The sequence below is a fragment of the Lactuca saligna genome, chromosome 4 (assembly GCF_052625555.1).
Source record: "Lactuca saligna cultivar CGN05327 chromosome 4, ASM5262555v1, whole genome shotgun sequence".
Taxonomy (NCBI): Eukaryota; Viridiplantae; Streptophyta; class Magnoliopsida; order Asterales; family Asteraceae; genus Lactuca; species Lactuca saligna.
In genome coordinates this window covers 174,313,258-174,385,346 of record NC_136420.1, presented here as the reverse complement: position 1 = coordinate 174,385,346, position 72,089 = coordinate 174,313,258, and the positions used below count along the sequence as shown (strand labels likewise).

At 41.4% G+C, this 72,089-nt stretch overlaps 2 protein-coding genes and 1 long non-coding RNA gene across 3 annotated transcripts; 1 reads left to right on the top strand and 2 right to left on the bottom strand.

The window, feature by feature from the left end:
- Positions 1-35,726: 35,726 nt before the first annotated feature.
- On the bottom strand, positions 35,727-39,754 carry LOC145043099 (diacylglycerol kinase 1-like). The gene is made up of 8 exons (XM_078991655.1): positions 39,450-39,754; positions 37,503-38,780; positions 37,058-37,424; positions 36,893-36,969; positions 36,631-36,750; positions 36,397-36,561; positions 36,172-36,309; positions 35,727-36,078 (listed from the first exon to the last, which is right to left on the bottom strand). Exons 2-8 carry the CDS (start codon positions 38,619-38,621, stop codon positions 35,929-35,931), a joined length of 2,136 nt encoding a protein of 711 aa, XP_078847781.1. The 5' UTR covers positions 38,622-38,780; positions 39,450-39,754; the 3' UTR covers positions 35,727-35,928.
- A 2,673-nt stretch (positions 39,755-42,427) lies between these two features.
- Positions 42,428-42,976, top strand: LOC145038933 (uncharacterized). Its single transcript, XR_013679644.1, has 2 exons — positions 42,428-42,543; positions 42,619-42,976. It is a non-coding gene; the product is annotated as an uncharacterized LOC145038933 (long non-coding RNA).
- Positions 42,977-43,328: 352 nt separating this feature from the next.
- On the bottom strand, positions 43,329-44,060 carry LOC145040348 (uncharacterized). Its single transcript, XM_078988288.1, has one exon. It carries the CDS (start codon positions 44,058-44,060, stop codon positions 43,329-43,331), a length of 732 nt encoding a protein of 243 aa, XP_078844414.1.
- Between the last annotated feature and the right edge of the window lie 28,029 nt (positions 44,061-72,089).

The following is a 72,089-nucleotide window of genomic DNA, read 5'->3' as shown; positions in this document are numbered from 1 at the left end:
ATCGTTGCATAAAGTGTTAGAATCTAGTATATTCTATAAGTAACAAGAATTTGATATTCTTACCCTTAAGAAAATGGATTTGGAGTTGTGAAATGAGAATGATTGGAAATGTGTTCAATTTGTCTATTTCACAAAAGTAAGAACCATAGGTAAACATTGTGTGCATGCTAGGAGCATGGGACAAGTGTAATGATTCAAGTAAAAAGTTGATTACCCGAAATGACAAATAATGAGTAATCGATATGGTGATAAATAAAATGTGTTTTGTTTATACTCAAAGGTTTGAGGCCATATGGGATTAGTATTATTCTTGTGTTTCACTTTGCATGTTTTGACTTCCAGAATAATTGAGTTTATTAAGAATAATCGAATTATTCGAACGGGCCACAGTCGTTCATATGTTGGAAGTAGATATGAATGAAGATTGTCGTGAATTGGTGTGTGGATTGTCTAAAAGAGTATTAGACATAAGCAAATGTTTGCTGCAACGTTCATGAGTGCTTATGAATATGATTTGAGCATTGGATTAAACCCACGCTCACTTGGATCACTATCTCGAGTGATTAGTGAGACGATAACATCTTATATTCTTGAAACCGAGATGTGTAAGTTGTATCTTGCTAATCGGTTGCACATTGATAATATGTAAACGCACTAGTAACTTGGTGTTATAAAACATATTGTTGTGTGTGATTTGGTTAGTGAGTGCAAGCAAGCATTGTATCAAAGTTTATCCGTTCCTTTTATCCAAGGTAGGATAAAAGCGATATCTTTGGGCCCCTCGATGGTTTAGTGATGACATACGTAAATGCTCGGCCGGGCTAGGGCTAATTTGATTTGTTCAGTTAGTCTGTCGTCATAAATCGGAAATTGAGATATAGTACAAAGAGAATGATTTGAAATCATATCTCATACGATATCTAGAATGGAGGAATATATGATCCCTTATCTAAGGACATGCGTATCTGATATGATCAGAGTTGACAACAGCTTTGGAAAGCTACGATTGCAGATCGGGATCTGAAGTCATACGCAGAATAGTTGTTAGACTTATCCAAGTGGGAGACTGTTGGATTAGTGTCTAAGTCCATAACTATTTTGGTATGTACTTGACCCGATAGTGCATGGTCTTTTTGGGTTGCCTTCACCAAAGCAACTTGATAGGATGAATTATGGAGAGTAAGGATTAAATATGATTTATTAATATATTATGGGAATAATATATTAAAGGAGAAATCATATTGTTTAATTAATATTAGTCAATAATTAATTGGTAATTAGTTTTGTGACTAAAAGAGATTAATTAAACTTAAGGGACTGGAATTGTAATTATAAGATAATTGCAATTTGGGCCATGGATTGCCTTGTATTAAGGGATGGACGAATTCTAATGGGAAACCCATAAGGAAATCGTCCATGGGCTTAATTAAAGGAGTCTATGGGTTGCTTAGGGCTTAAGCATCCAAATTAGGGTTTCCTTGTTAGATAACCCTAATAGCCCAACTATATAAAGACCCCTTAAGGCTCAAAAACGTGGCTAAGTTTCTTGTAAGGGTTTAGACACATTTTTGGCAGCCTCCAACCTCTCTCCTCTTCATCCTCTTGCTTATGGTGTTTGTGAGCCATTAGAGGAGTGACACTTGTGACTCTAAGCTTTCCAAAGTCAATTCAAGGAGATTTGGGATTGTTATTGCTACATAACAATCAAGGTAACACTATAAACTTATTCTCATGTTAATTTGATTATATGTATGCTAGAATTAGGGTTTATAGTCTTGGATTCAAAGCATGTACAATAGAGAAACCTAGATCCAAGCATTAGGGTTTGTATGAGCACATAGGATGTCTTATGACCAAAACCCATCAAATATATCATCTAATATTCATAAGTGAATATACTATGTTAATATTCACAAGTGAATGCATCGTCCAATATTAAAATATGAATATAATATGTTTATTATATACTATATTCATATATGAATGATACTTAAATTGTAAAAAAAATCATATTTTTATTCATAAGTGAATAACGAATGTAGTGTAATAAACCTGATACATTCACTTATGAATAACTATAGCTGAAAATATATTTTTTTTATTTTATCTTAAAACTATATCAATATGGATGTCTATTTGTAGAGAATAAAAAATCATGAATTTTGGTATATTTAAAATCATTTTTTGATAAAAATAGCTTCTAAATATAAAAAAAAAACGTGAAAAACTATGTTTTTGTATATATTAAGATAATGATTAGTATAGTTTAAGGAAATATGTTTTATTGGAAAACATATGTGCAGTCCTTTCCCATTTCCGCTGGTACGTTGGACGCTTTTGCGGCAAAAATAAATGATTGGCTGAGAATAATTCCCCCATTCTTAACTTTTTTTTTTCTCAATTGAACCCTCCTATATATATATATATATATATATATATATATATATATATATATATATATATATATATATATATATATATATATATGTTTTTTTTGGTGAAATATACCACAAGGGCCTATAAGTACTCAATCATCAACCCACCAACTTGCAGTAACCCAAATAAATATCCCTATCAACACAACACGAGCCATACCATTCTATAATGTAACGTCCTGTTTTTTCACAACCAATTTTTTTCATTTTTATTAAGGTAATACTTCCCAATTTACAAATCCATTATTAAAAAAACTGTTTATTCCAAACTACATTTATTAAAAATCAGAGTGTCACAGAAAACACAGAATCCTCAATGTTATTGATGAGTGTGTGTAGTCCTGCCTTAGCCTTCTCATAGCCACCGATGATACCGGAAACAATAAACAATTGGGTAAGCATAAAGCTTAGTGAGTTTCCCCCAAAATATCCCATACGATAAACATACAAGCATGCATCGGGTCCACTCAGCCATCGGGCTGGAATACCCAGGGTTTGTTGGTTTACCACCTCAATCCAACTGCTCATCCACAGCCTCTGTGTCTATGGCTTACAGTCGGCCCGCACTAGGTATCTTGGCCTACAATACACAGTAGGACCGCCTCAACCTACTACTACCATACATCGACATATAAACAAACAAGGATCAAGTAGGCACAGAATATAGACAAACATCAATCATACAACTCACTACCACCTACTAGTCCACTCACAACACATAGTCCCGCTACAAGCTAACCTCCATGAAATGTGTAACCATATGTACCCAAAGGTGAGATAGCAACCTGAATAGATGATCCTACTCTAGAGCCACAACCAAACAAGGAACATGAAATAAAGCGTAGATCAAGAGTTCTCAGGCTATCCTATATGACTACATACAGTCCCTAGGGCACTCCACTATATGATAATCAACAAGTACAAGTGGACATATAGTTATATAGATCACTACCGCATAACAACATTTTATATACCAGGATACAGATCTAACAGAACACTACGGAACAGTAACATACTCGATACCAGGATGCAAATCTAACAAATAACAAGTACAAGTAGACATATAGTTCTACAGATCACTATCAGATAACAACATTCTATATACCAGGATACAAATCTAATAGACCACTATGGCACAGTAACATACTTGATACCAGGATGCAAATCTAACAGATCACTATAGTATAGCAACATACTACATATCAACATACTAAATCTCGACATACCAGGAAATGCATAACCGTATATACTCAGAGGTGAGATAGCCACCCGGACTGGTGATCCTACTCTAGAACCACAACCAAACAAGGAACATGTAAAAGAGTCTAGACCAAGAGTTCGTAGTCTATCCTACATGACTATATACAATCCCTAAGGCATCCCTCTACTAACAGATAACCACCTAGTGGGTCGGCATTGGTGCCTTCGACCCACTGTACACTGAGGCGAAACTCACTTGAAATGAAGAAACCAGAGAACACCGTGATACACTCCTTTATACACTACTTGCTCCCGCGGATCCACTAACATTAGAACTATATAAAATCTTAATCACCAATCAAAACCCTCAAGTTTGACCTAAAGTCAAACTTGGTCAAAAAGTCAACGGTTAACAGAGTCAACAAAAGTCAAAGTCCAAGGCTGGTTGAGTATGCTCTACGTACTTAACTTATTCCCCATGTACATGGGATGGCTTAGTACACCCAACTTACGAAAATTGCACCCATCGTACTCGATCTAATTCCATCCTTTCCATTAAGAACTTAATCCATTAAGGACTTTTCACCCAAACTCAGATCTAGCCTCAAAACATTGTCTTAAGTCATAAAGTTTCCACCTTTATGACTTTCCATGGCTAGGGAAGGTCCAAAAGCCAAAACCCTAACTTATTAATCCATTAAGACATTACAACTCTTGCATGGAAGGGATAAAAGGACCAATATCACATTTTTATTGTTTCTAATAGCTCCATAATGGATAAACTTTCCAACTTTATCCATTAGAATGGTCCCAACAAACAAGATATAGTCTTTAAGTCATAAAAGGAACCAAAAGTGCATCTTTTTCAACTTAATCCATTAAGTCCAAGTCTCCAACCACCGGATCTGAATCAATATGATGTTTAGATGGATAAAGTTTCCAACTTTATCCATAACATGGTCCCAAAATTCCAAGATCTAAAATTTATGCACTTAAAGTGACCAAAAGCTCATAACACCCAAAACTAGCTAAATCTGAAAATTTCATCATAAAGATTCAACCTTTATACCTCCAAAAGAAAGATCAAGGTGAACAAGGTCAAGATCTAAAAGCTCCAATGCAACGAACGTTTCTTCAATGCGTTCCTTCTTCTCTAAGGTGCACCAAGAACACTCCAAAGCACATAAAACACCTTCTTTTTTATCACAAAGCTCAAACTAGGGTTAGGGTTTCAAGAGAGGGTGTTGTAGAGGTGGAGGCTAAGAATGGAGTGGGTTTAGGGAAGTTAAAGAGCTTAAATAGTTTTCAAACCATGAAAATAGGGTTTGGGCACTGATCGCATATGCCTAGTGTACTAGGGATGCCCTGGTACGCTCAACGTACTCCCCTTACGCCTAGTGTATGTGGCTGACCAAAAAAATCCTCCTAACTTTAAACAATTGTAACTTCTTCGTTCCAACTCTATTTTCGACATTCTTTATATCGATGAAAAGGTATTGAAGAGCTCCATAATATTTTCTAAATATCTTGGACTAAAAACTTATTGAATAAAAATTCATATTTCATGCAAGAACTGGGCCTATGACTTTTCTTGTTCTACCCTCCAACCCAAAACATAATTTAAAGGCTTAGATCTCATAACCGTCATTGCCTCCTTCTAAAAGGTCTAAACATTACCTACATAAGGCCTAAAGTCTTTACACAATCGAATTCCGGCCCACAAACCTGAAATAAAAAATGATAGAACATAGGATGTTTGTAACATCCTATTCCGGATTGTTTTGTGATTTAAGGCCCGTCGGCCTTAATCCGAGTATGAGAAGGTTTTGAGGCTTTGAAGGAGAAAGGTTTAGGCCTTTTGGGATGTGGGTAAGGAAAATTGTGTGATAAAAGAGTTCAGTTTGTGCTTTAGAGCCTAAATGTATTGTTAAAGGCGCCGGTACGGGCTTTTCATGAATTTTGATCTGAATTCGAGTGGGCTTCAAGAAGAATAAAGTTGATAAAAGTGTGGGGATTCTCTTTACCTTTTCTTGGATATAAGGATCATCGAAAATAGATTTATAACGAAGAAGTTATGGCCTTATGAGTTTTGTGGTTTCAGGGTTAGCCGAGTACGTTGGCCGTACACGGGGCGTACTAGTGAAGAAGGCAGTATGTTGGGCGTACTGACCAGGATGGTCGCGAATGTTCTTTGTACGTTGATCGTACCATATGTACGCTAAGTGTACGCCAATCAGACATGAACCCTATTTTAGGGTCTTGGACCCTATTTAAGCTCCTTATCTCATAACCTAACCCTAATATCTTCAGCCTCCATCCCTCTAAACCCTAGAAATCGACATAAGCCTCCATTGGAGTGGTTCTTGAACTTTTTGGTGATTTAGTGAAGTTTTTGGTGCTTATTATGGAAGAAGGAGTTCCTTGAGGAAGTATTGCTTGGCTTGGAGCTTATGGATCCAAGCCCTAATCATATTGATCTAGCTCTAGGAAGCATAAACTTTGAATCTTGGTAGGTTTCTTATGTGGATTTAGTGGGGTGATGACTTGTTATGTTTGTACTTGGAAGAAGAAGGAGCCTTGAAAGAGAATAGCTTGAGCATCTAGCTTTTGGATCTGAGTTATACACTTGTTGGTGCATCTTCCAGACGTATCAAGTTCGAAAATTTCTCATTGTTGTGCTAGTTCTTGTTTTGTGTAACATCCCAAAATTCAAGCCTGAAAATTTCATTTTTAAATTAACAATTCCATAAGCATTTTTACCAAAATATTTTCAAATAAACAACACGTCACAAAATCATATTGTTGTGTCCCAAACCATAACGTTAAAAGCAATAAAAATCAGAGTACAGTCCAAAAAACTCCTTGCGGAAACCATGAGTGTGTGTGTGATGCGCTGCTACACCGCTGGCTCCTTCCCCTTCGACGAAAAGGTACCTGAAACCAAAACCAAAACTGTAAGCACAAAGCTTAGTAAGTTCCCCCATCATACCGCATACCATACAATATCGTTGTCACAACTAGAAATTTTGTGTCTTGTAATCACAACACTCAAGTAAAATGTTAAATCAAAAACTTAAGAGCATGTAAGACGCTTACTTCATGGCAACAAATTTTCAATCAAACACTTCATAAAAGCACTACAAATAGTCAACAAGCAATTGGAAACCCTAGAAGTTCTTGTTTAGGTCCATTTTGGACTAGGACTTCCTTATTGGGCCCAATAGACCAATAACCTTCCAATTTGACTATCATGGGCTTAGAATCTTTAAATGGGCTCTAATTGGAACCACTTTCATTTATTTCAACGTTTTGGGCCATATTGGACCTAGAAGGAAATGAATTAAATATTATGAACTATTATGGACCATAATTAACCTAATCTAGCCTAATAAAGCATAAAAAAAAAAAAGAAATCACACTTATATTTTATAGGGCTAAAAATCACCCAACCCAACTCTAATATGGGCTTAGGGGCATTAAAGCCCAATACTGTCCTTTTTCTTTCCAAATCTCGGCCCAAAGCCCAAATCCAAGAGTGAAGAGTTGACTTGAGAAGTGCCACCTCACTTATACCTCACATGCCTCCATGCATGGACCAACATGCATCTAGAATTGTCACCTCAACTCCCTCTCTCTTCTTCTTCTTTGTTCTCGGCCGAAAGTTCACCCACACACACACTTCAATCACTTTTGTTTATCAAACTCTCTCAAGGAACACCCTCACCTCTCTTCACCAAATTTTTGAGACTTAAGAGCATTCCAAAGAGATTTTCCACAAGAATCATCATCTAAGAAGCTCCCAAACTCGTGATCTTCCAAGGAAAGGTTGCTTAGGCCGAAAATCATCTCATTTTCTTCCATATCTTCTCCAAAACCTAAACCACTCCCAAAGGTGAGCTTCATACTCCCTACTTTTTGGTTTTACAAGTTTTATGGGGGGGGGGGGGGAATACAAGCAAATGTGTAGATCTATGTGTATATGTATGCTTTGTGTGATTCCTATGTTTATATTTGTGTTTTTATATGATTGTGATGTTGGATCTAGTCAAAAAGCCCTTAAAACCGAGATTTGCATCAAGTTATATGATATTAGAATAAATTATATTAATACATATTAATCATTTATAGAAAAATAACCAAGATGGTTAATATGAACTTCTTTGGGCCAAAAACCCATTTTTGGACTCAAAATGTCAAAAATATAAAACATAAGGGCCCAAAATGACAAACTAGCAATTCTGATGGTTGAAATATGCCAAAACAGTTTCAAAAAGGTATTTTCTGGAAATATATTCTTTTGAGGGGTTAAAATGCAAAATATTAAGCATAATGGGCCAAAAATGTATTTTCGGCCCAATAAGGTCCAATATGCGAGATTTTCAAATTTGAAGGGCTGAAAATGTATTTTTCTGTAAAACAGGGGACTACTAGTGCTCCAAGTCCATTTCAAGGGTTAAAAATACTTTTCATATTTAAAAAGGACCAAAGATGCAAAAATTTTCTATTTTGGGCCAAAAGTGTAAAAGTTGCGAAAAATGAGGATTTAACCGAGAAAACTTAAAACTGTTTTCAAATAAATATGAGCTGAAAAATACCATTTTTAACAAGTTTTGATATTAAAATGTTAAGAAAAATGGTCTAAGGACTAAATTGGAAATTCTTTTATTCAAAGGGTTAAAAGTGTAAACTCATAAAAGAAAGGGGCTACAAAAAGAAAAACTCCAAAGTTAAACAATAAATCAGTTGAGATAAAACACTGATACCACGACTACCGACAAAACCTAATACACCATCAACACCAAAAATCGTTACTAAACGAATTGATTCGGTCTCGAATCAATAACGAATCCGAAACTACTAACACGACGATATTCAATACATACACGGACATTTTGGGAAGTAAATTCATGCGTGGGAATACACAGACGTCGATACACCATCTTTGGGCCCAAAAGTGTCAAATCTTGCTTGTTGGGCCTGGCTAGCCCAATGACCTGATCTTTAGGCCCGAAGACAACTTACTTACATGATTGTTGGGCCTTACATGACCTAACTCCGTGTAAAAGGACTTTCAATGGCTTTTAGGCTATTGGGCCCCAAGGGCCCTTTTGTACGCTAGTAAAGTCGAGAATTCACAAAAATGCGGGACGGGCCAAGGGCCCTTCGCATTCACTATAGCCTTGAACGACTTATGGAATTATTGAGGTCTTCGTGCCCTATTTTCTCCTCGGTTGTGGGGCTACAAGAAGTCAAGGTGGTTGGATTAAGTGAATAGTACGGACGACGCCTAAGGGATCGTTAGTATGGTTGTAAATTAGTCGTTTCTATTAACGTGTATTTATAACAATTCACATAGTGAGTTTAATTACAAGTGTGTTTTGTAATGTTCAACAAACACCAAAAGTAATACAAAAATAAGAGATTATGCTCCACCTTCTCCAAAATGTTGCACCTGTACCTGTCTATCTTTGACCTGAGGATACAAGTTATTTTAAAAACGAATATCAGCATAAAGCTGGTGAGTTCATAAGAGTTTAGTGTGAGTTTTTGTATAACATGCATTAGATCCGATAGTATGAAAAGCTGCAATTTACATTCATAAGTAGTAGAAAACCCTATAAAATCCTATATTTTCCAGAAAATACATTGTAAGTGAAAACCTTTAAGAAACAAGAAATCTTCGTCTTTGAAAACCGTTTATTGTAAAAGTACATTATGGAATCTCCAATAAGTAATGTAACAAGATACGATATGCCTGTAGTAGTACTAGAGGTGCAAACTCCCTTTAGTGATAGATACTTATTTACTTCGGGATGTTAAATTAGACTTTAGTTTAGTATTTTAGTGTGGATATAGTGTATTCCTTGTATATTACCGATAGTGTGAGCAATAGAGAACCCTATGACCTTCCCGGTCATACACAGTGTAGTGAAGTAGTGGCATCCCTGGGCCTGCACGGCTCGGACTGAAGTTAACAGTCGGGATGTAATAGTGTCTGCCCCGTATAGATCTATACATGTAGTGTCGTCTTCCAGTCGGAAAAACTCTGGGCATGGTATGTAGCGAATAGAGTATCTCGTAGTGAGTTAGTGTGTTATCTTTTGTTTAGTGCCTTTTCTTGTATTATAGTGTAGTAGTCTTTTGTATAGCTCGTAGTGTGTTCTCTTATTAGTGTATCGTCTCGTAGTAGTGTGTATTATAGTGTGTAGAGTAGTAGTTATAGCGAGTAGTAATGGCCTTAACTATACCTATTATAGTTAACTTAGTGTGTATAGTTCTTACCAATTTAGTGGTTTAAGCGTCGGACGAAATGAAAATGCTCGTATCCAACACTAATATACATGATATATAACTAAGAAATCAACGACAGTCGGATGGATAACAACTACCCTAAGCCCACAATCAAACAAGAACAGGAAATAAGGCGAGCTATCGGTCCTAAGTGCTTCAAGCCTTACTTATATAAATATATTAGTGTGGTTACATTTTATAAGAAAATTTATTTAAGAAAAATCTTGTCCAAAGGGAACATTTAAAAAGTTGTTTATTTATTCAAAATAGTTTTGAAAACATAAAATCCTTTTATAAGGCGTAGTAGTAATTCACATGTGATTTGAACTACGGATAGTGAATCACATGTGATTAATTTCCATAAAAATGTATAATTGACTTATATCCCCCCCTAAAACATATAAAAACATTTGAAAGGTTCATTAAAGGGGTATGAACTCACCTGAAATCGAGTAAATCGGGTGAATCGGGTGAAAGTGTCGGTTGAGTGTTTGGTGCCAAATAAGGACTTGTACAACTTTCAAGACCCTAATATCATATGAAATATGTATTTTACAAGAAATTAATCATTTTATGCATTTCATTAACATATTTAGGTATTCTAGCATTGATTCGGGGTCTTAGGGATTAGGAGGGGGTTCCCGGGAATGGTACAAGGCCAAGAGGGGTTTACGGGGGAGTCCAAGAGTTTACTCCCTTGGAGTTTACATCCCAAAGGCCACTCCTTGGGAGTTTACGGCCGTAAGCCCCTAGGCTTGGCCGTAAACTCTTGTCCTCCTCCAAAAGTGCATGTTAAGGCCTTAATTCAATTCCCTAATTTTCTAGTAAATGCCTAGGACCAATTTGGAGGGTTAAAACCTTCATTTGGTTATGTTTTGGGGAGTTTATGGTCCTAGCTTGTGCCTGGGCCGTAAACTCCATTTTGTCCCTCAAAATGAGTTGTTAAATGGTCCTAAGCATCCCCTTAATTCATAACTAAATTCTAGAAGGCCTTGGATGAGTTTTTGGGACTTTTTACCAAGGATTTTGGGTGTTTACGGCCTAAGCATAAGCCTGGGCCGTAAACTCCCTTTTAGGCTCTTAAAGCTTAAGTTTTCATGTCCAAACTCATCTAGGTATATCCCTTAATTAGTTTACAAGCTTATAGGAAGTAAAAACGGGACATTGGCCAAGTTTTGGGGTGTTTACGGCCTAAGGGGCTTCCTAGGCCGTAAACTCCATATATTCCACTAAATCTTATGATTTTTGGGCTCTAAATGCAATGGAATACATTTAGAACAAGATAGGGAAGAAACCCTTACGTTAGGAGGCCGGAATTCGCGGTTTTCGGGGTCGGGATCGAGTCTAGAGAGAGAAAGTAGTGAGAGAGAGTGAGAGGGTGGTAAAGAGTGTTCAAGTGGCATCAAATTTTCTTAAATATGCCTCGGGTATTGCACCCGGTACACGACTACCCGATGCTCAAGTTTAACGGGATTTAAACTTTTTACCCGGGTGAAGTGGTTAAAAAGTAATATAACTTTATTTTGTTAACGAGATTAACACTTATAAGTTATATTTACCTATACTAAAATGATAATGTCGTGAAATGCAGATAAATAGATATTTATTTATTGACAACTCTAAATATTACGGGAATTTATATATAACGACGAATTCCGTTAGTGAAAACGGGGTTATGTAACGGAATAGAATTTGGGTTGTCACATCATCCCCCCGTTAGGGGAATTTCGTCCCGAAATTTGGAATTCATACAGATAAATATTACAATACTACCAAGCGAAGAGATGGGGGTATTTGAGTTTCATTTGATCCTCACGCTCCCAAGTAAATTCCGGTCCCTGCTTGGCGTTCTGCCGAACTTTCACAATTGGGATCCGGCTTTGTTTCGTTCGTTTTACTTCCCGATCCATGATCTCCGTAGGCTCTTCCATGAAGTTGAGGCTCTCATTGACCTCGATCTCGTCGAGTGGAATCACGAGAGTCTCGTCGGACAGGAATTTCTTCAAGTTTGAGACGTGGAAGGTAGGATGTATGTAACTTAGTTCGTGGGGTAGGTTGAGTTTGTAAGCTACTGGGCCGATTCTAGCGAGAATCTCAAAAGGCCCTTTGTACCTTGGGTTCAGCTTTCCACGCTTTTCGAAGCATATCGTTCCCTTCCAGGCGAGGCCTTCAAAAGGACTCGGTCTCCCACCTGGAATTCCAAGGGTTTCCTTCGTTTGTCGGCGTAGCGTTTCTGTCGATCCCTAGCGGCTTTTAATTGTTCACGAATCTGTACAATCTTCTCGGTCGTTTCTCGAATGATCTCTAGACCAGTGAGAGCGCTATCAGGAACTCGTCCTTTAGCTAACTGAGTATCACCCACCTCAACCCAGCACAGAGGGGATCTGCACTTCTGGCCGTAGAGGGCTTCGAATGGGGCTGCCTTGATGCTCGTATGATAACTATTGTTGTAGGAAAACTCCACAAGAGGTAAGTGTGTATCCCACGATTTACCGAAGTCGATCACGCAAGCTCGCAGCATATCTTTTAGATTTTGGATCGTCCTCTCACTTTGTCCGTCAGTCTGCGGATGGTAGGCTGTACTCATATCTAGTCTCGTCCCTAGTGCCTTTTGTAGTGATTGCCAAAACCTTGAGGTAAATCTACTATCTCTGTCTGAGATCATAGATATAGGGATGCCATGCAGTCGTACTATTTCTTTAAGGTATGTTCTTGTGAGCTTCTCCATCTTGTCCGTTTCCTTGATGGGTAGGAAGTGTGCAGACTTGGTCAATCTGTCGACGATGACCCAAATGGTATCTAACCCACCCGCTGTCTTGGGTAGTTTGGCTATATAGTCCATTGTAATCTGCTCCTACTTCCATTCCGGTATCTCTGGTTGTCGGAGGAGTCCTGATGGATTTTGATATTCGACCTTGACCTTCGCGCAAGTAAGGCACTTACTCACAAAGGTAGCGATCTCCGCTTTCATGTTAGGCCACCAGTATAGCATTTTGAGATCCAGATACATCTTATCTGAACCTGGGTGGACGGAGTATCAAGTGTTGTGTGCTTCCTTCATGACCAGATCTCTGAAACCTCCATGATGCGGAGTCCAAATTCGATCCATGAGATAGTATGCTCCGTCACCCTTGACCTCCAAACTCTTATCCATTCCGCGTAGGGATTCTCCCGTCACATTCTCAGTCTTCAAGGCCTCCAGCTGAGCCTCCTTGATCTATGAGGATAGATGCGAATGGATAGTCATTGTTAACGATTTGGTTCTTCGACCAGAATGCTCTTTCCTACTTAGGGCGTTTGCTACCACGTTGGCTTTTTCCAGGTGATATCGAATTTCACAATCATAATCGTTAAGTAGCTCGACCCATAGGCGTTGTCTCATGTTGAGCTCCTTCTGGTTTAGTATGTGTTGGAGGCTCTTGTGATCAGTGTACACCACGCTCTTCGTCCCATACAAGTAGTGTCTCCAGATTTTTAGTGCGAAGACGACCGCTCCTAACTCGAGGTCGTGAGTAGTGTAGTTCACCTCATGCGTTTTTATCTGTCTTGAGGCATAGGCGATGACCTTACCTCGTTGCATCAAGACACAACCGAGCCCCTGATTTGATGCATCGCAGTATACGACAAAATCTTCCGTCCCTTCGGGAAAGGATAATACCGGTGCAGTGCATAGGGCTCGCTTCAGGGTCTGGAATGCCTTCTCCTGTTTCTCTTCCCAGTCGAATGATACACCCTTCTATGTCAACATGGTGAGAGGCTTCACAATCCGAGATAAGTTTTGAATGAATCTGCGGTAGTAGCCAGCGAGGCCTAGAAATTGGCAAATTTCTGTAGGCGTCTTCGGTGTTGACCAATTCTCAATCGCTTTAATTTTGGAGGGATCCACGTGGATTCCGTCTTCACTAACCACGTGTCCTAAGAATTCAACTCTTCGGATCCAAAATTCGCACTTAAAGAACTTCGCATATAACTTCTCTGACCGTAGGGTTTCTAGGACTCGTCGTAAATGATCCCTGTGTTCTTCCTCGCTCCGAGAGTAGACGAGTATATCGTCAATGAAGACGATGACGAACTGATCTAGATATGGACGACACACCCTATTCATCAAGTCCATGAATACTGCGGGGGCGTTAGTCAGTCCAAAGGGCATTACTACGAACTCGAAGTGCCCGTAACGGGTTCGGAAGGCTGTCTTCGGAACATCTTCCTCAAGTACCCGTAACTGGTGATACCCAGACCTAAGATCAATCTTGGAGAAGTAGCTCGCTCCTTGTAGTTTGGTCGAATAGACCGTCGATACGAGGGAGAGGGTAGCGATTTTTAACCGTGAGTTTGTTGAGTTCCCTATAATCGATGCACATACGGAACGATCCGTCCTTCTTCTTCACGAACAAGACCGGAGCTCCCCAAGGTGATAAGCTTGGTCTTATAAAGCCCTTGCTGAGCAGTTCGTTAAGTTGACCAGATAGTTCCTGCATCTCGGCAGGTGCTAAACGATAGGGCGACTTAGCTACGGGAGTAGCTCCTGGAACTAGGTCGATTCTGAACTCAACCTGACGTTTGGGAGGTAAAACTGGAAGGTCCTCTGGGAAGACATCAGGGAAATCACATACGACGGGGATGTCTTTTGGGTTCTTCGATTTCTGGCTTGTGTCGACGATGTAAGCAAGGAAGGCGCGGTACTCCTTACGTAAGTATTTCTGAGCCTGAATACTGGAGATGATACGAAGACTCGTACCGGGTTTATCTCCATAGATCAATAGAGTTTCGCAATTCATAAGATTTAAGCGAATGGCTTTGTCAAAACATAAGATATCAGCACGATACAGACTCAACCAGTCCATACCAACAATGACATCGAAACTCTTGATTGAGACTGGTATGAGATCGATTGGAAATGAGTGATCATCTAACGTGAGGGTACAACCTATGTAGATTTCATTAGAGCTTTCGGTCTTCCCATTAGCCATTTCTACGACGAATGTTTCTTTTAGTGGTTGTGGGGATTGTTCGAGTAAGTGTTTAAAGTTTTGGTTTACGAAGCTTCTTTCTGCACCACTATCGAATAAGACACAGGCATAAGAGTTGTTCAGAATAAACGTACCCGTGACTACTGTGGGATCCGCCACTGCTTCATTGTGATCAATAGCGAGTAGTCTTCCGGTTCCCCCAGCATTTGCAGCCTTCGGACAGTTTTTTTTGAAGTGACCAGCTTCACCGCAGCCGTAACACGTCGGGGTCACTCCCGAATTGGGAACTTGCGAAATAGGTTTGGGAGGGGCTTTGCAGAATCACACCGTATGGCCCTTCCGACTGCAGTTGGAACACTGCAATTCACGGCAGGGGCCGTTATGGTGGTAAGGACACTTTGGACATTTGGGCAGATTCCCACTATAAGGCTTTGGCGGTGCAGGAGCGGCTGGAGTAGTGGCAGCATGGACCACCACAATTTGCTGGTCCCTAGAGGAGTTTTGAGTCTTTTTGCCCTTCTTCTTATCCCATCGCTTCCTCTTTCTGTCAGATGAATCGGGTGGTGCAGTGGTAGTTGTGGTTGCTGTTGCTGGAGTGGAAGAGATTTCATGATTGATCAGACTCTGGGCCAATTCCTTGGCGCTGTCGAAGGTGGTAGGGCGTGAGGCTAGAACATTTCCTAGATACGGGGGCACTAAACCCCAGATGTATCGTTCAATATTCTTGCTTTCAAACGGTATCATATTGGGACACATAGTCGCCAAGTCACAGAACCTGGCCGTATACGCTATTATGTCGGTCCCTTTCATCTTGAGGTTCCAAAGCTCCTCCTCAAGTTTCTGAATTTCGCCCCTAGGGCAGTACTCCTTTCTCATGAGATCCTTTAGAGTGTCCCAGCCCATGGCATTGGCTGTAACCAAGGAGAGTGCACTGACATGGCCGTTCCACCATGTCAATGCCCTGTTAGTGAGGGTGGCAGTTGCGAACTTGATTTTGCTCTATTCGGGGCAAGAGCACATTTCAAAGACAGCTTCGGTTCTTTCGAACCATTGGGACCACGCCAGGATTCCTCCGGTACCATCGAAGAAGGTAGGTTTACAGTTCATGAAGTCCTTATAAGTGCATCCCTACACTCTTTGATGGACTTCACCAAATCTAGAGTTGCCACCGCTCACATCACCGGAGTTCACTTGAGCCATGGCTGCTGTCACAACTGCAGTCATAGCCGTTTGAAACAGCATTGGATCGAACTGCGGAGGAGGAGGTGGTGGAGGAGGGGTTTGAGTTGCTGGTCTTCCCCTGCTTGGACGCTTTCGTGGAGGCATCTTTCACTGGAAGACCATAGAAATGATAGCAATAGTAAGAGTCTATTGCGAATATGAATAGAGTGTTTCATGGATTAAATCACATAATTCAAGATCAGAATGAGAGTCATAGCAATAGAGTAGTCAACTGCCAATATACTGGTATAGATGATGGAATACAAGTTCATGAAAATTGACCTATCAGTAGGTCTTACATCAAACCATAAGGAAAATGTTGGCGGTTTAGAGGTTTAGTTAGAGTACTTTTAAAGCTAGGAATATTTACAGACAAGTGATCTACGAAACATAGAGAGGGAAGGCTAGTCCTTTAAACAAAAGAGTGAGATAAATAGACGTCTTCTAATGGCGACGGTTACTTGTTGGGCGAACTCTCAGATTCGCTAGTTGACGCATAACTTCCTGAAGGTTTTGATCATGTATCCCTTGACGTGCTCGGAGTTCCCTAACTTCAGCTCGGGATGCAGCTAGCTGATGCTGCAAAGCCTCGTTGGTCCTCCTTGTCCCGTCCACGGCTTCTTCGAGTTGGCGGATGCGAACGGTGTTGAGATTCGAGTTGGCATCCACTTCTACAACTTGACCAATGGCTGCTTGACCCTGCTCAACATTCTTGGCGATCCTTCAGACCATGATGGGTAGAACTCGGTCCGCTGATCCTCCTTCGTTTATGTTGTAGAAGCTTCGGTCTCCATTGTAAGGCAAGGGCTGGACCTGCTCCTCGCTCCATCGGTGCAAGGATATGGCCCACATAGGATGGGGGTTGGGGTTCGGAGCTCCGGGAGGTAGGTTATTAACTTCTGGCTCGGAGTCGGAGTTATCCGAAATGCCTTCTGCTCGGTGGTCATCCAGAGGGATTGGGTGATCGTCGTCCAACTATTCGTCGAGCCATCCTCCATTGCCCTGGTTTGGGTAGTACGGGTCGCCTGGAAGGTGGAAGCCAGCCATGATATCTATGCGAGAAAAGGGGAAAAGAAGTTTAATAGGCGCACTAACCTAAAATACTTATAAGATGATCGTCACGAGTTAGACCAATACTTGCATAATGCATACTAGTTACATGTGACCGGGGCAGGATAGTCTGTCGAATAAGTGACCCTAACTCTAAATCCACAACCAAACAAGGAACAGGAAGTAAAGCAAAGATCACAGATTCTATGTCTATAACGCCCTAGTCACATGTAACCGGAAAGTATCCATTTAGCAAGTATTGCTCCACTAGCAACGACCCTTTTTGGTTCTCACACATGTATATTTTAGAGGTACAGAATACTCCTATAGTATTCTTATGCTAACGTTATTTTGGTAGTGTTGGTAAGTTTTAGACTTGTTGTAACACCACAACCAAGCTTAGGCACATGCTAGTCACTCCCAGGAAAACGTAGTTGATCAGGCTACATCCTCCCAAATGTGACCATATGTCTCTAAGTGCAATTGTGCTATCCATAAATCTTAATACTTTTGTTCTGTTCTAGTGCGATATTGACTTCTGTATTTTATAGTGGTGTGTGTATATATATACTTAGTTAAATCTTTTAAATGCTTAACAGTATATATTCTTGGTCAGAGTATTTTAGTCCCGAAGTGTTTATAGTTCGTATATCTTTTATAGGTTGATATACTTGATTCACAATAAACCTGGCTCTGATACCAATCTGTCACACCCCAAAACCGATAACGGCGGAATACATTTCAGGGTGGAGGACGTCATGTACAGTATCATCACAATTGCATAATAGTAAAAACAAGAAACATACAACCATTTCATTTACATAGTGAGTTTAATTACAAGTGTGTTTTGTAATGTTCAACAAACACCAAAAGTAATACAAAAATAAGAGATGGATCTTGTATGCTCCACCTTCTCCAAAATGTTGCACCTGTACCTGTCTATCTTTGACTTGAGGATACAAGTTATTTGGAAAACGAATATCAGCATAAAGTTGGTGAGTTCATAAGAGTTTAGTGTGAGTTTTTGTATAACATGCATTAGATCCGATAGTATGAAAAGCTGCAATTTACATTCATAAGTAGTAGAAAACCCTAGAAAATCCTATATTTTCCAGAAAATACATTGTAAGTGAAAACCTTTAAGAAACAAGAAATCTTCATCTTTGAAAACCGTTTATTGTAAAAGTACATTATGGAATCTCCAATAAGTAATGTAACAAGATAAGATATGTCTGTAGTAGTAATAGAGGTGCAAACTCCCTTGAGTTATAAATAGATACTTATTTACTTCGGGATGTTAAATTAGACTTTAGTTTAGTATTTTAGTGTGGATATAGTGTATTCCTTGTATATTACCGATAGTGTGAGCAATAGAGAACCCCATGACCTTCCCGGTCATACACAGTGTAGTGAAATAGTGGCATCCATAGGCCTGCACGGCTCGGACTGAAGTTAACAGTCGGGATGTAATAGAGCCTGCCCCGTATAGATCTATACATGTAGTGTCGTCTTCCGGTCGGAAAAACTCTGGGCATGGTATGTAGCGAATAGAGTATCTCGTAGTGAGTTAGTGTGTTATCTTCTGTTTAGTGCCTTTTCTTGTATTATAGTGTAGCAGTCTTTTGTATATCTCGTAGTGTGTTCTCTTATTAGTGTATCGTCTCCTAGTAGTGTGTATTATAATGTGTAGAGTAGTAGTTATAGCGAGTAGTAATGGCCTTAACTATACATATTATAGTTAACTTAGTGTGTATAGTTCTTACCAATTTAGCGGTTTAAGCGTCAGATGAAATGAAAATGCTCGTATCCAACACTAATATACATGATATATAACTAAGAAATCAACGACAGTCGGACGGAAAACAACTACCCTAAGCCCACAATCAAACAAGAACAGGAAATAAGGCGAGCTATCGGTCCTAAGTCCTTCAAGCCTTACTTATATAAATATATTAGTGTGGTTACATTTTATAAGAAAATTTATTTAAGGCGTAGTAGTAATTCACATGTGATTTGAACTACGGATAGTGAATCACATGTGATTAATTTCCATAAACATGTATAATTGACTTGTATCCCCCCTAAAACATATAAAAACATTTGAAAGGTTCATTAAAGGGGTATGAACTCACCTGAAATCGAGTAAATCGGGTGAATCGGGTGAAAGTGTCGGTTGAGCGTTTGGTGCCAAATAAGGACTTGTACAACTTTCAAGACCTTAATATCATATGAAATATGTATTTTACAAGAAATTAATCATTTTATGCATTTCATTAACATATTTAGGTATTCTAGCATTGATTCGGGGTCTTAGGGCTTAGGAGGGGGTTCCCGGGAATGGTACAAGGCCAAGAGGGGTTTACGGGGGAGTCCAAGAGTTTACTACCTTGGATTTTACGGCCTAAAGGCCACTCCTTGGGAGTTTACGGCCGTAAGCCCCTAGGCTTGGCCGTAAACTCTTGTCCTCCTCCAAAAGTGCATGTTAAGGCCTTAATTCAATTCCCTAATTTTCTAGTAAATGCCTAGGACCAATTTGGAGGGTTAAAACCTTCATTTGATTATGTTTTGGGGAGTTTACGGTCCTATCTTGTGCTTGGGCCGTAAACTCCATTTTGTCCCTCAAAATGAGTTGTTAAATGGTCCTAAGCATCCCGTTAATTCATAACTAAATTCTAGAAGGCCTTAGATGAGTTTTTGGGACTTTTTACCAAGGATTTTGGGTGTTTATGGCCTAAGCATAAGCTTGGGCCGTAAACTCCCTTTTAGGCTCTAAAAGCTTAAGTTTTCATGTCCAAACTCATCTAGGTATATCCCTTAATTAGTTTACAAGCTTATAGGAAGTAAAAACGGGACATTGGCCAAGTTTTGGGGTGTTTATGGCCTAAGGGGCTTCCTAGGCCGTAAACTCCATATATCCCACTAAATCTTATGATTTTTGGGCTCTAAATGCAATGGAATACGTTTAGAACAAGATAGGGAAGAAACCCTTACGTTAGGAGGCCAGAATTCGAAGTTTTCGGGGTCAGGATTGAGTCTAGAGAGAGAAAGTAGTGAGAGAGAGTGAGAGGGTGGTAAAGAGTGTTCAAGTGGCATCAAATTTTCTTAAATATGCCTCAGGTATTGCACCCGGTACACGACTACCCGATGCTCAAGTTTAACGGGATTTAAACTTTTTACCCGGGTGAAGTGGTTGAAAAGTAATATAACTTTATTTTGTTAATGGGGTTAACACTTACAAGTTATATTTACCTATACTAAAATGATAATGTCGTGAAATGCAGATAAATAAATATTTATTTACTGACAACTTTAAATATTACGGGAATTTATATATAACGACGAATTCCGTTAGTGAAAACATGGTTATGTAACGGAATAGAATTTGGGTTGTCACATAATCCCTACTATACACATAACATATCACCTAGATAAATCTCATAATCAACACATAACCAGACCAAGATAATTATTACAAAGACCATTATCTTCTAAATACCCCTTTTTGGTGGGCTGGCATTATGGCCTTAGACCCACCCCTACTGGAAGGCAACTCACCTCAATGTCGTGCAGTTTTGAATTGTCCTCGGCGTACAAGTCGACTCCCTTCGACTCCTCGATCCCTACACGACAACCTTCAAGTCAACACACAACATATGCAACCCTAAATAGGGTCAGTCCAATTCCAGTCAAAGTCAACTTCAAGTTGACCCAACTCGCCGAGTTGGGCCGTCAACTCGCCGAGTCCCTCACCCTTTACTCATCCTTATCCATGTCTCGATTCGTCGAATTGGACCATCAACTCAACTAGTTCCTCTTCCATATGAACATCGTATGAGCGTCATCCGAATCGTCGAGTTGTATGAACACTCATCGAGTCCACCTTCATCTGATGAATAAGTCCTCTCCTCGACTCGCCGAGTTGATGAACAACTCATCGAGTTCATCTCCAATCTTAAGGAGATTGCCTTGGATTCGCCAAGTCCCATGAACTCCAGGTCTAAACTCTCGTCCAATGCATTGGGTAAATCTTCCTGTTCGGTTACAACCCTTCTAACACTCAACTGGGTTCCTTTGACCCTCAACAGATATGGGGCTCAAAGCCTCAGACTCGTCGAGTCCAAGAACGGACTCGCCGAGTCGGTCACGTCCACACTCTAAATCCTCGATTTCTGATGTACAACCTTTGATCAAAAGATAGATCCAAGCTTCTACAATCGATCTAGCACGTAAAGTTACAAACTTTACATGCTTACATGGGACTTTGAGCTCAATAAGACATAAAACAAGCTCCTATGGTGCATAGGACATTTCATTGGTGCAAAAGCAACCCAAATCTGCCTAGTGACTCCTTTAATGATGTGATTCAGAAGCTTTAACCCCCAACCATGTTTGCAAACATGTTTGGCCACCAAAAATGGCTTATAAAAGCCCTAAATCTCCCCAAAGAGGGATCTAACAAATGAATGAGCAAGGTTACAGCTTTTTACCTTCAATGAGCTGTAGAAGGTGCACAAACTCGGGTTCCCTTGGTCTCTACTTGCTTCCTTAAGCTTTTCTCCTTCCATCTTAAGACCACAAGCACCAAAATCCACCAACAAGGCTTAGATTGATTCAACAACGGCTAGGGCTTCAATGAGAGGTGTTTTGGGAGCATAAGGGACGTTTTGGTCGACATAACACTGCTTAAATAGGGTGCAAACCCTCATATTAAGGTTTTTGTCTAGACAACATCTACCTGTCGAGTCCGGGACCCGACTCGCCGAGTCCATCGCTTAAATCCCGCTTCCCATCCCACTTTTACTCGGTGAGTTGGTCCTTCAACTCGCCGAGTCCGAGGCCAAAAATGCAAAATAATTAGATAAAAATAAAAAGAAATGTGTACCAAGAACCAGGTGCTAAAAATCTCCCCCACTTATTTTAGACTTCGTCCTCGAAGTCTACTGCTCGTTCCTGAAACAGCTCTGGGTAGTGCTCCATCATCTCGTCCACCAGCTCCCAAGTCCATTCAACTCCCGATAATCTATACACATCCAATGTGACCCGTCCTTCTTCTTCACAAACAAAATCGGGGCTCCCCAGGGAGAACTACTTGGTATAATGAATCCCTTGTCCAACAGCTTCTGTAGCTTTGTAGACAACTCCTGCATCTCAAGAGGAGCCAACCGATACGGTACCTTGGCTATCGGAGCCGCACCATGGACCAGGTCGATTATAAATTCTACCTGCCTCTCTGGAGGTACCCCGGGCAACTCCTCGGGGAATATGTCCTCAAACTCTCGTACTAAGGGCACATCGCCCTACCCGCCTCCCGGGTATCCATAACATAGGCGACATAACCTGCACAACCTTGTTGAAGGTAGCGCCTAGTGCTCGCTGCTGAACATAAAGCTGGTCCTCGCAGTGGCCTTTCGCCGTGAACCACCAGCTCTCCCCCACTAGGGGTCCTAATCCGCACTGACTACTGCACGCAGTCAATCACTGCCCCATTGGGGCTCAGCCAGTCCATACCAATAATGACCTTGTTCCCCCACAAAGGTATGGGAACCAAGTCCACCAGGTACCGTTCCTCGAACAGCCTCAAAACACAATCTTGGTAGACCTTCGATGCTCGTACCAACCGGTCGTCCGCAATCTCGACCTCTAGAGGGCAATTCAACATGCCTGAAGATTCCAGAAACTTCTTGCTAAGCGTAAGAGAGACAAATGATTGAGTGGCACCCGAATCAAACAACACTTGAACTGGTATACCGTTCACATGGAACGATCCTAAGCAAGGCACATAATATATCAAAATCACAACGACAAAACATAAAAGCATAAAATAAGAAATCATACCCGTCACCACATCGGGTGCAGCGCGTGCCTCCTCGGCTGTCAGCTGAAATGCTCAGCTTCGAACCACTGGAGCCTCCAACTTGGCCTTTAGGCCATCCACAACCCATTTTGTCGCTGGAGTCGGCACCATTGCCGGCGTCGCTGCTGCCGCTAGCAATCTAGGGCAATTGGCGTTTTTATGGCCCTTTTGATCGCAATGAAAGAAAATCAGGTCAGATATCTGAATCACAGGAGTAGGGGCAGTACAATCTATGCCAAAATATCCAACCTTGTCGCACTTATAGCAGCCTGAACCCAGCCCAATGCGACAAGCTCCCTCGTGTGACCGACCGCATTTCCCACAATGGTCCCGCCCTGAGTGGCCTTTCGGCCTACCATTGGATCCCTTGAGATTCTTCCCCGAAGCCCCCATCGTCAGCTCCTCCACTTCCTTCCTCTTCCATATTTTCTCCAGATAAATCTCATTTTCCCTAGCCCTGAGAATCATGGAATCTAGGGTAGGGCAACCTGAGAAACTAGCATGCTCTCGGATGTCAGCTTGTAGTATGTCATGGTAGCGGGTCCTCTTCATGTCTTCATCACCTGCATACTGGAGCACCAGCAATGCCCTCTCCCGAAACTTGGCGGTGATCTCTGCCACAATCTCTGTAGTTTGTCTCTTGTCCAAGAACTCCTTGGCCAGCTGCTGAATCTCCACAGGTGGAGCAAACTCCGCCCTGAATCTGGTCACAAAGTCTGACCAGGTCATAGCCTTAACAACCGAGGCTCCCAGAGAGTCACCAACCGACTCCTACCAATCTCTGGCCCTGTCTCTCAAACACCCTGCAGCGAAACGGACCTTCGACCCTTCCGGGCAGAAGCTCGTCAGATGCGCAGACTCGATGTCTGCGATCCATCTCCTAGTAGCAATGGGTACCTTCACCCCATGGAAATCTGGCGCACCACTCCCTCTGAAGTTCTTAAAGGATAGTGTGCATGGCCCTAACTGGCTGGTCACCAAGTCACTCTTAAACGCCTTGAGGCGATCCTCCATCTGCTCAATGATCCCTTCCTTGATCGACCCGAAGATAAACGGCGTCGCATCAAGGATACCCCTCGTGATCTCGGACGCGGTGAACTTGCGTAACCCATCATCCATATGCTCGGATCCTGCACCCGAGCCCAATCCTGACCTAGATCCTGAACCTCCTACTCCATGTCGCATCACCACCATTTAGAAAATAAACATACGATTGTCAGGGTCACGTATACCTTTTATAGGTCTCACACACTTTCCAAGTTTCCAGGTTCCATCTAGTCCCTCCTTAAATTGAGTATGGGTCCTCTGCTTTCAGTAGTACGGGCCCATACTACCTTCCACATCTACCCGTACTTTCCTCAAGGATTGCTTCGACTTCACCAAGTCCCTTTTTCCGATACCCTGTCCACTGACCTCATCCTAGGCTTCCCTAGGGCACTCTCCGACCTACTCTCCGCCATCAGCTGCACTAGGAGTCCCCACCACCTCCTCTAACTAGCTTGCAGATACTATTATATATCCGCTCCTGAGTTAGTTGGAGCTGGCCCGAACCCCCATAGCACAAAGCAAGCAGCATTCGTGCATTGAGTAACCAAACCAGGCATAACCTACACTAGCCATCCTACTTCTGACTAAACAGTCCTAGCATAAAGCTATTACAACAGGCATATAAGGCATCATTCCTAGATCCTTAGCCCTAACTAGCATGTAATTCTCAGAATCATATATCAGGCACACAAGGCATCCTCCTAGATCCTTAGTCCTATTCTAGCATGCAATTTTCTGAATCAAAACCATATAACATAACATAGAAAGTATGGGTATCTTGGGGAAAACTTACTTGAGCCCGACCGGTCGCATGCATCACACACTCCGTCTTTCTTAAAATCCTTCCATTTAGATTTTAGAAAACCATTTTCCTTGTAAAAATCTTTATTCCCTCAGTTTGAGTCTAGACACCCCCGAGGGTGTGTCCGAATCCCTCAAACCAGGGCTCTGATACCAGCTTGTAACATCCCAAAATTCAAGCCCGAAAATTTCATTTTTAAATTAACAATTCCATAAGCATTTTTACCAAAATATTGTCAAATAAACAACACATCACAAAATCATATTGTTGTTTCCCAAACCATAACGTCAAAAGTAATAAAAAGCAGAGTGCATTCCCAAAAAATCCTTACGGAAACCATGAGTGTGTGTGTGATGCGCTGCTACACCGCCGACTCCTTCCCCTTCGATGAAAAGGTACCTGAAACCAAAACCAAAACTGTAAGCACAAAGCTTAGTGAGTTCCCCTAACATACCACATACCATACAATATTGTCGGTATCTTTCAACCGGTAACCTTTATCAGTATCTTTCAAACGGTAACCTTCATCGATATCTTTCAACCGGTAACCATCATTGGTATCTTTCAACTGGTAATCAACATTGGTATCTTTCAACCGGTATCCGTCATCGGTATCTTTCAACTGGTAACTGGGGACTATTTCGCCCCCTACCACCAACATACAATCAACAGATATAAACATACAGTCAAGCATATCCGGGTACTGACCTACCCTTGGGTCCTAAGGACCACTGTTAGCAAAACTAATCCCTACTACACACATAACATATCGTCCAGATAAATCTAACAACCAACACATAACCAGACCAAGATAATTATCACAAAGACCATTATCTTTTAAATACCCCTTTTTGGTGGGCCGGCATTATGGCCTTAGACCCACCCCTACTAGAAGGTAACTCACCTCAATGTCGTGCAGTATTTGAATTGTCCTCGACATACAAGTCGACTCCCTTCGACTCCTCGATCCCGACACGAAAACCTTCAAGTCAACACACAACACATGCAACCCTAAACATGGTCGGTCCAAGTCCAGTCAAAGTCACCTTCAAGTTGACCCGACTCGCCGAATTGGGCAGTCAACTCGCCGAGTCCCTCACCCTTTACTAATCCTTATCCATGTCTCGAATCGTCGAGTTGGGCCGTCAACTCGACTAGTTCCTCTCTCATATGAACATCGTATAAACCTCATCCGACTCGCCGAGTTGTATGAACACTCGTCGAGTCCACCTTCATCTGATGAGCAAGTCCTCTCCTCGACTTTCCGAGTTGATGAACAACTCATCGAGTTCATCTCCAATCTTAAGGAGATTGCCATGGACTCGCCGAGTCCCATGAACTCCAGGTCTAAAATCTTGTCCAATGCATTGGGTAAATTTTCTTGTCCGATTACAACCCTTCTAACACTCAACTGGGTTCCTTTGACCCTCAACAAATATGGGGCTCAAAGCCTCAGACTCATCGAGTCCAAGAACGGACTCGCTGAGTCGGTCACGTCCACACTCTAAATCCTCGATTTCTGATGTACAAACTTTGATCAAAAGATAGATCCAAGCTTCTACAATCGATCTAGCACGTAAAGTTACAAACTTTACATGCTTGCATGGGACTTTGAGCTCAAAAAGACATAAAACAAGCTCCTATGGTGCATGGGACCTTTCATAGGGTGCAAAAGCAATCGAAATCTGCCTAGTGACTCCTTTAATGATGTGATTCAGAAGCTTTAACCCCAAAGAGGTATCTAACTAATGAATTAGCAAGGTTACAACTTTTTACCTTCAATGAGCTATAGAAGGTGCGCAAACTCAGGTTCCCTTGGTCTCTACTTGCTAACTTAAGCTTTTCTCCTTCCTTCTTAAGACCACAAGCACCAAAATCCACCAACAAGGCTTAGATTGCTTCAACAACGGCTAGGGCTTCAATGAGAGGTGTTTTGGGAGCATGAGGGACGTTATGGTCGACATAACATTGCTTAAATAGGGTGCAAACCCTTAGATTAGGGTTTTTGTCCAGACAGCATCTACTCGTCGAGTCCGGGACCCGACTCGCCGAGTCCATCGCTTAAATCCCGCATCGCATCCCACTTCTAGTCGGCGAGTTGGTCCTTTAACTCACCGAGTCCAAGGCCAAAAATGCAAAATAATTAGATAAAAATAAAAAGAAATGTGTACCAAGAACCAGCTGCTAAAAATCTCCCCCACTTATTTTAGACTTCGTCCTCGAAGTCTGCTGCTCGTTCCTGAAACAGCTCTGGGTAGTGCTCCATCATCTCGTCCACTGGCTCCCAAGTCCATTCAGCTCCCGATAATCTATACACATCCGATGCGACCTGTCCTTCTTCTTCACAAAAAAAATCGGGGCTCCCTAGGGAGAACTACTCGGTCTAATGAATCCCTTGTCCAACAGCTTCTGTAGCTGTGTAGACAACTCCTGCATCTCAGGAGGAGCCAACCGATACGGTGCCTTGGCTATCAGAGCCGCACTAGGGACCAGGTCGATTCTGAATTCTACCTGCCTCTCTGGAGGTACCCCGAGCAACTCCTCGGGGAATATGTCCTCAAACTCTCGTACTACGGGAACATCGCCCTACCCGCCTCCCGGGTATCCATAACATAGTGTCCCACTGGGACACATTGACCGGAGGGATCTTATTTGTGTTTAGCCATGAGAGGCTAATGTTATATGTGTGGTATTTTGGGGAACTCACTAGGCTTCGTGCTTACCATGTTATGTGATATATGTTTTTGGTTCTTCTCAGGATCGCAGGAAGGCGCAAGTTTGATTGTACACACAAGAGAAAAAGTTATGCTTTGAGGACCCTGAATTATTAATCGAACAATTATGGAGTTGCATTTTGTAAATTAAATAAATTGGATTTTTGTGAGATATGGTAGGAGAATTATGTGGTTTTAAAAATGAAAATTTTGATTTGAAAATTTACGTCGTTACAATCCCCCCCCCCCCCCCCCCCCCCCCACTTAAATTAGCTTCCGTCCTCGAAATCAGCTATTTCTTCCATTTCATGATGCAACCCCTCTCATTAAACAAACTAGCCAAAATACATAGATTTGGTCGACTCTAAACCTCCTCTTGAAGCAGTTTCGGTCCTGACTAAAGGCTTTCAAGTAAAAGATCCCTTGGAGCAACCAACTTCCCAAATCCTGGAGTCATTTTCAAATGCAAACATGATGAAACCAAGTATTTCATCCAAATGATTTCCATGAACCGCATGACCCGGAAGCAATTGGAGATCACTCATACTGCAGTCAACAAATCAAAACACACAACTGCTGAAGTGAAGTTTGAAATCTCAAGAAGAATCGTATGGCTTAAGGAAGTCAGGAAGTTCTGGTGGATTCTCATCAAGTTCCTTAAACTCAACACTTGAAGAAAAGTTGAAGAGATTACTTAGGGGGAAATTTTTAAAACATAAAAGTGACCCTCTTAAACTTAAAAAATATCCAAAGCAGCTTTCAGCAACCACAACCAATCTCCACACTGCAATCAAGATCAGCAACCGAAGTCATCATATCTTAGTCTTAGTCTAATATATGTTTTTCTATAAGTACTTTGTTTTATCCAATGTGCCTTGCGTGGCAACTCTTAACAGATTAGACTGTATGTAATCTTCGAGACTCTATAAATAGAGTTCTCTTCTTCTCAATGACAACACTTCTCTTACGTATCTTGAATCTTATTACTCATCTTCCTCTCTTCTTACTTATCACTTAAAAATATTCCTAACTTTATGAAATCTCTCCTCGGAGCAAGTCTTTCTAGACTTAATCACTAAGTTTGATCTCACTTACTAACTTGGTCTGATTGAAGTCCTTGTTATGAATCAATTTAAGTGTATACTTGATATAATACTTGTCTTTTTATATTTCCTTATATTTTTGTATCTAACTATCTAACCTTCTAACTCTAACTTATTATTATTGTTGAGCTTTAATGATCCTTTGAGTTAAACTTTGTTCCGCATTATCACTTGTTCTAACGTTTGTTCAAGTGTGACTCAAGTTTTTCTCTCAACAATAAATGTTACAAGTAAATGACTAAAAATCATGTTTGGTGCCATGGTAACTCATGCTCAAATCCTTTCAAGGTATTTTAAGGTGGTGACAAACTTGTATCAATGACAAATAAAAAAAATTGTTCTTTCTCTTCTACTCTTTACATCTCACACATCTTTTTCATAGCTCTCGGCCCTTTCAAATTCTTATTATTAGAAAAATTAAACCCAATTAAAATATACAAAACTAATTCACAAAATATTTAAAATACAACTCTAATTCACAAACAAATTTAAGACATATAAACATATTTGTTATATGTTTTTATACATGATTTACAAGTAATTTACAACCCACTCAATTTTTTTATCAGACCAAGTTCCAAGAGAAATGGCCCTCAAAACCTAAGTTCTCCAATCCTAACTTCTCCTCTCTTGACCCAACATCAAGTGCAAGCCTTGAAGTCCCGTTCACTGTTGAGGAGATAAAAGGAGCCATTTGGTCGTGTGGTGGTGAGAAGTGTCCCGGCCCCGATGGCTTCACATTCAAGTTCCTAAAGAGATACTTGGACATATTAAAGGATGACATCGCTAATACTGTTAAACATTTCGAGAGGACTGGAAGGATAGAAAAAGGTTGCAATGCCTCATTCCTCACTCTTTTCCCTAAGACAAAAGTCCCTCTCAAAGTTGGCGACTTCCGACCCATAAGCCTAATTGGCAGTATGTACAAGATTATTGCAAAAGCTCTACCCATTAGACTGAAGAAGGTGATTGGCATCTGTATAGGCGATATACAGACAACATTCCTTGAGGGCAGGAATATTCTTAATGGGCCCCTAATAATCAATGAACTTTGTTCATGGGCTAAAAAGGCAAAAGAAAAAATGCTACTCCGTAAAATAGATCTTAACAAAGCTTTTGATTCAGTTAACTGGGAATTTCTTGATCAACGGATCTCCAAATAATGAATTTGAAATTAGTCGGGGAATCAGACAAGGTGATACCCTATCATCATTCCTATTCATCATATCAATATAGAGGCTAAATTTTGCCATGAACGAGGCATGCGAGAAAGGTTTCTTTCGAGGAAAAAAATTCCGAACAATGATTTGACATTGGCACATCTGTTCTACGTAGATGATGCACTCTTCATGGGGGACTGGAGTGAAGAGAACATCAAGAATCTTGCTAGAATCCTACGATGCTTTCACGTATCATCAAGGCTCAAAGTCAACTTCAAAAAGTCAAAAGTTTTTAGAATCGGGGTCGACTCACAAGAAGTTTTATCCATGGCTACACCCTTAGGGTGTATGCCTACAACCCTTCTTTTCACTTACCTGGGGTCCCGGTTAGGGCAAATATGAAGTTAAAAAAACATTGGAAGCCAGTGGATGAAAAATTCCAATTAAGGCTAAACACCTGGAAATCAAAAAAACTATCCTTAGGGGGCATCTAACTCTTACCAAAGTTGTCCTTGGCAGCCTCCCAACATTCTATTTTTCTTTGTTTGTTGCTCCTGCAGGTATCCTAAAGACTCTGGAAAAAAATAAGGAGGCAGTTTCTTTGGGGTGGATCGGAGGATTCAAGGAAGATTCATTGGGTCTCATGGGAAAAGGTGATAGCACTCAAAGAAAATGGTGGTCTAGGGTTGGGCCCGCTAAAGGCTCTCAATCTTTCCCTAATAACGAAATGGTGGTGGAGGTTGAGAGTGGAAAATACGAGCCTATGGAGTAAAGTTGTCGATGACATCCATAATCTTAAGAATAAGTCGGCAAACATTATGCCCAAGAAATCAATTACGGGGGTTTGGAAGAACGTGACTCAAGTTCGAAGGGAGTTGTCAAAAGTGGGAATTGATATTGAAGATGTAATCCTAAAGGAGGTTGGTACAGGAGAAAAAACAATGTTTTGGCATGATAGCTGGATTGGTAATACGACCTTGAAAGCTTCCTTCCCAGAAATGTATACAATGGAGCGACACAAATACTGCAAGGTCAATGATAGGATTCACCCTGGAGGTCCTATTTAGGACTGGAAGGCTAACATCTCCTCACCTGAGCAGGTTCGAGAAGCTGACTTGCTTCTTAATAGGGTAGGTAATATCCAATTAGGGACAACAAATGATAGGTGGGTCTGTGTAACGCCCGCAGATCCAGGCTAGTCAATTTAGAGGCAATAGGGGTCGAAAACGACTTTTCGACAAAAAGCTTATTTAGAATAAATAATCTTATCCAAGTTGTATAATATGTCACAAGGTTTCCGTACATATAAAGAACGCTGAAATCCGAGTTATAACGAAGAAGTTATGACCCGTCGAAGTTTCGCGTCGAAACCGGCACGACACCGGGAAGCGTAAATAGTAAATTTATGATAGAGAGAGATTTATCCTTAGCGCTCTAAACGAAAGTCATAGAATATGTTAAACTAAGAACATCGATAAAAAGAACGCCCAAATCTGACTTCGTATGAAGAAGTTATAATTTTTCGAAATTTCGGATTAGCGGTGTACAACCCGAAATTCGAATTTTAGATCGATTGATTTTTAGCCGACACAACCTAAACAAGAATCGAAGATCTCGTTATTAGTAGCGTAACGATAAAAATACAGACGAAAATGGACATCGGATAAAGAAGTTATGAGATTTTAACGGACCAATCCTGTCCCGGCCTGTTAAAAATATAACTTTAAAAATAAAGTCAAAATTAGCCGACGGAGTCTAAACGAAAGTTGTAGAGTACGTCTCCACCTACACGTGGATATAAAGAACGTAAAAAACGGAGTTTGTATGAACGAGTTACAAATTATAATAGCATATTTACGTATTAAAATAAAGTATAAATCATGTATACGTACACATATATATACATATGTATATATCATTAGAAAGGTATCGACGATGCGGTCATTATAAGACTAATGTTGAGTTCTTTAGACATTATTTTAGTACAAATATCATTAAATCAATTTAAAATAGTATTATAGAGGGGTGTTTAGTTGTTTATATAACTAAAAGGTCATTAAGTAATTATGGAGGGTAGTTTTTGAAAATTCAATTAGTATAAATAAGAGCCTTGGGCTCTCATATTTCATGCACCATTCTCTTGATTCAAGAGTCTTTCTCTCGTTATCCCCCGAGCATTTCGGTCCCTCGTGATTCGACTTTTCTTTCTGTAGTTTTAGTATAGTAAGGTGAGCGCTGAAGCGCTGCACGAATCTTTCTTAGAAAGATTCAGCGACGAAGTTTTGCCCCTGCAGAGCCCGACTCCTAGCTAAAATCCCCTTGAAAGTAAGTTATGCTTACCCTATTTTAAATATAGTTTATATTTAAAATTAGTATTGTTATTATAAATTTATAATAAATATTTGAGCTATTATTATGACTTATATAAGTGTCGTTATAATATCTTTTAACTACTCGCGGTACGGGGAATCTGGTTTAAAGGGCCGCATAGGGTTGTTGGATTTCAGAAGTGCTATACGCCAAAATGGTCCTGTCCTCCGGTGTTTTATGTCTGGCCCCTGTCTGTACATAGTAGTTGGAAAGTATTGTTTAAACGCTTATATAATAATAATAATAATAATAATAATAATAATAATAATAATAATAATAATAATAATAAGACTAATACTTAGTCACGGTAATATTAGACTAAAATCTAGTGGTGATTATTTTAAAGTAATACTAGGTTTCGTCAAAGGAAATTATTTTAAAGTAAACGAAGCGCTGTCCGAGTACCGAGTCACCACCTTCTCAGGTGAGTGCATAGTCCCTTTCATCTTACACATAGATATGAAGTATTTTAATATAAATTACGTGCTATGTGTGCATATTGTCTGAATACTTGTTGTCTATGCTGAGTGAAAGATTTTATACATGTTTTAAATGATTTAAACTGTATATGTATTTTATATCTACGAAAATGTTGGGGGTAAAACATGGGTAGATATAATAGATGAAATATGAGTTGGATGATGAGTTGAGAGGTGATATAGACTATAAGGTGTGGGTGAGAGGTGTACGATGTGAGAAGCCTTTTTCCCAAACGATGTCCCTGTCATTCAGCAGAGTATGGATGACAACCACGGACTATCCTAGATAGTCCAGTGGAACACTATCAGGCTCGCAACCTGTAGGTGTTGTGAACGATGTGTTCACCCGGTGTACTCTAAACCTTGGTGATCATGCAGACTTGATACCTAGACCCTGGCAATCATGCAGACTTGGTGCCAAAACCTTGGTGACTATGCAGACTTAGTGCCTATTGTATAAATTCTGGCGACTATGCAGACTTAGTGCCTAAACCCCGGTGACGATGGACTTCGTGCCGATTCCTTAGGATGATCCTTAGGAATGTATGAACGAGGAATAGTTGATTCTTAGGGTAGATCCTTAAGAATAAAGCAGATAATAGGGATGGGTAATTGAGTTGATTGTTCGATTGTTTGAAAATAATAATTATATTATTGTGGGTTGAAAACCCTATGTACTCACCAGGTTTCCCAACCTGACCCACTCAGTTTATTTATATCACAGGTGTTGATATGAAGTCACATTACACTGAGAGATTTAAAGAGATGTAGATCACTAGTGTAAATAAATGTAAGTTTTGTTTATGCTTATGTTTCTGTATTAACGATGATATCCCAAATGTTTTAAAATGAACAAAATACGTTTCTTCGAAAATGTTTTAAAAACGTATTTATCATGTTTTTCTGGGAACAAATTCCGCAACATTTTTATTAAAATAAGTACTCTGATTTTTATAAAGCATAAACAAAAATCGGTCTTTTCTGGCCGTGAAAATGGGGATGTCACAGTCTGTTATCTCTCCAACGATGGAAACTTCCACGTGGATGCCCTTAGAGCTCGATTCGATTGGAGAAGTTTGTCAACTGGAGAAGTAGCAATAACCTGGACACACGACGTCCCATTAAAGGTTAATTGCTTCATGTGGAGAGCTTACCTTGATCGAATCCCAACTGCCTGAGCCCTAACCAAACGGGGTATTCAAGTCACATCCCCTACGTGTACCTATTGTGAAGCTAAAGATGAAGATGTAGTTCACGCTCGTCTTCAATGTCCAATGGCAACCACTGTTTGGGAATGGGTATTTCATTGGTGTGACTTACCTGGTTACCAATTCCACAGCCTTGACGAGCTGGTGAGATTTGCAGCTAATTGGGGACGTGTCCAAAGAAAAGGAAATGCCTAATCAACATATGTTATGGAACCGTGTGTCACATCTGGAAGGAAAGATGCGACTAGATCTTCAAGAAGATTTGACCATCGCCAACCAAAGTTGCTGATTTGGTAAAATCTAACGTATTCCTTTGGACCAAACATAGGAGGAATCATTTCTCTCTGGTGGGTAGAATGGTGTATTAACCCATTTATTTGTATGTAATTCTTCCTTTACCATGTACTTCTGCCCTCCTAGCACCTTGATAGGTGAGATTTTTATTTAATAAAAATTTGTCGGTTCCAAAAAAAAAAAAACATGGATTAGACTTGAACTTGATAGAATTGGATTACAAGACGGTTTTTAATCTAATCGATTACCCAAGGTCAAAGTTAATCTTTAAGATTAGTTAGTCAACTTTATTAGTTAAATTCATTTTGATTAATAAAAATAAATAAACTCTGTATTTATTTTAATAAACAAACCATTTGTTTCTTTTAAATAGTAAATAATAAATAAACATTTTAGTTATTATTGATTTAATTGATTAATAATATATATTACACATAAATATTATTTGTAGGGGTGTAACCGAGCCGAGCCGAGCTCGAGCCTAACCAAGCTCGATCTCGGCTCGTTTAATTTTGAAGAAGCTCGAGCTCAATTCGAGCCTTAAAATGAAGCTCGAGCTCTGCTCGTAAACAATTTACAAAGCTCGCGAGCCTAAACGAGCTTAAACGATCATATATATATATATATATATATATATATATATATATATATATATATATATATATATATACTCATTTAAGCTCGCGAGCCTACTTATTGAATTTCGAATCGAGCTTTTAACGAGTCGATCCCAAGTAGTTCGTGAGTAGCTCGGCTCACTTACACCCTTAATTATTTGTTTAATTAATTTTTGTTTTTTATTTTTATTTTTTGTGTATGACCAAATATAGTTACATTATATAAATCAAACAAACTTATATTTGTGCAAGAGATAATATATAAACTCTACAGATAATGGTAAGCGTCTAGCAGTATGTCACTACCATTAATTACATATGAATGTTCATCTCTACAAAACACATATTAGCTTGGAATATTTAATGACATGTTGTGTTTGACATCAATTGAACTTTGATCTATATTATTTCAATAATAAGTTTCTCAACCTGAAACTCAAGTAAGATCATCACATTCAGTTTACCAACTAGTCAATGTTCTTTGGCTCCGGTTATATGCTCAAATTATTCGACTAATCAAGAGACCCAATGATATCACACTTTCATCCGGTAGATACACATGAAAAAATATATATATATATATATCTTCACTATATGTATTATCAAGTGATTGAAACTATGTCTGATAATAGGCTTTATAAACTTTATAATAGACTTTATAATTGTCTTTGGGAACGTCATTTGACTATTCCAAAGCATAATGATCCATTCTTTTCTAAAGCCAACATATATCCTAGGTTGAAGGATATATAGACACAACCATTTCTTAAGATTTACCAATAACGCCGATACATGAAATGATATTTTCATTATATTACCATTAAGTGGCCCGATATTATACTTCTATCTGCAGTTAAAATTAGTTTTGAGTTTCTACTAGAAAACTTTATAGAATAATTTACTATGCACCTTTTAAAATGTAAGCGTATGATTATGAATTATTAAAAGCCACATATCCAAACAACTCACGGTATAACACTAGTTTACACAGGTCAGATACGTAAGTTATTTGGTCTCTACATTCTGTCCCAAATTCAAAGCAGAATTCAGTGTTCCAAAAATCCCGTTTGCTACAAGTGAAAGGAAGTCTTTTTAGCGTGGTTGATGGTGGTGCTACGACAGTCTAAGTGCCATTGCATGAAGTAGAGCTCGCTTCTGAGACGCATTGATGACAAGATTCGTTTCTGCATTCTCCAGCACATCAGCAACAATCCCAGCAGCATGACCAAGTGGCTCCTCAGATGTTCTTTTCAGCATGAAAGCCTTAAACATATATACACAATTATCACATTATTAGATGACAAGTTTAAGGAAAGCAATTGATAAAATAGAGAGAGAAAGAGAAAGAGATGCCACCTGTCCATGGTGTGCAATGGTCAACGTGCATGGGGACTGCAACCATGGCTCTCCGTCAATTTGAACAGGCAATGGTGCAAGAAGCTGAATCTTTATCAACTTCCCTTGTGCGAGCCTTCGTGCCCGAGAAAGCCCAACCTAAATAACAATTTTATTTTTCAAATGTTTTTTAATTTTTATACCCAAAATATTATAATTATAATAATAATAATTATAAAAATAAACCTGAAGCTTTCCGAGATGCCAAGTTCCTGATATGCTCACAACTTCCAACATTTTATCATGCATAGACTGAGGATCAAAATTATCATTGCTTTCGTTTTCATTTTGCCACAAGTCTACACCTCCCATATAACTCCCAATATTTGCAATAAGCACCCCTTCCGCATCCTAAATTTTAAAAAAAAATTAAAATGTACCAAAAATTCAAGAAATTGAAGTGAAAAACTTCGGACTAACCTCCGGAACCTCAACATCAACTCCATCTACAACCACCCGAACTTGCCATGGATAATCCGCCAGTGTTCTATCCATCATACTCCTCGCACCTTCTCTTGCGTATAGAACTTTATTCATAAACTGTAATCACCCCCAAAACTCACTCGTTAATCACAACTATTGATACGAATCATGAATTACTATCATTAAACCCTAATTTCTGTTCTTCATCATCTATGTTATAATTTCAAAAGAAAAAGGGGGAATAGCAAAATATTATCACCTGGTTATAGAATTTCTCGGGATTCTCTTCCCTCAAATTGTGAATATCAAGAGCAACCTTTGCGTCACATCCAACCCCTGAAAACGTACAACGATTAACTCATTAAGATCAATTATCGCAACATAAACTCGTAAAACATGTAAAAATGGAAGCAATTAAGCATACCGAGATAATTATTCATAAATTTTGGGGCACGAAGAGGTCGACCCCTATGATTAGCGATAGAAATCTTCCACCTATCAAGAACAGTAACTGCAGCATGCTCCATGTGTTGCAGCATCGTGCAAAGTCCTCCTTGTCTCTCTACAGATCCCAAACCACCACCCCAATTCAAAACCCTAGCCAAGTCATTCCCAGTTCCAGCAGGTAGAATGGCTACAGGAGGGGGTGAAACGTAATTTTGCTTCTCGATCGCATCCAATACCCACCCTGCTGTTCCATCTCCTCCGCATACAAGAATTCTGAAATGAGGTACTCTTCTGAATAGATAAAGTCCAACTTCTGGCCCTTCGGTTGAACTCAACTCAAATATCTACAAAAAGTTTCATCAAGATTTTAGCAATTTTGGTCGAAAGATAAATCAAGAATCAATCAATATGAAGCTATGAACCTGGACAGGGTTCAGAAGAATATTCATTCTTAGTCTGATTGAATCACCACGTTTAGCGCCACTTTTTTTGTTGATGAAAACAAGAAGTGGTCTTGCATCAGGACGCAAGTTCACAAGCTCATATCTCTGCATCATTTGGACCTTTTGGGATTCATCTCTCTGATCTTTCCTGAAAGTCAACTTTTTGTTGACCATGTCACTGTTACTATTCCCAACACCATCATCTTTAACATCATTATTCCCATCTGGTGTACTACTTTCTGTAGACGATTCCCCTACACTTTTATCTTTATCTAAACTCACTCGATTGAAATTCCCTTTGTTTTTCTTACTTTGGCTTGTGATACTTGCACGAACAGAAGAAGCAATCTCATTGGCTCCATAAGTAATGGAACTCAAGATTCCACCAGATGATGATCTACCAAGTCCTTTAACATAAAGAGGGGATAAAATCAATCTTTTAAAAGGACCCATGTCACAAATATCACCTGTTTCACGATACATGCTGCTATGACAATCAACATGGATTAATCTTTGACACCATAAACAACACCATATAGGTGATCCACCAAGGAAAGAAGCACTACATGGCTCTTCACAATATGTACAAAAAGATGTCCCCTCTGGTTGATCTATCACCTCAGTCCACCTTATAGCCCATTGGTGTAAAACATGGTCAGATCCCACCATGGACACACATTTACAATCTTTATGAGCATTTGCTGAACAATTGAGGTGAGCTAATGCACCACATATGCTACATCTATGGATGAAGCTTCCGGAAGACACCATTGGTCCAAGGGGTTGAGAAGGTGACATTGATTTTAGACATACGCAACAGTTTAAGCTTTTTCCACGAGCTATGGCTTCTAGATACCATGTATGAGGGGAGACAAGATCTATGATTGATTTTGGATCTTTTTTAGTCCCTGCAATGGCTTTTGTCCAACTAAGGCTGATGTTTCTTCTCCATTGAAAAGCTGTGTAGACGATTGTTAGGATGCCAATTAGGCCTGCTATAAAACAAGAGATTATGAAGAGATTTGATTCTGCTAGTTCTGATGGACTCTTGTTCATCCATGCAGCTGGAAGGATGTAATCATCTCTATCCTCATCCATTCTTTTAAGTTTTTGTATTCTGCATTCTATGAATTTCTAACTCGTGTTCCTAAAAGCTCCTACATACAACCAATAAAGATGTAGAGAAGTCAACATGAAGTCATCTTGAATGCTTCAGGACTTGGGGAAGAACTCAACAACATAGAAGCATCACATCACCTACAAAGGCACAAGAGATTGGGTGATCATTGACAAAATAAAAGTCTTATGGATAAAACTAATAGCATATTAGATACTAGAATCTAAACATGGAAAGGGTAAATAGGTCATTTTAGCAATTTTCAAGAACACTTTTCCTTGTTCTATTCTTAAAGGGAGTTGCTTACAACATCATTGTAGAACCTTTTTATAAAGGTTCCAAGAAAACATAAAAACATCAGAATTCTTAAGTCATATAGATTATATAACCAATTGAAATCAAGCAAAAGTGCTACTTTAATAACAACTAGTTATCTTCCTGATTTCTAGCAGAAATCTAAACTATCAAGCCCAAAAACAAAGGTGGAAGATGATAATGCAAATAGTAAAAACATCATAATCAATTCATCGCACAAATTTCAGCCGAGAATCAAATAGATTGTACATGAAATAGTTGCAAACATTCACATTGGATGCATGTTTTAATTGTTGCATTACTCGTTTAGCATCTTTTTTTCACATGAACGGATGCTATATATTTGGACGATGAGGGTATTAGCACATAAACGTTTATAACACACAATATTAACGACATTCATGAGAAATTAGAATGTAGATTTTGGGGGAAACGAGGGAGTATGAAGAGGGCAATACGAGCAATCCGAAATCAACAAACAGCGATATACTTACAGAGTGTGTTTGTGAACCAAATACGAAAGATGTGGATTCGAGGAACGAACAGAAAAACCCTAAAACAGAAACGAGCATCCTGAATCACGCAAACAACAAATGCAAAAACGAATGAATATGTATTGATTTTATTCGCCAGAAAAACCAGGAATTTTGTAGATCCATGGAGCTTTGGAATTTGGCAATATATACATTGAATTGAATGGTATGGTATGTACGCGTTTTTGTTGGTGGGTCTTTTCTGAATTTCTCTGGAAATGGTTATCAGAGGGAAAAACAAGATTCCTTCCGGTTTGTAATTTGTTCTCCCCGGCGAGACAGAAAATAAATGTATGCGTGGCATGAAAAAGCAGACAATGGCCCACCTCGTACGAGGATTAGTATTTTCTTTTTCTTTTTAAATATATTTTTTTTTTGAAAACGACGAAAACCAGTCAACAACGACCGCACGTGATGTGCCTACAGCTCTGCACCTTTACAAAGTATGAAGAGAAAATGCAGTATCGGGAAATTAAGTAAAGACAAAATTGCAAAAATATCATGTGGTTGGTAAAATTATGTGGTCTTGGTCCAAAAAAGTTTGACGATCCATCAGGGGTCCAATTTCAGATATGTTTTGTGTTTTTGGTCCCTATGGTTGGTATTTTGATGTGGTTTTGGTGCATACCTTATTTAAAATGACAAATATACCCTTAAATATTTCATTTTAAATTATTTTATTTAACTTATTATTATTTTAACTAAAAGAAAAAGAAAAAGAAATTATTATCCTCTCTCTCTCTCTCTCTCTCAAGGGATATTGTGCAGAACCATGAAGAACCCACTATAAGATCGTGACACCATTAACAAATTTAAGCTCAAACAACCGGAATCACAAAATCAAGTGAAGGCGTCAACTGAAGAACCCTAAAGCCGCCATCATCGACCACTCGACTTTGTATCCTCTCAACTAGATCTGATTTATCCGAATTTGGATTTTGATTTAGAAATTTAGAGTGGCAGCTAGTAGTGACGTGCGGAAGGAGGCTGCTCCGGGCGCTCTCTTGCTACTTCGTTCCTACTTATGCTCGACGGAAGTGATGAGTTGGAGATAAAAGGGAAAGTAATTCAAAGACAAAATTGCAAAAATGGTCCCTATGGTTGTCAAAATTCTGTGCTTTTGGTCCAAAACGAAATGTTGGTGCACCATCGGTCCAAAATTGGATATTTTTAGTGATTTTGGTCCTTATCCACTTAAAAGGATAATTATACCCTTTATATTTGTTTTTCTTATTTTTATATAAGTCTTAATGATTTTAAGTAATTAAAAATTAAAGAATGATTCTCTCTCTCTCTCTCGCTCTCTCTCTCTATCTCTCTCTCTCTTCTGTCTTTAACTTGTGAAAGTCAAATGAACTAATGAGGAAACATGCTAAAGGTTTTTCCTTCCCTGATCAAATTGAAGCCATATACAAGTGAATGAAAGAAAATTAATCAGTTCTTCTTTTTCTCCTCGTAACCATTCACCACCTCCATCTTTCTTGAAATGATGTTAAATAAAGGGCATAACCCTTTAAAGCCTCACGAATCTACAACCCAAATTCATCAGTTTTGAAACACCACCATTTCACCACCCCTTTACTCCACCATAGGACCACCTTGCACCACCCTCTATTGACCAAAATGACAACCAAATACTACCCAACCTTTACGTTTTCTATTTACCTTTCTTCCTTCACTACCGAGAACAAGCACCACCAAGGAGTGGTGGTGGTGTTGTTGTTGTAACCGTCGAACACCACTAAAAACCACTACCGGTGGCTTTAACCATCGTGAACTACACCAATAACCCACCACAAACTCCACCTTATATCCCCTACTGTTAGATTAATCAAACAACACCTAAGCACCCTCAAACACCACCAGTCGCCATCCACAGTTACTCCAACCACCTCCTCCCACCAAGGTTGCCGGAAAAACGAGAAAGAAGGAAACCCGACAACTCACTGCCATTATCCTCCATAACTGCTATTTTTGAATTACTTTCCCTTTTATCTCCAACTCATCACTTCCGTCGAGCATAAGTAGGAACGAAGTAGCAAGAGACCTACCGGAGTAGCCTCCTTCCGCACGTCGCTACTAGCTGCCACTCTAAATTTCTAAATCAAAATCCAAATCCGGATAAATCAGATCTAGTTGAGAGGATACAAAGTCGGTTTCAAGGATCTGTGATTAACATTCCCCTCCTAATTCGAGTGGTCGATGATGGCGGCTTTAGGGTTCTTCAGTTGACGCCTTCACTTGATTTTGTGATTACGGTTGTTTGAGCTTAAATTTGTTAATGGTGTCACGATCTTATAGTGGGTTCTTTTGGGTTCTGCACAATGTCCCCTTGAGAGAGAGAGAGAGAGAGAGGATAATAATTTCTTTTTCTTTTTCTTTTAGTTAAAATAATAATAAGTTAAATAAAATAATTTAAAATGAAATATTTAAGGGTATATTTGTCATTTTAAATAAGGTATGCACCAAAACCACATCAAAATACCAACCATAGGGACCAAAAACACAAAACATATCTGAAATTGGACCACTGATGCATCGTCAAACTTTTTTGGACCTAGACCACATAATTTTACCAACCACAGGGACCATTTTTGCAATTTTGTCTTTTAATTACTTAAAATCATGACAAAACTGCGAATTTGGTCCTTGTGGTTTGCCAAAACCTTTGGATGGGGTCCAAATAGTTTCCAGCTTGCACCAAAGGTCCAAAATCAAGGTTTTCTTGGGTTTTTAGTCCATTCCGTCATTGACCGTTTGTTTGGAGTCATTAGTGCCTTCATGTGCCCTCCATGTGAGGGCATTTTGGTCATTTTAGGTACTTATTTTAAATAATATCATATTTCTCCTTTATATACATATACACAATCCTCTTCCTCTTCTTTATTTTTATTTACAGAGAAGAATCCTCTTCCTCTTCTTCTTCATCTCTCGTCTACTTCTACTGCTACGAGATTCAAAAATGGTGCTCTGCTTCTGTGGGAATGTTGCTGTTGTGCGAACCTCATGGACTTCACGAAACCCTGGTCGTCGTTTCTATGCATGCCCTAAAATGGTTAGCAAACTCATATTAGGTTATGATATTTCGGTAGTTATGCAATAACTCTTCTACTTTAATGTATTCTTGTAGGGATCCAGATGTGCATTTTTGGGGTGGTTCGATCCCCCTATGTGTCAAAGATCAACTGTTATCATACCAGGACTGTTGAGAACAATGAATAGGTATGAGGTTGAAGTGGGCCAGCTGAAGATGTGTTTGCTTGTCTCGTGGGTTTTGTTTCTGTTGTTTGTGCTGTTTTGGAAATAGGAATTAGAGGTTAGGACTTTTTTGTTGGTAGTAACCACTTAAAAATGTTGTCTTTTGGTGCTAGAAGGTTTAATTGTGGTTTATATATGTTTTTGTTGGTAGTAACCACTTAAAAGTGTTATCTTTTGGATCATTGTATATGTAATGCTTTTATGACAATGGGAAGTGTAATGGTTTTATCCTTTTATGAATATGAAATTATAAAGGTTTGATCTTGACATGATATGCAAGTGTAATGGTTTTGTCTATCCCTTTTGAATATGCAATTGTAATGGTTTTATATGCATACATTAAGTACATTGCCATAACATCTTCAGGCTTTGACGGTACAACATAAACAAATAACAAACAACATTACTAAAAGGGGACCATAACAGATAAATGTCAAAACACAATCATTACCAACAAAGGGCATTAAAGTACATTATCAAAAGGGCATCAAAGTACATTATCAAAATGGAACAAAAAAAGGCAACAAAGTACCAACTAAAGTGCATTAACAAGTCTTGACAAACATAAAAAGTACTTAAACATCAATTCCCATCTTTGGCCTTGCATGTCCTGGCATTATGACCCTTTTGCTTACACTTACTACATGTCACAGTCAAAAACTTCCTACTCAGTGATTGAGTTTCATTATCATTTTGACTTTGACTGTTTGCTTGCCTCTTACGTTGCTGGATTTCAATCCTTTCCTCTGCTGTAATCCTTCTTTTCTTTTTTGGCCTGCCTATAGCTTTGTTGTGTGGTGGAGGCACAAGAGTTGTTGGGCAGTCACTCTTAGGCCACATGGCTCTACCTTTGATAGGCTCCACCTTGAAGGAGTACATCTCTTTCCATGTATCAAGCCAATACACCTTATGCACATAGGTGTATAGTTCTCCTACCTTTTCATTGTGGTCTGCCATTTCATTTAGGCTTGCAATAGCATGTTTGCAAGGAATTCCAGTAAGCTCCCACTTTCTACAACTACACTCCCTTTTCTCCATGTCCACCACATGTTGATCATTCCATGGACCTTTAACCTGATACTTTTGTCCCCCATTCCATCGTGCATGATACTTACTAGCTAGTGTTGTGTTTGCTTCCAAAATCCTAGTACCAGTTGGAGTTAATGGACCTTGACACTTGTTTAACACCTTCATCACATTGCATACTCTCTTCATAAGGTACTCTCTGATGAACTCCAAACAACTGATAATGGGTTTGTCTCTCCCTTTTACAAGTTTGCTATTGAACACTTCACAAAGGTTATTCAATAACATGTCTGAAATTGCCCTTACTAATAGTTCATTAACAAAACAACAGTTAGTGTATATCTATACTACAATAAAAAATAAGACAACAAATTGAGAAAATACCAGAAAAATGACTTCTAGCCCAATGATGTGGAGGGATTTTCAAGAGCCATTGATATGCTTCTATGTCATAATTCCTTAGCTCTACCATTACAGCTTCAAACTCTGGTATGGTGGTGGCTGTAGCACACCTCCAAAAATACTCCTTGTACTCTGTAGTCTTAAATAACATCCTCATGTTCTGGTATATGTGTCTAATACAGAACCTGTGTTCTGCATTAGGGAACAATTGTTCTATGGCTGGTAGAAGACCCTGTTGTCACCAAAACAAAATAAGAAATTATCATTAGTTTGTAATGAAACTAGTATGCAATATTAAATGTAACTATAGTACCTTCTGTCTATCACTGATAAAGGTGAAGTTGGAATTTGAATACAAGTCAAGATCTTCTGCAAGACACTGAAGAAACCATTTCCAACTTGAAGTGTTTTCACTTTTAGCAACAGCATATGCCAATGGGTAGGTTCCATTGTTGGAATCAACACCAACTGCACTTAGTATTTGACCTGGGAAAGGTCCCTTCATGAAGGCTCCATCTAAGCCTAAAAATTCTCTCAAACCTGCCTTAAAACCTTTCTTCAAAGGACCTAAACACACGTATATCCTTCTGAATTGCCTGGTTGGGGATGAAACCACAGGTTCTGAAACCACATCAATCTTTACAGTTGTACCTTCATTTGTCTTTTGTAGCTCTAGTACATAGTCTCTCAAAGCTGCATATTGCTTTACGTAATCCCCTGCAACATTTTTGGTGGCTAATGCTTTTGCCCTAAATGCTTTCTCTTCTGAAATACTAACTCCATAAGTTGATTGGAGTTGCTTTTGTAGGGCACGAACAGGCAGTCCAGGATTAGCTTCAATCTGATCCATAATACGTTTGGAAAGAAATGTTGCTGTGCAAGATCTGATTTTTCGTGTTTGGAGGCAGATGTGTTTCTGATTATACGTCTTAATAAACCAATAGTCCTGTTCACTTGACCTAGATGCATGAAGTTTCCATGTGCATTTAACTTTATCTGAGTTTACATCTTTACCCTTTACCTTTTTCCCAGAGGTAGGTCCACCTACCCCACTTGCATTTAAAACTACAGTTCCATCACAAACAGCTATTAATCTACTCTTGTCGTTTTTTGTGAATGAGATATTCCTCCTTGTCTCTAAAGCATGCAGGTCAATTTTATCTTTCAATTCTTTCTTGGCTTTATATTTCTGCCCAATATGAAAAGCTACCTTGTGCACCTCACCAGCAGAACATAAGGTTTGTTTCCCCAGCTCTTTGATCATTTCTCTTCTTTTCCTGTTGTCCCCTGAGTCATCACTTAGTGAATCCCACTCGTCATTGTCAATTACCTCCAAATCATCTTCTTCAACACTATCTTCATTTCTTTGACCACCCATTCTTTGACATCCATTGAACTCTGCTTCTATATCAATATTTAGATTGAAATCCTCCATGTCAACGTCAACATCTGTAACAGCTCAAATTTTCAAATAAATTTTTTTATTTAAAACAAAACATCATTATTCGACAAAAGGGTTTATTCCAAGTTTATTTCAAAAGTATAAATAATAAATCTCCAGGATCTTCAACAGTGGCAGTGTGTACGTGTCACGCCGGCGCCTTCCCACGGTCATCACTAGTACCTGAAAAACATAAAAACAACTAGTAAGCATAAATGCTTAGTGAGTTCCCCAGTATACGACTTACCCACATACGCCTTCCGGCCCGGACCTTTCGGTCCACATAACATTGCCTTCCGGCCCGTAACATAATCGCCTTCCGGCCCGTTACATATCGCCTTCCGGCCCTTATTAATTTGCCTTCCGGCCCATAGTATTTTGCCTTCCGGCCCATAGTTGTATAAAACATATCACATGTAACATAACGCACATAACACATAAGTCATACATCATACCGTTCTTTCTATCACATTAAGTCTCGCCTTCCGGCCCGTATAAGCATACATCACATATAAGCATTCATCACATATAAAGCATCTACCTCTCTAGATATAGCATAAATATAACACATACGACCTTCCGGTCTCGCAGTCAAACCCATCCGGGTGAAGTATAGTGAGAAGACTCACCTCGTAGTATGCAAGCTATAAACCCTTCGAACTGCTCGCACTCGATCCGCTAATCCGCAGGTTCCCTATAACACCACATACCTTTATTAATGATCTTATCAAACAAGACAACTGACCCTACTAAGTTACATACAGGTCAACGGTCAATCTTGACCGGACTCGTCGAGTAAAAAGGGCAACTCGGCGAGTATAGACACCCTGGCTCCACTCGCCGAGTCTGAAGAACGACTCGACGAGTCCTAGTAGATCTTCAAGCTACTCGCCGAGTCTGAAGAACAACTCGGTGAGTCCTAGTGAAACTTCAAGCTACTCGCCGAGTCTGATCATTGGACTCGGCGAGTCCTCGCCATGCAGTCAATCCGCTGCCTCCTGTATTTCGCATGATTTCGAAGTATATAGATATGGGGCTTCCTGGACTTTCACATATACTATTACAGGGGTTTTTAAACACTTATAACAACAGGATAATCTAACAATTCCTTAAATGGGTTTCCTAAACCCTAAATTCGCATACAACGTAAAAGCTACAGATTTTGATCCGAAGATTACCTGGAAACGTGTTCCCTGTGCCCCAAACTTCCAGTACTCGATTCCTTTGATCACCACCTTGCCCCTCCTTGTCTAACAATCTCTTCAAGCTTCCTCTAGCCCTCACTCTTGCTCCAGATGCCCACAAACTCCCAAGGTATCTTCAATCGGCCAAAAGACGCGACATGACGGCCATAAGATCATTATATACGATTCAGAAATGAAACGGCTAGGGTTCAGCTGAATCAGCGTCGACTCGCCGAGTCCCTATTTGGACTCGTCGAGTCCAGTCGCGTATCTGCGACTGCGACCAAGACCATGGCCCTACTCGGCGAGTCATGCACCAACTCGCCGAGTCCCCTCCTAAATGTGCCCCAAAAATAATTTAAAGAAATACCTGAAATTTCGGGTTGTTACAACTCTCCCCCACTAGAACTAGACTTCGCCCTCGAAGTCTCATTCTGCGAATAACTCCGGATGTTGCTCCCGCATTTCTCTTTCCGGCTCCCAAGTCATCTCCGATCCCTTCCGATGTTGCCACTGAACCAACACCAGAGGTATCTCCTTGTTCCGTAGAACCTTGATCTTCCGATCCCTGATAGCTACTGGTCTTTCGGCGTAATTCAGGCTCGCATCCACCTGAATATCTTCTAACGGAACCACTGCTGCCTCATTGACTATACACTTCCTCAACTGTGATACGTGGAAGGTATTGTGAATCTGACTCAGCTCCACTGGCAACTCCAATCGATAAGCTACCCGCCCTATCCTTGCAATTACCCGAAATGGACCTATGAACCGGGGCCCCAATTTGCCCCTCTTCCTGAACCGAATTACCCCTTTCCAAGGAGAAACCTTTAGGAGAACGAAGTCGCCGACCTGGAATTCGAGCTCGGACCGGCGTCTGTCCGCATAACTCTTCTGTCGGCTCTGGGCGGTCAATAACCTCTGCCTCACTCGTTGAATCTGTTCGGTCGTCTGAAGTACAATCTCTGTACTGCCCATCACTCTCTGTCCCACTTCTCCCCAGCAAATGGGAGTTCGATACCTCCTACCATACAACAACTCAAAAGGTGGCATACCAATGCTCGAATGATGGCTGTTGTTGTAGGAAAACTCAGCCAACGGCAGATGCGCATCCCAGCTACCCCCGAAGTCTAACACACACGCTCTAAGCATGTCTTCCAATGTCTGAATCGTCCGCTCGCTCTGACCGTCGGTCTGGGGATGGTATGCGGTACTAAAATGCAGCTTAGTACCCAACTCCTCATGGAGTTTCTTCCAGAACCTGGAAGTGAAACGTACATCGCGGTCCGAAACAATCGAGGTCGGCACTCCATGCCGAGATACTATCTCTCTCACGTATAACTCTGCCAACTTCTCTGCTGATGAACTTTCGCTAATGGCAAGGAAGTGTGCACTCTTTGTTAGCCTATTCACAATCACCCAAATCGCATCGACTCCCCTGGCAGTTCTCGGCAATTTAGTGATGAAATCCATCGTGATCTGCTCCCACTTCCACTCAGGAATCTCCAAAGGTTGCAACTTACCGTGCGGTCTCTGATGCTCGGCCTTAACCCTACGGCAGGTCAAACACCTCTCAACGAACCAGGCGACGTCTCTCTTCATGCAAGGCCACTAGTACTCCTTTCTCAAATCCAAATACATTTTTGTAGCACCGGGATGGATTGAGAATTTCGATCTGTGTGCCTCCTCCATCAAAGTAACACGCGTACCGCCCACGAATGGTACCCAGATCCGACCCTGAAACGTCATAAGTCTCCGTCCATCCATAACGAACTCTGAAATCAACCCAACGACCCGCTCCTGTTTCTGCATCTCATATTTCACAACCTCGGCCTGTGCCCCACGAATAGCATCTAATATCGGAGTCATCACCGTCAATCTCAAACATACGTCCCGCAATGGAGTGCTCTCCGTCCTACGACTCAATGCATCGGCTACTACATTAGCCTTGCCTGGGTGGTATAGGATCTCACAGTCATAATCCTTAACCACGTCTAACCATCTCCTCTGACGCATGTTTAGGTTTGGTTGATCCATCAAATACTTCAAACTCTTATGGTCCGTGTATATGGTACAACGAACCCCGTACAGGTAGTGACGCCAAATTTTGAGGGCGAACACTACTGCCCCCAACTCTAAGTCATGTGTGGGATATCTCGCTTCGTGAGGCTTCAGCTGCCTCGATGCATAGGCTATCACATGGCCCCTCTGCATCAACACTGCACCCAGTCCCGAAATCGATGCGTCGCAATATACGACAAAGTCCTCCATCCCTTCCGGAAGAGCTAATACTGGGGCTTCGCACAGTCTCTGACGAAGTGTCTCGAAGGAAGTCTGCTGCTCGGGTCCCCATGAAAATGTAACACCCTTCCGGGTCAACCTGGTGAGTGGCACCGCGATCTTGGAGAAGTCCCTAATGAACCTCCGATAGTACCCTGCCAACCCAAGGAAACTCCTGATCTCCGAAGGTGACTTCGGTGCCTCCCAACTCATCACCGCTTCCACCTTGGCCGGATCGACCAATATCCCTGCCTGATTTACAACGTGCCCCAGAAATTGAACCTCCCGTAACCAGAAGTCACATTTGGAGAATTTTGCATATAGCTTCTCCGACCTCAGTACCTCAAGGACCTCCCTCAAATGTCCCTCATGCTGCTCCCTAGACCGCGAATACACCAGAATGTCGTCGATGAACACAATCACAGACCGATCCAGCATCGGCCTGCATACCCTGTTCATGAAATCCATGAACACTGCTGGGGCATTGGTGAGCCCAAAAGGCATCACCACGAACTCGTAATGCCCATACCGCGTCCTAAAGGCTGTCTTCTGGACGTCCTCATCCCGCACTCTTACCTGATGGTACCCTGATCTCAGATCGATCTTGGAAAACCAAGATGCCCCTTGCAACTGATCGAATAGATCATCGATCCTCGGTAACGGGTAGCGGTTCTTGACCGTCACCTTGTTCAGCTCTCGGTAATCGATACACATCCGGTGTGAACCATCCTTCTTCTTGACGAACAGAATAGGTGCTCCCCACGGCGAGCTACTCGGCCGAATAAATCCCTTCCCCAACAACTCTTGAAGTTGCGAGTACAGTTCTTGCATCTCTGGAGGTGCAAGACGATAAGGCACCTTCGCAATAGGCGCAGCCCCTGGAACTAGATCGATACCAAACTCTACTTGCCTCACAGGAGGTACTCCCGGCAAATCCTCGGGAAAAACGTCTGGGAACTCGCGCACCACTGGAACCTCCTTCAGTGTCTTCGGTCTCTCGGAACTCTCCCGCATATCCATCACATACGCCACAAAACCATTACATCCCCGTTGTAGGCATTGCCTCGCCCTAGCGGCCGAACAAAAAGCTGATCCCGAACGGGTACCCTCGCCGTATACCGTAAGAACTCCCCCACTAGGGTCTCGTATAGTCACCAGCTGACGCTCGCAGTCGATGACAGCGCTGAATCGGCTCAACCAGTCCATGCCTACAATGACACAGACATCCCCCATCGCAATAGGAATGAGGTCAATCGGAAACGCGACCCCGAAGATCTCTAGCACACATCCCCGAAGAACCTCCGTAGCACAAATCACCCTCTCAGCCGCAATAGAAACGCTCAAAGGCCGCCTTAACAGCTCACGACTAATGTCGATGTGCTTACTAAAAGCTAACGATACAAACGATTTACTCGCACCCGAATCAAATAACACTAGAGCAGGCATAGAGTTCACAAGGAAAGTACCTACACATACATTAACATAAGCATAGCATTTCGACCTTTAAGTAAATACGTGAATGATAACATACCTGCCACAACATCGGGCGTAGCGCGGACTTCCTCCGCAGTCAGCTGAAAGGCTCTCCCGCGAGCCCTCGGGGCCTCGACCTTCGCCGGTCGGGTCTCAGTAGTCCGGGTAGTAGGTGTAACTCCCTGACGAAGTTGCGGACACTCGGCCTTCCGATGGCCTGTCTGGTTGCAGTGAAAGCAAACCATAAACCCCTTAGGGCAATCCCTGGCAATATGTCCCTCCTTGCCACACTTGTAGCAACCACCAGCTCGACACGCCCCCTCGTGACTCTTGCCGCACTTCGCGCAAGTGCGACCCTTCGAACCTCCCATCCACGAATCAGCGAACTTAGTCCGCTTGGCTGCCGGCTGAGACTGGGCCGGCCGTCGATCCACCTGCCGAGACTCAGCCTCCTCCCTCGCTTGAGTCTCCAGCTCGATCTCGCGCTTCCTGGCGTTTGCCTGAAGCTCAGTGAAAGTACGATAGGTGGAGTTTGACACAAACTCCCGGATCTCCCTCTTCAAAACACCCAAATAGCGGCTCATCCGCGACTGCTCCGTAGATACCAGCTCGGGGCAAAACATTGCCCTCTCATGAAACTTCCGTGTGATCACTGCCACGGAATCAGTACCCTGCTTAAGGGTCAAGAACTCCTGAATCAATCGCTCCCTCTCCACCGGGGGAACGTACTCGTCCCTGAACATCTCCGTAAACCTCTCCCATGTCACCGCCGAAATCTCTGCCTGAGTGAAGTTCGCCGTCACGAACTTCCACCAATCCTTCGCTCCCAGACGAAGCTGGTTCAAGGCGAACCGTACCCTCAAGTGCTCCGGGCATGAGCAGGTATAGAAGCACCCCTCGATGTCGGCGATCCACCTCATAGCTGCAATCGGATCCTGCGTCCCATCAAATTCAGGGGGTTTCGTGTTGCTGAATTCCCTGAATAGTAATGAATCACCCCCTTGCGGCCTAGCAGCAGCCACAGCTGCGGTAGCGGCAGCGACTGCAGCTTCAGTAAGTGCGGCGTACCGCTCCTCGAACTCCTCCATCAGAGTGGTCTTAATAGACCCAAACATCTCCGGGATCTCAGCCCGAACCGCCGCAGCTACCTCTTCCTGAATAATCTGACGAATCTCCTCGTCACTCGCACCGCTCGAACTCGCCCCATTGCGTGTGATGACCATGATGTCTCTGAAATATAACATAAAATCATCAGAGACTCCACCAAGTACAATTGTACTCGATACGTGCCCTACTCAGTCTCCGATTTCCAGGGATTCTTACTTGGGTCTTCCACCGATCCAGTGTCTTCGGTAGTACGGGCCCAATACTACCGACCACACCGCATCAGTATTCGTCCCAAGTCTTCCTCCCCAAATCCCGAATAATGAGTACTCTACCTCTAGTATGCACTATCTACTTGCACGCTACCAAATATCTCATATAAACAATCTCCCTAGACTAAGGCATCACAAAACAGGCAACTCTAGTCCTATCATGTATACCTAGTCTTCTAGCATGCATAACAATTTCATAATTCAGTGCATAATATAACATTGTAAGGTATTCTGGGGATCTTTACCGTTCGGGCGCTGGCTGCTCGTACACACTGCTCCATCCTTGTTTTACCGCCTTACCATTTATAAAATGTTGTGTCCTTATTATTTAAAAAAGGTTTTACCTCAAATCCCCGGTCTGAGTTCAGTTGCACCCAAAAGTACACCCGAATCCCTCAAACCAAGGCTCTGATACCAATTGTAACAGCTCAAATTTTCAAATAAATTTTTTTATTTAAAACAAAACATCATTATTCGACAAAAGGGTTTATTCCAAGTTTATTTCAAAAGTATAAATAATAAATCTCCAGGATCTTCAACAGTGGCAGTGTGTACGTGTCACGCCGGCGCCTTCCCACGGTCATCACTAGTACCTGAAAAACATAAAAACAACTAGTAAGCATAAATGCTTAGTGAGTTCCCCAGTATACGACTTACCCACATACGCCTTCCGGCCCGGACCTTTCGGTCCACATAACATTGCCTTCCGGCCCGTAACATAATCGCCTTCCGGCCCGTTACATATCGCCTTCCGGCCCTTATTAATTTGCCTTCCGGCCCATAGTATTTTGCCTTCCGGCCCATAGTTGTATAAAACATATCACATGTAACATAACGCACATAACACATAAGTCATACATCATACCGTTCTTTCTATCACATTAAGTCTCGCCTTCCGGCCCGTATAAGCATACATCACATATAAGCATTCATCACATATAAAGCATCTACCTCTCTAGATATAGCATAAATATAACACATACGACCTTCCGGTCTCGCAGTCAAACCCATCCGGGTGAAGTATAGTGAGAAGACTCACCTCGTAGTATGCAAGCTATAAACCCTTCGAACTGCTCGCACTCGATCCGCTAATCCGCAGGTTCCCTATAACACCACATACCTTTATTAATGATCTTATCAAACAAGACAACTGACCCTACTAAGTTACATACAGGTCAACGGTCAATCTTGACCGGACTCGTCGAGTAAAAAGGGCAACTCGGCGAGTATAGACACCCTGGCTCCACTCGCCGAGTCTGAAGAACGACTCGACGAGTCCTAGTAGATCTTCAAGCTACTCGCCGAGTCTGAAGAACAACTCGGCGAGTCCTAGTGAAACTTCAAGCTACTCGCCGAGTCTGATCATTGGACTCGGCGAGTCCTCGCCATGCAGTCAATCCGCTGCCTCCTGTATTTCGCATGATTTCGAAGTATATAGATATGGGGCTTCCTGGACTTTCACATATACTATTACAGGGGTTTTTAAACACTTATAACAACAGGATAATCTAACAATTCCTTAAATGGGTTTACTAAACCCTAAATTCGCATACAACGTAAAAGCTACAGATTTTGATCCGAAGATTACCTGGAAACGTGTTCCCTGTGCCCCAAACTTCCAGTACTCGATTCCTTTGATCACCACCTTGCCCCTCCTTGTCTAACAATCTCTTCAAGCTTCCTCTAGCCCTCACTCTTGCTCCAGATGCCCACAAACTCCCAAGGTATCTTCAATCGGCCAAAAGACGCGACATGACGGCCATAAGATCATTATATACGATTCAGAAATGAAACGGCTAGGGTTCAGCTGAATCAGCATCGACTCGCCGAGTCCCTATTTGGACTCGTCGAGTCCAGTCGCATATCTGCGACTGCGACCAAGACCATGGCCCTACTCGGCGAGTCATGCACCAACTCGCCGAGTCCCCTCCTAAATGTGCCCCAAAAATAATTTAAAGAAATACCTGAAATTTCGGGCTGTTACAACATCTTCAATTATGTTGTCCTCATCAATCATAAAGTTACTATCTTCATCTTCACTGTTTTGATTCTCAAACTCAATGTCATCAGGCTCCTCTTGTCTGCACTCATCATTGAAAGGAATATTATCTTGGCCTTCAAACCCATTAAATGGGATGCTATCTTGGTCTTCAAACCCTTCAAAAGGTTGAAAGTTTGTCATTAACTCATCATCTATGTTGATGTTAGTTGAAAATTCATTGACTCCTTGAGGATCATTATCCATGACAACTCTATACCCCTCATCTGCAAATCCTTCTACACCCTCACCATTGGATTTGTTCACATCAAGTTCTTCATTCACATCAATCTCTTTGTTTAACTCTTTTTCTGCATCAACTACAACAAATTCATCTACAAATCCTTCTACACCCTTACCCTTATCAACTTCACCACTTGCCATTGTTTTTTCAGCACCTTCCCAATCCAATTTAAGCATTCTACTACAAGACGATGCCCCTTTACTATGTTTCCAGCCTTTAGACCTACTAAATTCAGGTGTTGCTGATTTGTATAAGGTTAATGCTAACCCTAAATCACCCTCACCAACATCAATTTGGATTGGAGTTACCACTTCATGAGCAACTACAAGTGATGAGGGTCTAATGCAATCCTGCTTCTCCATGTCTTCTATTATAACCCTTTTTGGACCAGTTGGGGACATAAAATATGTAAGCAAGTTCGTTTGACCATGCTCTGTGTACACTTTAATCATTTTGTTATTATGGGTAACATATCGTGAGAGATTACGCACATCATCATCGTTACCTAATGCTCGGAGTCCAAAGTCAAATCCTTCATTAGGCAAACGGAAATGGTAATACATGATTTCAGTACCATCATACCCTAATTCTCTCATCATCGAGTCTAGTTCATGAACAGAAAATTCATCAATGGCGACAACATCAAAGTACCTTACTTGGCCATTAATATACCTGATATTTGGAAACTTTGTGAAACTCCCTCCGTGATGAAGTTCAATAGAGAATATGTTGGGGTAACCATCTTCAAAACAGAAAGAGACGATTATTAGTTAGAGTTTTTCAAAGTTTGAAGCTTGATCATAAAATACAGAGTTTTTCTAAGTTTGAATCTTACCATAAACTTCTTGAACGTTGACAATCTCTCCAACATTTCTAAGTCCCCACATTTTCAAAGTTTCAGATGATCGTTAGGGTTTTTGTGTTTGAATCAAGAGGTATGAGTAGAAGACGAAGGAGTGAGGAATGAGTAGAAGACGAAGGAGTGAGTACAGTCTGCACTCTTATTAATTGAAGTGGCGGCAACGGAGGCTGACCTAAAATGACCAAAATGCCCTCACATGGAGGGCACGTGAAGGCACTAACGGCTCCAAACAAACGGTCAATGACGGAATGGACTAAAAACCCAAGAAAACCTTGATTTTGGACCTTTGGTGCAAGCTGGAAACTATTTGGACCCCATCCAAAGGTTTTGGCAAACCACAAGGACCAAATTCGCAGTTTTGTCTAAAATCATTAAGACTTATATAAAAATAAGAAAAACAAATATAAAGGGTATAATTATCCTTTTAAGTGGATAGGGACCAAAATCACTAAAAATATCTAATTTTGGACCGATGGTGCACCAACATTTCGTTTTGGACCAAAAGCACAGAATTTTGACAACCATAGGGACCATTTTTGCAATTTTGTCTTAAGTAAAAGTAACCAATTAGTTATATTGTTTCAATAAAAAGGATTTTTTTAAAATGAATATTAACTCCGAAATATTTAAGGGACAAAACTCTATAAATGGTTTATATGAATTTGGTTCTTTTAAATACTAAATGTTAAAACTTTTTATTTTGTTATAATTTTGATTTAATTTATTTTATATTTTTTTATAATTATGGGTGTTCATGAATGATTAACCGAATCGAAATTATATTTCGGAAGGCTAATGTAACGACCCAATTTTTACGTCCGAAAATTTCATTTTAAAATATTACTTTAGAAAACATTAATAAATAAAAACATTGTTTGATCACACCATAACACATCGCAACCATGTTCTAAAAGGTCAAACCATACATCCCATCAAAATATCAGAGTACAATCCCAGTAAATCTCGTAATTGCGGAAACCGAAGAGTGTGTGTATGACGTGCCGCTACCGCGCCGGCTCCTTCCCCTTCAGTGCAGAGGTACCTGAAAACAAAAGTGTAATCGTAAGCACAAAGCTTAGTGAGTTCCCCTAACGTACCACATACCATACAAACACATAACATATGTACTGCCAGGCTATTCTGGGGTGCCTGACTAACCGGTACGGCCATTCTGGGGTGCCGACCTACCCATACGGCCATTCTGGGGTGCCGTCTTACCCGTGTCAAGCCATTCTGGGGTGCTGACTACCCATGTCAAGCCATTCTGGGGTGCTGACTACCCATCGGTCCTAACAACCGATCCTCAGGGACTGGTCCCCTCCCGCTACCTCTATCGCATAACATAACAGACCAACATACAAGCATACCATCACATACAGTCAGATAATTCTGGGGTGTCTGACTATCCAGCGGTCCTAACGACCGAACTCTACTACTATTGCATATAACGTATCATGACAGCATATAACATAACAGGTAATAGCAAACCTAGATGATTTCACAAAGACAATCATCTATCATACGTCTCCTACTGGTGGGCCGGCATTGTGGCCTTAGACCCACCGCTACTGGAAGGTAACTCACCCCAAAGTAGCTGCTGAACTGATCGGGAACTAACTGACTGCTGCTGCTCCGGGAGTCCTCCGGCTGCAATTCCCATAACATACTCAATCAAACACTGCTAATTGTCCTTTAGGTAAAATGACCATTTTACCCCCGGTCTAGCTCTAAGCCAATGCTAGAGTCAACTTTCAGTTGACCCGACTCGCCGAGTGGATCTCCACTCGCCGAGTCCCTAGCAAACTATTGTCCTGGGTCCCTGGTTCTACTCGTCGAGTTGGGCTATGACTCGACGAGTTCATCTTCTAACTGTCATTCAACTCCTTCATCCTACTCGCCGAGTTGTATGAACAACTCGTCGAGTTCATCTTCATCCGAAGAACACTTTATGCTAAGACTCGCCGAGTTGTATGAACAACTCGCCGAGTCTGTTCTTGATCTATGAAGATTGCCTTGGACTCGCCGAGTCAGGGCATTGACTCGTCGAGTCCTAACATGGGTGAGTTCAGCTCCCAACTCACCGAGTCACCCCCTGTGACTCACGGTTCAACTCGATACATCATGAAGGGACCAAATCGGTGACTCGCGACCAGACTCGCCGAGTCGCCTATACGAATCGCCGAGTTGCCGCCATGCATCCACCAAATACACCGATTTACTCGATTTCAGTCCATGCCATTCATAGATCTGGACTTCTAGGACACAAATCACACGTAAAGTTTCCAACTTTACGTGTGGATATTCACTAATGTGGATTTTAGGGTGCAAAATGCCTCAAAAGGGTAGATCTAGGATGAACAAGCCACATGGGGCCATAAAGCTAACAGATCTGAGCTCCTGGAGCTCAATCTTGCCTAGATCTAAAGGTTAATCCACTTATTACGAAACATTAAGCACAAACAAGCTTGAAGAATTGCTCAAGAGTGTCTCAAATGAAATCCTAAGCATAGAAGCAGAGGAAAAACGAGATATACCTCAAGGAAAATGTTGAAATGACACAAAGATGGCTGATCTCCTTCTCCTCTTCTTGATCTACTCCTCTTTCTTCTCAAAACCTTCAAGAACACACCAAGAACACTTCAATATCTCAAGGAAATAAAGGAAAACGATGTCGGGGGAGTTCTGGGGGTGAATGGGGACGAGTTGGGGCGGAATGAGGGTTTAAATAGGGTGCAAACCCTTGAAACTTAGGGTTTCATCCAGCAGCGGTGACTCGCCGAGTCCAGGATATGGACTCGCCGAGTCGCCCACTTAAACGTGTCCTGAGTCTCGTCCCTACTCGGCGAGTCGGACCTTATGACTCGCCGAGTCCAAGGCTAAAATAGGGCAATGCTCAAATAAAATTCACATACCGGAAACCAGGTGCTACAAATCTCCCCCACTTATTTTAGACTTCGTCCTCGAAGTCTGCTGCCCGGTCCTGAAACAGCTCGGGGTAATGCTCCATCATCTCGTCCATTGGTTCCCAAGTCCATTCCGAACCCTTGCGGTGCTGCCATTGCACCTTTACTAGTTCTACCCTCTTGTTTCTCAACGTCTTGGTCTTTCTGTCAAGTATTGCGACTGGGCGCTCAATGTAATTCAAGCTGTCATCAACCTGAATATCCTCCAATGGTACTACTGCTGAATCGTCCACCAGGCACTTCCGCAGCTGCGAAACATGGAAGGTGCTGTGGATCTGACTGAGCTCGGCTGGCAGATCCAGCCTATACGCCACCTTGCCCACCCGGGCTGCAACCCTGAACGGCCCGATGAACCTTGGTCCCAACTTGCCCCGCTTCCTGAATCGAATGACACCTTTCCAAGGCGACACTTTCAGGAGGACCATATCCCCGACTTGGAACTCCAAGTCGGATCGACGTCTATCGGCGTAGCTTTTCTGCCGACTCTGTGCAGTCTGAAGTCTGCTCCGAACCTGCTGGATCCTCTCGGTCGTCTCTAGCACCACCTCGGTGCTTCCCATGACTCTCTGGCCAACCTCCCCCCAACATATCGGGGTTCTGCACTTCCGCCCATACAACATCTCGAACGGTGGTCAGTCAATGCTCGCGTGATAGCTGTTGTTGTAGGAGAACTCAGCCAAGGGAAGATAGGTATCCCAGCTACGACCGAAATCCAACACACACGCCCGCAACATGTCCTCCAAAGTCTGGATGGTCCGCTCACTCTGACCATCTGTCTGCGGGTGAAAGGCGGTGCTAAAATGCAGACGAGTGCCCAACTCGTCATGGAATTTCTTCCAAAATCTGGAAGTAAAACGCACATCTCTGTCCGAGATCACCGATACTGGCACCCCATGCCGTGCCACAATCTCCCTGATATAGATGTCGGCCAATTTTTCGGCCGATATGCTCTCCTGAATTGGAATAAAGTGAGCACTCTTGGTCAATCTATCCACGATGACCCAAATCGAATCCACTCCCCGCGCGGTCCTGGGAAGCTTTGTGATAAAATCCATCGTGACATCTTCCCATTTCCACAGTGGAATGTCCAACGGCTGCATCTTGCCATGCGGCCTCTGATGTTCGGCCTTGACCTTCCTGCAGGTCAAACACCACTCGACGTACCATGCCACATCCTGCTTCATGCAAGGCCACCAATAATCCGGACGAAGATCCCTATACATCTTCTTCGCCCTGGGATGAATAGAAAATCGGGACTTGTGCGCCTCCTCCATCAAAATCTGACGCACGCCACCGTGATACGGCACCCACACCCTACGGTGTAATGTTAAAAGTCCTCTGCCATCATAATCGAAGGAGGAAACCTGACCCACCACACGCTCGCTCTTCCGATGCTCCTCCTTGATAGCCTCCTGTTGAGCCTCCCGAATCTGCTCCAACAGGGGAGTCACCACAGTCATCCTCAAACAGACATCCCTGATCGGCACCGTCTTGCGGCTAAGCGCATCGGCCACCATATTGGCCTTCCCCGGGTGATAAAGGATCTCGCAATCATAATCCTTCACCATGTCCAACCACCGCCGCTGCCTCATATTCAGATTCGGCTGGTCCATGAGGTACCTCAAACTCTTGTGGTCCGTGTAGATGGTACACCGAACCCCATAGAGGTAATGCCGCCAAATCTTGAGGGCAAAGACCACCGCCCCCAACTCCAAATCATGCGTCGGGTAATTTGCCTCGTGAGGCTTGAGCTGCCGCGAAGCGTAGGCAATGACATGCCCCCTCTGCATCAGAACTGCGCCCAACCCTGAAATGGACGCATCGCAGTAAACCACAAAATCCTCTACGCCCTCAGGCAGGGCTAGGATCGGTGCCTCACACAATTTCTGTCTCAGCATCTCAAACGCAGCCTGCTGCTCGGGTCCCCACCAAAAGACCACGACTTTCTTCGTCAGTCGTGTCAGGGGTACGGCTATCTTGGAGAAATCTTGGATAAATCTCCGATAGTAGCCCGCCAATCCCAGGAAGCTCCGAATCTCGGATGGAGACTTCGGGACCTCCCATCTCATCACAGCCTCGACCTTGGCCGGATCAACCAGAATCCCGTTCTGGTTGACGAGGTGTCCAAGAAATTGCACCTCGCGCAACCAAAACTCACACTTGGAGAACTTGGCATACAAGCTCTCCCTCCTCAGGGTCTCCAATACCTCCCTCAGATGCTCCTCGTGTTCCTCCCGAGTCTTGGAATAGACCAAGATATCATCGATAAAGACTATCACAGACCGATCCAGCATCGGTCTACACACGCGGTTCATGAGGTCCATGAACGCGGCAGGAGCATTGGTGAGCCCAAACGGCATCACCACGAACTCGTAATGACCATAGCGCGTCCGAAACGCAGTCTTCTGCATATCCTCCTCCCTGACCCTCATCTGATGATACCCCGAACGCAAGTCAATCTTGGAGAACCAAGATGCTCCCTGAAGCTGGTCAAATAGGTCGTCAATCCTCGGAAGCGGGTATCGGTTCTTCACCGTTACCTTGTTCAGCTCCCGATAATCTATACACATCCGATGCGACCCGTCCTTCTTTCTTACAAACAGAATCGGGGCTCCCCAGGGTGAACTGCTCGGCCGAATAAATCCCTTGTCCAGCAGCTCCTGCAGCTGTGTAGACAACTCCTGCATCTCGGGAGGAGCCAACCGATATGGTGCTTTGGCTATCGGAGCCGCACCGGGAATGAGGTCAATCCTGAACTCCAGCTGTCGCTCCGGAGGTATCCCAGGTAGTTCCTCCGGGAAAACATCAGCAAAATCTCGAACCACCGGGACCTCGCTCACGGTCGCCTTACCTGCCTCCCGGGTATCCATCACATACGCGACATAACCCGCGCATCCCTGCTGAAGGTAGCGCCTAGCCCTCGCTGCTGAACATACAGTGGGTCCACACTGCGGCCGCTCTCCATGAATCACTAACTCTTCCCCGCTTGGGGTCCTGACTCGCACTAGCTGCTGCGCGCAATCTATCACTGCCCCATTAGGGCTCAACCAATCCATACCAATAATCACCTTGTTCCCACGTAATGGAATGGGAACCAAGTCTACCAGGTAACGCTCCTCAAACAGTCGCAGAACACAATCTCGAAACACCATCGATGCTCACACCGATCGATCGTCAGCAATCTCTACCTCTAACGGGCAATCTAACTCGCCTGAAGTCTCATGAAATCTCTTGCTAAGAGCAAGAGAAACGAACGATCGGGATGCACCCGAGTCGAACAATACCTGAACCGGGATGCCGTTCACATGGAACGATCCTAATACACATGTATACACACGGAGCACATATCAATATCATAACAACGTAAAATAAAAGATAGAAGGAAGGAATCATACCCGTCACCACATCGGGCGCGGCGCGTGCCTCCTCGGCAGTCAACTGAAATTCCCGACTCCTCACCACTGGAGCCTTTGCCTTGCCCTGACGGCCATCCGTGATCCGCAGGGTCGCTGGAGCTGGCGCCTTCACTGGCGCTGAAACTGTTAACATGGGGCAATTGGCCTTCTTGTGGCCCCTCTGGTTGCAGTGGAAACACAACAACTCCGATGTCTGAATAACTGTCGCAGGAGCAGTGCAATCCCTGCTGATATGCCCAAACTTGTCGCACTTGTAGCAGCCTGACGATCCCATCCTGCACGCCCCCTCGTGCGGCCTGCCGCACCTCCTGCAGCGGCTCGGTCCCGACTGGCCTTTCGGCCTCCCATCTGATCCCTTGGGCTTCTTCCCCGAAGCCCCTGCTGCCTGACCGTCCTCAAGTTTCCGTTTCCGGATGTGCTCCAAATCTATCTCTCTCTCCCTAGCCCTGGCAATCATGGAGTCCAGGGTAGGGCAAGCCGAAAAGCTAACATGCTCCCGAATGTCAGCTCGTAGCATATCATGGTAACGAGTCCTCCTCATATCCTCGTCACCTGCATACTGGGGCACCAATAAAGCCCTCTCCCGAAACTTGGCGGTGATCTCCGCCACGGTCTCTGTCGTCTGCCTCATGTCTAGAAACTCCCTGGCCAGCTGCTGAAGCTCGACCGCTGGCGCAAACTCTGCCCTGAACCTAGCCACAAAGTCCGACCAGGTCATTGCCTCGATAGCCGAGGCTCCCAACGAGTCATCCACTGACTCCCACCAATCCCGGGCTCGGTCCCGTAAACACCCTGCTGCGTACCTCACCTTCGACCCCTCGGGGCAGAAGCTGGTCAACTGGGCGGACTCAATATCCGCAATCCACCGCCTGGCGACAATGGGGTCCTTCACCCCATGGAAATCCGGCGCACCACTGCCCCTGAAGTCCTTGAAGGATAGTGTGCGAGATCCCGACTGGCAAGAGGCCAAGTCGTTCCTGAATGCCCGTAGGCGATCCTCCATCAACTCCACGATCCCTTCCTTGATCGACCCAAAGATGATGGGGGTCGACTCAAGGATGCCCCTAGTGATCTCCGATGTGATGAACTCACGTAGCCTCTCATCAATCGGCTCGGTGCCTGATCCCGAACCTGACCCCTCTCCTGACCCGCCATCTGTCGGTCTCGGTCGAAGTACCACCATTCTGCAAAACATCATAATAATCATTAGTGGTACTGCTACTTTCTGTGAGATCTCAACTACTTACAGGTTCCTTGGTCTCGTCTTGGCCTTCCTCGGCTCGGGTACGGATCCTCTGCTTTCAGTAGTACGGGCCCATACTACCTTCCACATCTATCCGTACCTTCTCCGAGGAATTCCTCGACTCCACCAGCTCCCCTTTACTACTGCTACTCTCTGCTATTCTCATCCTAGGCTTGCCCTAGGGAAAACTCAAGTTCAGAACGACTGGTCCTCAGCTGCTGTAGGTCTCCTCATAATGCCAGTTAGCCACCACCTAAACACCATCACATGTGATGAGGATTAGATAATCCTTCAAGTAAAAGATCCGTCCCTATAACAGTTGGACTCAAACAAGAGCTGCACAATAGGGCCAGTTCCAATACTTTGGGATTATTCAACCCTGATTACATGTGGTGTGACGTGTTTACCTAGTGGCTAACTCCCATTACTCAGAATCCCACCAAGCTCGAAGCAAGCAGCATTCGGATAAGGGAAAAAAAAACAGACTCAAGCCAAAACTATTCTTATAACAAGAAACGACACTTAACATAGGATGCTAAGCTCATACTATCAGGCATAATCTAAACAGGCTATCCTACTGCTGTCTACTCAATTCTAGCATGCAATATTCATAAAGCTGTAACACATAAGCAGGCACATAAGGCATCACTCCTAGATCCTTAGCCTATTCTAGCATGCAGTTCTACGTAAGCTGATAAACATAACATAAACTTGTATGGGTACTATGGGGAATACTTACTTGAGCTCGGCCGGTCGTGCACGTCACATACTTTGCTCTTTCTTATGACTCTTTTCCGGGTTTTAAAGAACAATTTCTTTTGGAAAATCTTTCAATCCCTCGATTTGAGTCCAAACACTCACGAAGGCGTGTCCGAATCCCTCAAACCAGGGCTCTGATACCAACTTGTAACGACCCAATTTTTACGTCCGAAAATTTCATTTTAAAATATTACTTTAGAAAACATTAATAAATAAAAACATTGTTTGATCACACCATAACACATCGCAACCATGTTCTAAAAGGTCAAACCATACATCCCATCAAAATATCAGAGTACAATCCCAGTAAATCTCGTAATTGCGGAAACCGAAGAGTGTGTGTATGACGTGCCGCTACCGCGCCGGCTCCTTCCCCTTCGGTGCAGAGGTACCTGAAAACAAAACTGTAATCGTAAGCACAAAGCTTAGTGAGTTCCCCTAACGTACCACATACCATACAAACACATAACATATGTACTGCCAGGCTATTCTGGGGTGCCTGACTACCCGGTACGGCCATTCTGGGGTGCCGACCTACCCATACGGCCATTCTGGGGTGCCGTCTTACCCGTGTCAAGCCATTCTGGGGTGCTGACTACCCATGTCAAGCCATTCTGGGGTGCTGACTACCCATCGGTCCTAACAACCGATCCTCAGGGACTGGTCCCCTCCCGCTACCTCTATCGCATAACATAACAGACCAACATACAAGCATACCATCACATACAGTCAGATAATTCTGGGGTGTCTGACTACCCAGCGGTCCTAACGACCGAACTCTACTACTATTGCATATAACGTATCATGACAGCATATAACATAACAGGTAATAGCAAACCTAGATGATTTCACAAAGACAATCATCTATCATACGTCTCCTACTGGTGGGCCGGCATTGTGGCCTTAGACCCACCGCTACTGGAAGGTAACTCACCCCAAAGTAGCTGCTGAACTGATCGGGAACTAACTGACTGCTGCTGCTCCGGGAGTCCTCCGGCTGCAATTCCCATAACATACTCAATCAAACACTGCTAACTGTCCTTTAGGTAAAATGACCATTTTACCCCCGGTCTAGCTCTAAGCCAATGCTAGAGTCAACTTTCAGTTGACCCGACTCGCCGAGTGGATCTCCACTCGCCGAGTCCCTAGCAAACTATTGTCCTGGGTCCCTGGTTCTACTCGTCGAGTTGGGCTATGACTCGACGAGTTCATCTTCTAACTGTCATTCAACTCCTTCATCCTACTCGCCGAGTTGTATGAACAACTCGTCGAGTTCATCTTCATCCGAAGAACACTTTATGCTAAGACTCGCCGAGTTGTATGAACAACTCGCCGAGTCTGTTCTTGATCTATAAAGATTGCCTTGGACTCGCCGAGTCAGGGCATTGACTCGCCGAGTCCTAACATGGGTGAGTTCAGCTCCCAACTCACCGAGTCACCCCCTGTGACTCACGGTTCAACTCGATACATCATGAAGGGACCAAATCGGTGACTCGCGACCAGACTCGCCGAGTCGCCTATACGACTCACCGAGTCGCCGCCATGCATCCACCAAATACACCGATTTACTCGATTTCAGTCCATTCCATTCATAGATCTGGACTTCTAGGACACAAATCACACGTAAAGTTTCCAACTTTACGTGTGGATATTCACTAATGTGGATTTTAGGGTGCAAAATGCCTCAAAAGGGTAGATCTAGGATGAACAAGCCACATGGGGCCATAAAGCTAACAGATCTGAGCTCCTGGAGCTCAATCTTGCCTAGATCTAAAGGTTAATCCACTTATTACGAAACATTAAGCACAAACAAGCTTGAAGAATTGCTCAAGAGTGTCTCAAATGAAATCCTAAGCATAGAAGCAGAGGAAAAACGAGATATACCTCAAGGAAAATGTTGAAATGACACAAAGATGGCTGATCTCCTTCTCCTCTTCTTGATCTACTCCTCTTTCTCCTTAAAACCTTCAAGAACACACCAAGAACACTTCAATCTCTCAAGGAAATAAGGGAAAACGATGTTGGGGGAGTTCTGGGGGTGAATGGGGACGAGTTGGGGCGGAATGAGGGTTTAAATAGGGTGCAAACCCTTGAAACTTAGGGTTTCATCCAGCAGTGGTGACTCGCCGAGTCCAGGATATGGACTCGCCGAGTCGCCCACTTAAACGTGTCCTGAGTCTCGTCCCTACTCGGCGAGTCGGACCTTATGACTCGCCGAGTCCAAGGCTAAAATAGGGCAATGCTCAAATAAAATTCACATACCGGAAACCAGGTGCTACAGCTAACTGAGGCGGTCAGTTCGTTAATTTCTTAAACCTAAACCTAAATCGAAATACTCAGTTGACCGGCTTTCAGTTAACCTGTTTTTCCGGTTAGATTATTAGGTTAGCCTATTAACCGTTTATGAATTAATAAAAGTTTTTCGAAACTACAAAACTCAACAATTAATATTCAAAACAAGGATAATAATTTGCAACAATCTTCAATAAAAACCAAAAAAAAAAAATGAAATATAAATATAAAGTTTAATCAAAGATCATCAAAATTATTTATTTGTTGTGGTAATTATCATAATTTTAAATGAACACTGCAATATTAGATAAACATTGTTGTTTAAATGAATTGTAGCGTTAGTTTTATTAATAAATATTGATATGTTATTGGTCTAATAGATTAATAATGTTATTTCTTATTTTGAATTTAAATTTTGTTGCAATTTGAACATGCTATAGTGAACGATAATATGTTATTCTATTGCAAATCGCACATCTTATTTTTGAATAACTAAAAAAAAACACATGAATGGTAAATGTAAAAAAACTTCGGTTCGGTGAACCTAAAAATTGATACGGAGTTTCGGTTTTGCGGTTCGGTTTTTGGATATTTTGAATACCCATGTTTATAATGATGATTTTGTCACTATCCTTTTTTTTAGTTTTTTTATTAAAATAAATAAATAACAAAATAGAAAACCAATTAACCTCACCTCTCTCTCTCTCTCTCTCTCTCTCTCTCTCTCTCTCTCTCTCTCTCTCTCTCTCTCTCTCTCTCTCTCTCTCTCTCTGTAACATCCATTCAACGTATGAATCAACTTTTTATGTATTAACTTTAAGTTGGGTGCCCACGGCGTGGTGGAGGCGCATCACCACAACGTGGCAGAATGTTTTGGACCACGGGACTTAAATGACCCGTCACGGCGTGACATGTGTTTTTAGTGAAAAACCCTAATTTTGGACATTTGGGCCCTATATAAAGAACATTAAGGGATAATAAGAACTTGTGCAGTTGTGCATGTGTATGTTACAATCAAGATGGTTCATGAATATAAAAAAGGACTCACCTACTGATTAACCATACTCAGAGACTGAAAATAGTAAAACAATTAAGAAATTAGGTTAGATAAAAAGAGAGTTTGTTTTAAACATCAAGTTTCCAACCTTTTGATTAAGTTAAGTCTAAAACATGTATAAACATGCTCCTTGACAACCCCACGATTCATAATTGTGGATGCATTTGCAGTATCTTAAATACATCGATCAAGAAATCCAATGAGAAACATGGTTGAAGGCCTGGTGGTGGAAAGAGGGAAGTGACAAGATGTGTTAACCAAAATTGTCTTCTTTGTTGCCTTTCACTTCCTAGAAGAAGGATCATTGGGAATTCATTTGCCCTAAGTCTCCATTATTCTTCTTCAATCTTCATTGACAATATTTTGAGGGTTTGCTCCAAATTTTTTGAGAGACAAATATGGAGAAGATGGAATCACATTTCAAGTTTTAAATTTCAAAATTCACTATCGGGGATATTAACTTGCTCAATATTGCTTTATACATCGACTACAATGAATTATTTTCTAAATGAATCCCAAAAAATTAGGGATTACGTTATAGACTAGGGAACAAATTGGATTTCAAATTTAATAAGATGTAATTACAAATGAGATAGCGGGACCTCGTGGAATAAAATGGGCGAGAAAAAAGTTGCAAAGAAGCTGACACATGAAAAAGAATTGTTGAGAAGTTGACACGTGTTTTAGAAAACTATTCTTTTATTAGGTAGAAGATTTAACAGCATTAACATATTCTTGAGTTGCGAATAAATAACAATGTTAGCATATTCCTGATTTGCGAATTAGTAAAAGAAAAATGTAAAAGGGTAAACATTTGATATGAATGAAACGAGTGGGAATAATAACCCATGAAGCATGGAAAAGAGAACTTATGGTGGCTGTGACATCCCCATTTTCACGACCAGAAAAGACTGATTTTGTTTATGCTTTATAAAAATCAGAGTTCTTCTTTTAATAAAAATGTTGCAGAATTCGTTCACAGAAAAACACGATAAACACGTTATTAAAACATTTTCGAAGAAACGTATTTTATTCATTTTAAAACATTTGGGATGTCATCGTCAATACAGGAACATAAGCATAAACAGAACTTACATTTATTTACACTAGTGATCTACATCTCTTTAATCTCTCAGTGTAATGTGACTTCATATCAACACCTGTGATATAAATAAACTGAGTGGGTCAGGTTGGGAAACCTGGTGAGTACATAGGGTTTTCAACCCACAATAATATAATTATTATGTTTAAACAATCAAACAATCAACCCAATTACTCATCCCCATTATCTTCTTTACTCTTAAGGATTTATCCTAAGAGTCATCTATTCTGCATTCATTTATTCCGAAGTCCCTTACTTCTAGGGTTATAGGATTGGCACTAAATCCATAGCTGCCAATGTTCGTTCATAAAAAACTAATTCCATAGCTGCTATAGTCTATTCATCGGGTATTAAATCCATAGCTACCAGTGTTTATCTAATAGGTACTAAGTCCATTGCTACCAATTCCTTAACAGGTACTAAATCCATAGCTATCGGTGTTTGTTCAATAGGCACTAAGTCTATATCTGCCGATGTTTATTAGTTAGGCACTAAGTCTATAGCTGCCAATGTTTACTCACATCATCTTTTATCTCTCATCATTCATCTACCTGTATCATACCCAACATATTCGTGTATATAAAATACGTATACAATTTAAATCATCTAAAACATGTATAAAAACGTTCATCCAACATAGACAGCAAGTATACAGATAATATGCACACATAACACGTAGTTTATATAAAATACTTCATATCTATGTATAAGATGAAAGTAACTATGCACTCACTTGAAAAGGTGGTGATTTCGAACTTAGACAGCGCTTCACTTCTTGAAAAAAAAAATCTTTCGAAGATACCTAGTATTATTACCACTAGAGTTTAGTCTATTATTCACCGAGACTAATTAATAGTCTAGCTATTATTACTATTATATAACCATTAAATAATACTTATATAACCCATAATAATAGCCCAATTACTTATTATATGTTCTTAATAACGTTAATATAATTAAATAAAAACTATATTAAAAATAGCGTAGGCGTAGCTCACTTACAGCGGGTTTTATAGAAAACCAGGCTTTGCTTGGAGCAGCAATCCCATGCGGAAAATCTATTCTTCTTGGAGCCTTCGAGCACTCAGGGGCTTCCGCCTTGTGCTAGGGAGGTTCCCTAGGCTTTTCGGGGGGTTTTGGGGCTAGAGAGAGAGTAAAGAGAAGAAAGAATGAGAAAGGTGTGAAGAAAATAAGGGTGGGAGAGGTTCTATTTATAGGGTGAAAATGGATGAACTTGGTGCCACATGTCACCATCTAGTGGCAAGACTTTGGGAGAAAGCAATGACCAAGATTGTGCCACATCACCCATTTTCGCACAGCACACTTCCGACTTCTAAAATCCGTAACTTTCACATACGATCTCCGTTTTTGACGTTCTTTATATCCACGCGTAGGTAAAAATAATATCTACATGTTTCATTTTGACTCTGTCGGCTAATTCTCGATCGATCTTAAATTTAACAGTACGAGGCGTTTAGACTGTTAAATGATCGCGAAGAATTCGTAACTCCTTCATACGAACTATGTTTTCGTCTGTCTTTTTACTGTTAAGTTCCTATTAATGAGATCTTCAAATCTCATTTAATTCACGTAAGCCAAAAACTGCTCGAACTAAAATTCGAGTTTCGGGTTGTGCACTGCTAAGCCGAATCTTAGAAAAATCATAACTTCATCATACGAAGTCAGATTTGGGCGTTCTTTTTATGGATTTTCTCGGTTTAACATATTATACGACTTTTGTTTAGATCACTAAGGCTAAAAAGTCCTCCATCGTAAAATCACTATTTACGCTTCCCGGTGCCATGCCGGTTCCATCGCGAAACTTCGATGGGTCATAACTTCTTCGTTATAAGTCCGATTTTGACGCTCTTTATGTTGGATTAGTGTCTAAGTCCATAACTATTTTGGTATGTATTTGACCCGATGGTGCATGGTCCTTTTGGGTTGCCTTCACCAAAGCAACTTGATTGGAGAAATAAATAAAGAGAGAGAGAGGTTATTATGATTTATTAATATGTTATAAGAATAATATATTAAAGGAGAAATCATATTTGCTTAATTAATATTGGTCAATAATTAATTAGGAATTAATTTTGTGATCAAGTGTAATTAATTAAACTAGAGGGGCTGAATTGTAATTATGTGATAGTTACAAAATATGGTAATGGTTATCCTAAATATGGGTTGAATGAATTCAAGGAGATAAGGATCCTTGAAATCATCCAAAGGATAAAGGATAAGGGTTTTCAAGGCTTATCTTATGGTTGCTTTGTGGATAAGCAACTAGATAAGGATAATGACTGAAACCTTATCTCTACACCTATATAAAGACCCTAAGGCCTTAGAATTCGTGTACTTGTTCCCAAGAAGTCCTAAGGACGAATTCTAACCTCTCTCCTCTCTATTTATACCTTCTCCATTTGCTCTTGGTGTTTGTAAGCCATTAGAGGAGTGACACTTGTGACTCTAAGCATTCCAAAGTCATTACAAGGAGATTTGGGATTGTTATTGCTACATAACAATCAAGGTATGATCTTAAACCTAATTACATATTAATATGATTACTTGAATGCTAGAATTAGGGTTTATAGTCTTGGATTCAAAGCATGTACAATAGAGAAACCTAGATCCAAGCATTAGGGTTTGTATGAGCACATAGGATGTCTTATGACCAAAAAACCCATCAGTGGTATCAAAGCTATTGGTTTGGTTTCAATTGTATGAACTTGATATATTAGGGTTTATTGCCAATAAACCCTAAGAGGCTAGGGTCTTTCGAGATTAGGGTTTGCAAACCCTAATTTGCAAGAGTTTGAATAAGATCTTCAAATCCTTTCCTTAAACCCTTAAATTTCGAAATGTAGGGTTTGTTATAATCCCTTGTTTTTCGAAATTTGCCTCCTCCCCAAGATAAGATCCTAATTTTTAGGGATTTGGATTATCCCATATCTTGTAATTATCCTCTAATTGTTATATATGGTCATTCAAGATCTTGCATTATCCATCCATATTTTCGAAATCTATATAGATATTTAAGGGATTAGGATAACTTAAATGTATAAATAGTAATTATCCTCATTATTTAGATAATCCCTTATGATTTAATAATTAAATTAATAGTCTAATTTAAGATAATTATTAAATCAAGAGTTTTAATATTTAAAATTTTAAATTTAAATGTCATAAATTCGAAATTTTAAGATAGATTAAAACTAAATTGTTTTGAAATGTTTCAAAACTTGCCCTCAAGTTTTGGAATTTAAAAGTTGATTAAAAGTTGATTAGGAATGTTAAATTCTAAAACCCTAGTTTTGAAAAGTTCAAACACACCCTTATGGTTTTATTAATTAATTAAGGAGTATAATTAAAAGAGATTTAATAAATCCATAAAAGTTTAGGTTAACCATTTAATTGAATTAAAAGTGTAATTGTTAAAGTTAACCACATAGTATTTTAAAAGTATGAAATGCACCCTATACTATATATATAACATTAAAAGTCTAACATTATATATATGTATGAGTAAAAGTCAGTCGTATCGTTAGTAGGCCTCATTCACGAAGCTGGTCTATAAGGAGTGTTTAAGGAAATTGCCTATAAAATGGCGATTGAATGGGTATCCACTCTTACCCACCGCACTCTTGACTAGTGGAGGGTCGTTAGCCGAACGGGTAGGATAGGACGAAACCTTCCATTATAAGTATAATGAAATACAAAGTAACTAAATGTTTTTCTAATTCCCAATCCTAGTTACTTAGGCAAAAGTGAATTGATGCAATTCCATGAAATTACACTTTGTGCCCTTGCGAAGACGTTAGTGGAGCGTGTGTGGTTTACCGGCACACTAAATGGTTCTAAGAAAAGGTTGCAAAGGGTGACTCAATGTTTGTCATAGTTCGGTGGAGCGTGTGTGGTTTACCGGCACATCGAATGGGTGATTGTAACATGTGAGGGTACCATGTAAGTTTGCATGGTTATTCACACCCGCTTTGTGATCCTCGGCATCCCAGTCACAAACAAGAGGGGCATATCGAGATTTAAACATGCCATTGAAAGTTCAATGAATCTCAAAGGATCTAGGAGTTTTCATAGATTTAAAACTTAAATTTCTTTTTCGTTTTTCATGGTGGAAATTAGTGAATCGTCATTCACTTACCTTCAAATATTCTGCAACTAGATTACGAC

Excerpts from the sequence above, each read along its gene's own strand:
- LOC145043099 (XM_078991655.1), bottom strand. The coding sequence starts at position 38,621 with ATGGATGAGGATAGAGATGATTACATCCTTCCAGCTGCATGGATGAAC. Across the intron at positions 37,425-37,502 it reads TTCTTCTGAACCCTGTCCAG|ATATTTGAGTTGAGTTCAAC; the intron begins GTTCATAGCTTC and ends AACTTTTTGTAG. Across the intron at positions 36,751-36,892 it reads CCGAGAAATTCTATAACCAG|TTTATGAATAAAGTTCTATA; the intron begins GTGATAATATTT and ends GGGTGATTACAG.
- LOC145040348 (XM_078988288.1), bottom strand. The coding sequence starts at position 44,060 with ATGTTATTGAATAACCTTTGTGAAGTGTTCAATAGCAAACTTGTAAAA.